At 34.9% G+C, this 70,786-nt stretch overlaps 7 protein-coding genes and 2 pseudogenes across 10 annotated transcripts in view; 7 read left to right on the top strand and 2 right to left on the bottom strand.

The window, feature by feature from the left end:
* Positions 1 to 1,819, bottom strand: part of EMB2247 (protein EMBRYO DEFECTIVE 2247) — a 10,072-nt gene extending 8,253 nt beyond the window's left edge. The window contains exons 1-5 of the mRNA XM_078307317.1: positions 1,572 to 1,819; positions 1,405 to 1,489; positions 857 to 986; positions 441 to 524; positions 58 to 152 (exon numbers count right to left, since the gene is read on the bottom strand). Of these exons, the coding sequence (XP_078163443.1) occupies positions 58 to 152; positions 441 to 524; positions 857 to 986; positions 1,405 to 1,489; positions 1,572 to 1,713 (536 nt within the window). The 5' untranslated portion in view covers positions 1,714 to 1,819. The remainder of the gene's footprint in view (positions 1 to 57; positions 153 to 440; positions 525 to 856; positions 987 to 1,404; positions 1,490 to 1,571) is intronic.
* A 10,893-nt stretch (positions 1,820 to 12,712) lies between these two features.
* Positions 12,713 to 14,476, top strand: LOC144558527 (uncharacterized). The gene is made up of 3 exons (XM_078307368.1): positions 12,713 to 13,452; positions 13,783 to 14,011; positions 14,267 to 14,476. The coding sequence occupies exons 1-3, from the start codon at positions 12,713 to 12,715 to the stop codon at positions 14,474 to 14,476; spliced, it is 1,179 nt and encodes a 392-aa protein (XP_078163494.1).
* A 2,542-nt stretch (positions 14,477 to 17,018) lies between these two features.
* On the top strand, positions 17,019 to 23,733 carry LOC144558427 (FAD-linked oxidases family protein). The gene is made up of 18 exons (XM_078307277.1): positions 17,019 to 17,345; positions 17,432 to 17,525; positions 18,009 to 18,109; positions 18,335 to 18,383; positions 18,620 to 18,712; positions 18,792 to 18,906; positions 19,053 to 19,113; positions 19,212 to 19,248; positions 19,422 to 19,483; positions 19,788 to 19,884; positions 20,391 to 20,465; positions 21,625 to 21,733; positions 21,970 to 22,079; positions 22,208 to 22,270; positions 22,504 to 22,583; positions 22,727 to 22,857; positions 23,150 to 23,193; positions 23,454 to 23,733. The coding sequence occupies exons 1-18, from the start codon at positions 17,107 to 17,109 to the stop codon at positions 23,571 to 23,573; spliced, it is 1,680 nt and encodes a 559-aa protein (XP_078163403.1). The 5' UTR covers positions 17,019 to 17,106; the 3' UTR covers positions 23,574 to 23,733.
* Positions 23,734 to 30,779: 7,046 nt separating this feature from the next.
* LOC144558177 (strigolactones hydrolase CXE15-like) lies at positions 30,780 to 33,445 on the top strand. Its single transcript, XM_078306946.1, has 2 exons — positions 30,780 to 31,553; positions 32,993 to 33,445. Exons 1-2 carry the CDS (start codon positions 30,889 to 30,891, stop codon positions 33,306 to 33,308), a joined length of 981 nt encoding a protein of 326 aa, XP_078163072.1. The 5' UTR covers positions 30,780 to 30,888; the 3' UTR covers positions 33,309 to 33,445.
* Positions 33,446 to 33,863: 418 nt separating this feature from the next.
* On the top strand, positions 33,864 to 35,362 carry LOC144558425 (strigolactones hydrolase CXE15 pseudogene; annotated as a pseudogene). Its single transcript, XR_013512904.1, has 2 exons — positions 33,864 to 33,938; positions 34,158 to 35,362. The product of XR_013512904.1 is annotated as a strigolactones hydrolase CXE15 pseudogene (transcript).
* Positions 35,363 to 37,406: 2,044 nt separating this feature from the next.
* Positions 37,407 to 39,235, top strand: LOC144558424 (strigolactones hydrolase CXE15 pseudogene; annotated as a pseudogene). The gene has a single exon (XR_013512903.1). The product of XR_013512903.1 is annotated as a strigolactones hydrolase CXE15 pseudogene (transcript).
* Positions 39,236 to 43,001: 3,766 nt separating this feature from the next.
* On the bottom strand, positions 43,002 to 46,089 carry LOC144558394 (uncharacterized). 2 transcript variants are annotated; one of them, XM_078307240.1, is made up of 4 exons: positions 44,919 to 46,089; positions 43,744 to 43,781; positions 43,462 to 43,633; positions 43,002 to 43,360 (listed from the first exon to the last, which is right to left on the bottom strand). In XM_078307240.1, exons 1-3 carry the CDS (start codon positions 45,912 to 45,914, stop codon positions 43,534 to 43,536), a joined length of 1,134 nt encoding a protein of 377 aa, XP_078163366.1. In that variant the 5' UTR covers positions 45,915 to 46,089; the 3' UTR covers positions 43,002 to 43,360; positions 43,462 to 43,533. The 2 variants fall into 2 exon arrangements, with proteins under 2 accessions (XP_078163366.1, XP_078163365.1); XM_078307239.1 differs by having other exon boundaries at positions 43,002 to 43,376; positions 44,919 to 46,004.
* A 13,588-nt stretch (positions 46,090 to 59,677) lies between these two features.
* LOC144558516 (amino acid permease 8-like) lies at positions 59,678 to 63,326 on the top strand. The gene is made up of 6 exons (XM_078307357.1): positions 59,678 to 59,764; positions 60,842 to 61,075; positions 61,377 to 61,470; positions 61,923 to 62,262; positions 62,477 to 62,704; positions 62,811 to 63,326. The coding sequence occupies exons 1-6, from the start codon at positions 59,689 to 59,691 to the stop codon at positions 63,303 to 63,305; spliced, it is 1,467 nt and encodes a 488-aa protein (XP_078163483.1). The 5' UTR covers positions 59,678 to 59,688; the 3' UTR covers positions 63,306 to 63,326.
* Positions 63,327 to 67,527: 4,201 nt separating this feature from the next.
* RHF2A (RING-H2 group F2A) overlaps positions 67,528 to 70,786 on the top strand; it is a 6,245-nt gene continuing 2,986 nt past the window's right edge. The window contains exons 1-6 of the mRNA XM_078307276.1: positions 67,528 to 67,651; positions 67,767 to 67,919; positions 68,247 to 68,293; positions 68,814 to 68,876; positions 69,805 to 69,913; positions 70,664 to 70,786. The exon at positions 70,664 to 70,786 is cut by the window's right edge and continues 278 nt beyond it. Coding sequence (XP_078163402.1) covers positions 67,791 to 67,919; positions 68,247 to 68,293; positions 68,814 to 68,876; positions 69,805 to 69,913; positions 70,664 to 70,786 — 471 coding nt within the window. The 5' untranslated portion in view covers positions 67,528 to 67,651; positions 67,767 to 67,790. The remainder of the gene's footprint in view (positions 67,652 to 67,766; positions 67,920 to 68,246; positions 68,294 to 68,813; positions 68,877 to 69,804; positions 69,914 to 70,663) is intronic.

Genomic DNA, 70,786 nt, shown 5'->3' with positions numbered 1-70,786 from the left:
TGACAGATAGTGGATATAAAGGAATATAAAATATTGGAAATTTAAGGAAGGATTCACTTTTCTTTCCACTCCCAGACTCTCTTTGCGAACTCTTCCCTACTGAGATCAGTCCTTTTAACACCTTCCTTTGCAAGCATTTTCTCAACAACCAACTTGAAAAAAGAGAATCACCCATTAATGCATGAAAAGTGATAGCAACAAATAACGGAAAGAGGTAATGTTTTTCAGAGTTTACTTTACATAAGGTAGGAATGTAAAGACACCATATCATTTTAATATTCTTTTCTTTTAAGTAATGTGCTACTTTATTGGCAACTTAAATTACACTATGTTCTAAATTACCAACCTTGAAGAGGTTAACATGTGCTAGATATAAAGGTGTCTATGCGCATTGTTCATGGCACAATGTAAAATAAACTTTGTCCTTCAACAATTCTAACCTGAGTTGCAATGCCAGCATGGTCAGTTCCTGGAACCCAAAGAGCAGGTCTTCCTTTCATGCGGAAGTACCTCACCATAATATCCTGTTAAAAAATGAAGTGTGTGCCAAAATTTTACACTTTCAATATGTGAGTTCTCAGAAACAATAAAATGAAATGGGTAGCATAATTAATTGATGTTTAGCTGCATCACTGTGATTAATGGAGGTTTGGTTGGGCTTACTTGATTCAATTCTCCTTTATGCCTATTGCTGTACAGCTCATCATCTGTTTCGTGCATGCCAAATTTTGGTGGACCATAAGTTTGCATTATGTTTAACTAACCAGCTAAAACACTGGCATCGATGAATGCCTAACAGACAATGAGTAATACTCACCAGCCATAAGCTAACCGGCCTTAAATGGCATCAACCTACCTCAAGTGTGACAAACATTGCATGCCCCATATGCAGTGAGCCAGTAACATTTGGAGGCGGCATAGAAACCACAAATGGATCACCCTTACCACGATCAAAGCTTGGTTTGAAATACCCTTGTGATTCCCACCTGACAAGTATTGCGAGGAATAATCCCATTGGGTTTAGTTAGTTAAAATAATTGACAAGCATAGCTGGTACACTTAGAGTTGTTGCAAAGCGCAGAAGTCTAAAAAACAGAAGAATAAAAAAAAAAAAAAAGCAGGATGCAAGTAATCTAAATCTAACACAACAAATGAACTGGTACATAAGAATATGAGGCCATGACAAAATGCAAGGAAACAGTGGTAATCTCAAAATATCAGAAAGTAACTTTCTGCTAAAAACACTAGAACAAATAATGTACTGACGTCTAGCCATTGTTCCATTTCATAATTGAATATTTGGTCCTATGGCATGGAAATGTACTTTAAAATGGATTCAACAGGAAATAAGTCAACTAACCCATTACTTTGTTTCAATGTGAATTCCATTTGGTAAATTATTACCAGTTATATATCCGTTCTTCTGATGCAAAATCGAACGTCTTAGCTATCCCCGGAGAGGTGAACACCTCCGTTTCAGAAGCCAAAGCTGAACAAAAAAGAATGTAGTGACTATAACTGTTCAGACGGGTAATAGTATCTTTTAACACAAATTAGCAAGCACGAGCTACCTGAGAACAATTTCCTACTGTGGCGGCGCAGATTCCAGCGAGGAGGGATGAGTCTGGAGCGATGGCACTGAGGAGAGAACATAAAGGGATTTAATCTATAGATGGAGCGAGAAGAGAGGATAGAAGGGCTTGTCAGAGCCATTAGAGAGACCAAGAGCAAGCCAGAGGGAGTTCTTTGCGGGTAACTTGGGAATGGAGGCGATAACGCGGGAGAGGAGGCGCGACCGGGTTACGTTTGAGCACTCGGTGATGAAAGATGTGTTATTTTGTGAAAAACCCTCCGGATAATATTTTTCTTTTCTCAGAGGGAAACTTTTCGGCCATTTTTATTAATAACCCAAAATTTTTTTTTTTTACAAAAATAACCTCAAAATCTGAGCTTTTTCAAATATAACCAAACCGCCAAGGTTGCTGGCGGTCCACTTCTATAGCGGACCGCCAGGGTTGCTGGCGGTCCGCTATTTTTTTTTTTTTTTTTTTTTTTAGAAATCTGATTTTTTCTTAATATTTTCATTTGTGAAGTTTTAGTTTTTTTTTGTTTAGGGTATTTGGGGTATTTGTAAAAAAATTAAGGACTTGGCATTTATTAAAAAAATTTCAAGTTCTGACAGCTTGGGCGGTCCACTAGGGACCAGACCGCCAGTATCCCTGGCGGTCCGCTAGCTGTCTTATAAGCACGCTTTCTCTCTCTCTCCAGCACACAGTCTCATTTGTTAAACCACAGAGAAGAAAGAGAGAGCGATTTTGGCGATTTTGAAGCGATTTTAGGCGATTTAGAGGCGATTGCTACAGGTATTTTATTTTTTATTTAATTATTTTCTGTTTAATTTTTAATTAATAATTATTATACCCGCAGTATGTAAATACTATTATACTGTAATTCTTATGAATTTTTTTTTTAAATGTAGTTTGTTAAGGAAAAAATGCTGGTTGCACTGTACGTGGGCGGTAAGCTAACTAAGGGTGTAGAGGGCGTGTATTACTCGAAAGATGCCTTATTCGGCTTGCAGGTTAATGAAAGAACCACATTTATTGAACTTAAGCAACTAGTATACGAAAAGACTGGTGTAAACCCCAACCGGTATGACTTAGAATTGGCTACCCGAATTGACACACAACGGGCTGGGGCGGGTAGACCTTACTTTGTGAGTTTTCCTATAACGGATGAGGAGTTGTGGAAGGCTGTGTACCAACAATTTGAGTCTAGGGGGGTCGCGATGATAGACTTATATTCCAGGAGGGTTCCCCAGGCCGAGGCTAGACCTTTTAGTGCGGCTGGGGCAGGACCTTCTAGGGCTCCCCCTGCTGGACCTTCAGGTTATGACAATTCGGCTTATGACAGCCAGGGGTACCACCACTCCCCTCATGACAGCCAGGGGTACCACCACTCCCCTCATGACAACCAGGGGTACCAGAGTCCCTGTTATGACAACCCGGGGTACCATAACTCTCGTGAGTTTACTGAAGTTGTACCACCACCACCACCACCCAGACAGGCACCCATAATCCCTACATTTCCAGCTATACCAGAGTCAGTACCGATACAGTTATCCGTTAATTGAAATGATACTAATATTGATGTTGATGCTATTGATGTCATACCGGAAAGAGAAATGGAAACTGGAGATGAATACCAAGGAATTTGGGAATCTGATGATTTATCAGATGGTGATGCAAATGTACCAGGTTTGTCCAGGGAAGAAAAATTCCCAATCAGGGGTCGGGGGAATAGGCATCATGTCGCCACATTCAACGATACCACGGCTTTTGAAGAGGCTGACATTAGTTTATTTGGTCCTCGTGTTGTATACAATCGTGAACTTGCCCCAGGGCAACTTTATACCAACATAGATGAACTTGTAAAGAAAATCCATGAGACTCATGTTCACGGCAACTGGGAATGTATATTACAAAAAAGGGAATAAAAAAGATTGGTTGTGATATGCAAAAATGCCCCTCGTTGCGAGTTTCGCCTTTATGCAACCCCTGCGGGTTCGGGGGAAGCATGGATAATTAAAAAGTGTGAACCACCTCATACATGCAAGTCTGCGTCCACAAGGACAGACCATTCAAATCTGACAACATCACTAATTGCCGATGCAATTGAGGCAGACATTAAGTTGGACCCATCGATGAGCATCAAGGCGGTGGCTATGGCCGTCAGACACAAATACATACATGTAATTCCAAAATATAACAGGTTGTGGAGAGGTCGTGAACTTGCGATTTGCAGAATATTCGATAGTTGGAAGGATTCATACAACTATCTAGCACCATTGCTCCAGGCCATGGCAAGTACAAATCTTGGCACTGTATTTCAGCGGTGGCATGGCCCCATTTATGACAGTAATGGAGTACTAATATAGGGAGTTCAACAATTCAAGGGCATAGCATGGGCTTTTGGTCCTTGTATCCAAGCTGTGCCATTCATCAGACCCGTTATCAGCATTGATGCATGCTTCATGTCTGGCCGTTATGAGGGGAGGCTACTGATAGCATGTGCATATGATGCTGAGAACCAGCTGTTGCCTTTGGCGTTTGCAATTGTTCAGAAGAGGATGGTGAGAACTGGGGATTCTTTATGTAGTTTTTAAGAAGACGGGTGATTGGGCCAACAAAGTTTTTCTCTGTAATATTAGACAAGCACAAAGGAATAAAATATGTTTTTGATCGGGAAGAATACGGTTGGTCAACACATACTGGCGAGTGTGTGCACAGGTTGTGTATGCAACACGTTGCGGAGAACCTTAGCAAGGCAACCGGACACGATACATGGGTCCTAGAAACATTCAGACGTAATTGCAAAAAGAAGAAGCCGAGAAGGGTGGAAGAGATGAGTAGAGAATTTGCAAAGGTATGTGTTTGTTAATTGTTTACATGTCTTATTGTACTTCGTGGACATATTTTTATTTTAATTGTTTACTTATATTATTTTATTTCCTTATTTATATGTAGTATATGCCGAAATCAAATCTCTACTTAATGAAGGTGGGCAAAAATAATCCCAGAGATGTCCAAGAGCCACCAGTATACGAGAAAATATATCAAGCACGTGACGGAGGTTACCGTTGGGGAATTATGACCACCAACGGTTCTGAATCGCTGAATGCAATCTTCAAGGAGAGCTGGACGTTGCCTGTGGCTGCAGTTGTAGAAGACACTTTCTACAAGTTAAATACCTGGTTTCAGGAACGGCGTGCTAAGGCCGCAGAATTAATAAGGATGAACCAGTCATTTTCAAGAAGGGTGGAGGAGAAACTAAGAAAACACAGGAACAAAGGTGCAACTATGACCGTGATCCCGATGGGTAATGATGGTACAGAATTCGAAGTGCACAATCCAAATGAGTACGTTCCTTCCAGCCGTAGACCAGATGGCACTATGGAGTTTGTGAAGAGGGCTTTCAAGTACGTAGTGCAATTCCGAGAGGCAAGAGAGGTGACCTGTACATGTCAAGGACCCCAACTAACACAAATACCTTGTAGTCACGTGATGGCGGTATGCTGAGTGAGAAACTTCTGCGAGGATCACTATGTCGCTGACATGTATCGTACCGATTACCTTGCTTCTACTTGGGGTGGATCTTTCCATTCTTATCCCAACCAGCATGAGTGGCATGCGTATGTCGGTGATAGAATACTCCCTTCAGAATGATGGATAAGGAAGGGGAGGAGGAGACACAAACGTGCTATAATGACCATGGACGAGATGGGTGGTAGGAGGCCATCGGGAAATCAGGCTCGCCGTTCCGTTTCTGACAGGCGCAGGGCAGGTGTGTAGCATTTTTCGGAATTAATTTATGATTTTATTATATTAATAACTGAATTCTGTTGTTATGTTCAGATGCCATAAACGAACACAATGAAAGAGAAAATGCGAGAGTTGTTGCTGAAGCAACTGGTAGAACACAACCACCTTTTGCGACCCAATCATCTAGTAGCCAAGGGTCTGCAAGTACTGCTGCTCCTGCAGCTGGCACCAGAAAATCTTCTCGTCTATTGGGTCTATTCCGACGTTGTTAAAGATGAACTTATTATTTTGCTTAGGTGAACTAAGTTATGAATATTTGTGAACTTCAGTTGTATCGTTGAACTTTAATTGTATTTGTGAACTTATTATTCCGACGTCGTGAAAGATATGTTGTAATTTTAGAAGACCATTTCAATGTAAAGCAGAAAAAACATAAAAACGAACATGAAATATAAAATAAAACTGCAATCATAATAAATACATCATAAAAAAACTGTATATGTATATATGTATGTGTATGTGTATGTGTATGTGTATGTGTATGTGTATGTGTATGTGTATGTGTATGTGTATGTATGTATGTATGTATGTATGTATGTATGTATGTATGTATGTATGTATGTATGTATATATTATACATATATTATAAAAACCGAAAAAAGAGAAGAATACCAACAAGCTGTCAGAACTTGAAATTTTTTTAATAAATGCCAAGTCCTTAATTTTTTGACAAATACCCTAAACAAAAAAAAACTAAAACTTCACAAATGAAAATATTAAGAAAAAATCAGATCTCTAAAAAAAAAATAGCGGACCGCCCGTGTCCCTGGCGGTCCGCTATAGAAGTGGACCGCCAGCAACCCTGGCGGTTTGGTTATATTTGAAAAAACTCAGATTTTGAGGTTATTTTTGTAAAAAAACTTTTTTTTTGAGTTATTAATAAAAATGGCCGGAAACTTTTTGTCTGACAAGAGATAAATAGAAATTAGTATTTGAAAATTAAAATTTTAAATAAAAGAGTTCCGGTTTTTAAATCCTGGCTGATTTTTATATTAATACCCTAAAAAAATATTGAATCTACCCTCAAATTTCAAAAATTTCAGAAAATATCCTGACCGCTCACAATGGTCCACTTCCATACCTGACCGCTATGATTTTTTTTCAGAAATGTTCAGTGTGTATAGAATGAATATTTTACTTATAGACGCTAACAGTAATTTGGTCTCACTGCTTTTGTAATTTTTTTTTTCTCTTTCTTTTTGGATACTCATATTCTTTGATTTTATAAATAGAATATATGATAAATAAAATATATACGTGTGAAACTAGAGCTGAACCTTTGATATTGTAAAAAAAACTCATGTAACAAAAAATACTCTTGTTATCTTTCATAAAATATTGGTAATTTTCTTTTATTTTAAACAATTTTGTGCCCTTTTTCAAAAATCGTAAAAAATAGTAAAAATTGATATTCTAAAAGTTCATTATATAACCAAATTACTGAGTTACTTAGATCGAAGTTTGAAGTTTATACGATAGGTTTTTGACTTATCGTTATTTTTAAGAAACTTCAATTGCAGTTTTGAGGTCATAAATGATATTTTTTCGCAATTCTAAGTGTGCGGGACATTATGTAAGGTAAACCTTAGTTTACTTCAAAATTCATATCTCCTCCTCCCAAAAAAGTCGTCGAACGCTCAAAATTAAGTTTCCTACATACAGTTATGGTCAATAAAAGTTCAACCAAAGTTAGTCCCATCTCAGTTTGAACTATTTTAGATAGATACATCCGGATTTTAAATTGAATGTATGTGATACATTTAGCTTTGAAATAACTCAAATAATATTTATTTATTTACTTATTTCTTAATAGATTTTGAATTCGGATTGTATCAGATTTACTGTGAGACCAATATAGACCAAAATCAAACAATAAGAGTATCTAGAAATAATAGAAATCATAAAAGCAGTGGGATGAAAATCATTTTATACATACTAAACAATATCTAAAAAAAATCATGGGCACTATTGTGGTGTGGTCAGGCATTTTTCGAATTTTTTGAAATATGAGGGTAGATTCAATAATTTTTTTTAGGGTATAAAAAAAATGGAAATCCTGGTTACTGTGATTTCGGCTTATGAGTATACGGAAAAAATAGTGGTTGAATAAATACAATTTTAAAATGAAATACCTAACTGAAAAAACAATATCCGGACTTTTGGTCAGAAGTTCCTTAAAATATTATAGTTTTTTTTAAATAAAATAAATTTTAGAAGTTCGAATGACTCTCCACAGTATTAGATTTGTTTTTCATACTTTACCTCGGAAAAAATATTTTATTTAAAAAGTTGAATTTGTAAAAGGAGATGGAGATGATTATGTAAAAAATTGCATTGATAATTTTTTTTGGCACGAATAAATTATTATTTCTTAAATTATAAAGACGTGTATTATAACCACAATATATTTGATCACACGATATTCCATTTCATACAAAGGAATCCAAAAAAGTAAATGGAGAGTACTATATTGAGCGCATTAATTACAATTTTGAGAGTTGAAAGAAATTTTTTGTTCCGAATACCTATTATACCCTTGTATTCTTCCTTCCATATCTATCACAATTAATTACCACAATTAATACAAAAGTTAACAAAGAAGATAATCAATAAAGAAAGGTTTTAAGAGCATTACTTTTTAACTTAAAAAAAAACAATTTTAATACCAACAAAAGTGATCATTAGTATTTTATTGTAAATTTTTTTATATTATATCTTAATTTTCATATCTATAATGATTTGATTAGTACTTTTTTAGTAAGAAATATTAGATTTCATATAGATTTTCAGTTCCAATTATTTTATCGAATATATTTTATTATTTTTATTATAATTATGATTTTTAAGGTAATTATAAGACTATTGTTGGGAAACAAGGGACGGTAGTGAGAGAAAAAAAAGGCTGAAAGTTCATCTATAAAATTATTTTACAATTTTATTCCTTAAATTTTGTATTTTTTATATTCATTAAATTTTGTAAATTTTTATATGCTTCTTTCAAACACCTACACTCCTACAGGCTTCTTTAAAAACAAATAAATTTAGCTCATTTTAAAATAAAATTACACTACACTATATTTTTTTGACTCCAATCTTAATATTAGAATTGTGCCTCTCGCTCAAAAAAAAATTAATAATAATTTTATATCTATAAAGTTGTATTTACATAGAGAATTAAAATCACATGCTTATCTTTGCAATAGAGTTACTATTTATAAACTACTTGCACGTGCAACACACATTGACATTACAAAAGCTTTTTTTACATGCTTTATTTTACTTTAAATAATAATTTTCTGGTATAATTAAATTATCAAAATTGAGGAACACATAATGTAATTTTCATTAATAATTTTTTTTTTAAATAATAAGTGAAAATTCAAGAGAAAAAGAATTGTTCAAGGGATAATAGGTATTAATTGTCAGTTTGTGACAACCTTCCTTAATCGTTTTCTTTATTAACTTTTATATTAATCGTGATAGATATGAGAGATTTTTAAGTTACAGGGGTCAAATACAAAATGAAGATAATTATATAAAATTTTCATACTGCGAATAATAATTAATTTTATAATATCTATAATATTTTGTTATGAACTATATAAAAAATTAAGCACAATTATAAATTTTTTTAAAGATCAATTGACATCCATTCACTCTAGGGTTGTACAAAATTGCTTGAACTCGCAACTCGCTCATAACTTGCTCGTTAATGGCTCATTTTAACTCGCTCATTTACAACTCGAGTTGGTTGACTCATTTAATAAATGAGTTGAGTTTGAGCATAACTCAACTCGCTCATTTATAACTCGAGTTACATAACATGAGTTTGCTGATGCTTATGTACTAAGTTGTTGTATGAAAAATTGTTGGATTCTAAGTTGTTGTTTGCTTTGAGTTGACCTATTATCTATGTGTTAGATTGTTTGTATTTAGATAAACTATTACTAGGTTATTTCAGTTGTTTATGTATATATAAACACATACTAGTGTATAACAATACCTAAGAACTTGATTGGTTAAATGAGCTGTGAGTCAACTCGAGTCAATAACGAGCTGAATTCGAGTTGGCTCTACAGCTCGTTATTACCATACCAACTCGAGTTGACTCACTCATTTATTAAATAAGCTGAGTACGAATCGGAGGTAACTCGATGGTACACCAAAAAGGTATAGTCTAAAGTTTCAGTACAATCAAGATGTACCATTTATCCCTAAATACACTTTTGGTTCAGATTGCAAGTATACAATCCTACCGCGTAGTATATTATCGGGTATCGATTCACATAGAGTATGGTTAAAAGCTAGGTTTTATACTTTGTCAATTAATTTCAGAAAATAAAAGAAAGTAAAGTGCAATAAAAGTAAATTGGGGGAGTTTGTTCTAACAATTCCTAAGTTTTGGGTTCAATACCCGAGAGAGGGAAATTTTAAAACAATTAAAATAAATAAAGAAAAGAAAAATTGGTTTGCTTTCTAGTTAAGGAGATCTAGGGGTATTCGGTCTATAATTCCTTGCTAATTCTATCTATTCGGTATTTGTTTAAGTTCATGTATAATTTGATGATGTTTCTAACCTAATATGTCATTAAGAGTCACTTTCGTGAATTAATGGCGTGTCTAAGTAATTCGGACTTCACGATTAGGTCCTTCACCCTAGCTACCTAGACCATAAGCTCTTGTTAGTCTCTCCTCTCCTCAAATATTGGTACTTCACAATTAAGTCTATCATACCAATACCCGATTCGATTTGAGATGTCCTAATTAGGGTTTGGCTTCACAGTTAGGTCCTTCACCAAGTTCCTAACCTTAATTTATGTAGTTCCGGCTTAGATTATAAATTGGTTAGATCCTAATCCAAACCTAAGGTATTTGCATTCATAATTTGGTACTATCCTATTGATCCTAGTCAATTTTGTTCGAATCCAAAATGGGATAACTACAATTCAAGTACTAATTATGTAATTAACACAAATGATAAATCACAGAAATTAACATTAAATCCCATAAAAACAATCATAACAAAAACAAATAACTGAATAAGATACAATTAAACAAGTTCATGCATTGACCTAAACCCCTAGAGAGAGATCTACTCTCTCTTGGAGAGATTTATTACAAAGATTGACAAAAAATAAGAAGAAATGAAATAAAGAAATGATTACACCTTTTATCGAATCAAAAACCTCAAACTTGCCGAAATCTTGCTTAGACCTTCTTCTCCTTCCTAGAAAAGCTTCTGGAACTTCAAAAATTACCGCAAATTTATCGCTATATTTTATGGAAATGGACATGCACTAAGGGAGAGAGAGATGAGAATGGATGCGTTGAATGGGAAAATAACTCTTCCTTTTATAGTTAAGGGCTATGTCCAATTAAGAGGCTAGGAAGTGGAGTTAGTGGGTGCTATATTTGGATTGTTTCTCAGGATGCGTTGTCCAATTTTGAATGTAAAAACGCGTTCATGATGCGCCAAAAATAGAAACTGTGTTGAAAACGTGTAATTTTGGCTTTCTGCGGGTCCAGTGCGGATGCTCCGGGCCGCACTGGAGGTGAGTGCGTCCGCACTAGGCTCAAACTTTTTTTTCTGTGAAGTGTTGAGATGCTGAAAATTCGTCTAAGTACTGAGTGCATCCGCACTGGACCAAATTTCATTTTTTTTATTTTTTAATATTATAGATCTTCTCGCTAGCTTTCTAAAAAATGGTCATAAGCCTAAAACGGAGTTACGAGTCAAAAGTTATAACCGTTTTAAGTTCAGGCTCCATTTTTGGCTGACTGCTACAGTGCGTCCGCACTGGCTCAGGTTTTTCTTGTGCGTCCAGATTTCGGCTGCATCGAAATCTGTGCGTCCGCACGGATTTTGATGAATAGCTTATTATACCTTTTTAAAATTGGCGCGCGTCCAGAAATCCATCTAAGTACTTAGTGCGGCCGTATCGCAAACCGTGCTTCCACACTGAGCATTTTTCTTTGGTTTTCTTTATTTTTCTTCGGTTTTCTTCATTTTCTGCAAATTAAAATCAAACAAATGCAGTAACTTGATCCTAGATGTATTTTATTCACTTTATATTCAAAATACAAGATATTTGATATTATTTCGTGATAAAAATCAGATCGAATATGTATATAACTCGACTCATTCCCCGCCCTAATTCACTCCTGAGTGAATTTGCTCATGTGACAATGTCAGCGGTATTATACCTGACTCCAATGTAAGTCAAAGTCCGGATCTCCTGATGTAACTTAAATCATATCAGAGACACAGGATGCAGACTCAAAATTTTAGGATTGAATTCGGCCCGGTTAGAATTAATTGAGCCGTCCGTTGACAATTGGTTTGAGTCAGGTATCTAAGAGGATACGGATTCAATATTTTAACTCCAGGCCCATCTTTGTGTTATTGGACTTCACTATTTTTTTGCTTTATTCCGTCTCTCTCATAAGGCCGGGGACGTATGTAACTAACTTTACTCAAAGTATGACCTGCTGGGCAGCTCATAATCTGCGCTTCACTATCCTATGTTTGTGGCACTCCTTTTGTTCTGACATCAGTAATTAAAATCCTTCTAATTAACGAATTCGTATCCTCTGAGATATCTCAAACTTTGCGTGACTTTATGGTAAATTCCAACCGTTTAAATACGTTCTACACGAATCTCAAAGCACACATAATTCCGACCCCCTACATCACCCCGAATAGGCACCGGACACGTCGGTCACGCAAAAGTTGAGATATCTCAGAGAATACGCACCCCTAATTAACTGCAATCGTAACTTTCAGAAAACAGAAAAGAAAAAGGTAAAACTGGAAGTCTGGAATCGGATTGGAATTCGGAAGTCAGTTTCAGCAGCTCTTCAAAATTGGATAGAACACGTTCTCTGGAAAAGAAACGGATACTTCTGGCTGACAAGTGCGCCATTAATCACTTCCATTCAACACCCGGTCTACACAATTCCCTCCGTCTCACCTCGCTTCAGTCTTTGACCCCACTAAACCTCGAATCCACATCCTCTGAGGTAACAAAATATTTCTTTTTGGATCACAGCCGTCCGATCGGAATCCGGACCAATCTGGCTCGAGGTGAACGCACAGCTCCACTTTAATAGTAGTGCGAATTCTGATTGCACGGTCTAGATCGAAACAGAAATATTCTGTGACCTTAGGTGATACGAATTCCTAACCATCACAGACCACAGTTAATCTACGATAATGCAAGTTTAAAGCCCACTGCTCTTCTTCAGTCTTCACTATCTCTTTCTGCTCCCTAATTATCTCCCCCAGTCTAATTAATTAAAAGCCATTGCTGATTCTCTCCTCTCCTCTAACCATGAGAAGAAACATGTCTTCCCGCCTCCTCTTCTCAGCTGATGATGAAGCGCCTGATTTAGAGAATCCACCCCATCGACCCCGGATGATCAGGACGAAGCGCTTTCTTCTCTTCTCACTCCCACGTGTCCCTCTATCCACACTCACCATGCAGTGCTCTGTCTTCTTTTTTCTCCTCTCCCTCTTGGCGTGCTGTCTGATTTATTCTCTCCATAAAATCCTACTCCACCTAACCGTTGTTGCCATTCTCTTCCTCGCTTATTTCCTCTTCAAGACTGTCTCAAGAACTGATCTTCAGTCATTTTTCACAAACAACCGCCCGACATTCTTTTATCGAGATGAACCGTCGGCCGTCAGAGTATCAAGAATTAACGGCCATGCCGTAGAGTTGCTCCCTGATGGAAGTATCTATGCTGGGGAGTTTACGGAAGGGATCCGCAATGGGAGAGGGGTGATGATGATGCCAGGAATGCGCACCTATGGAGGAGACTGGGTTCAAGGGGTCTATCATGGGTACGGGGTCGAGGACATGGCTGGTCGTCACGTGTACCAGGGGCAGTTCTTGGAAGGGAAGAGAAGCGGGTATGGGTTCATGAAATACCGTAATGGCGACCAATACAAGGGACAGTGGCTGGGGAATGAGACACATGGAATGGGGAAAGAGACCTGTATTGATGGGTCTTCTTATGAGGGCCGATTCAAGACAGGCATGAGGCATGGTTTGGGTGTCTGCCGTGACAGGTTTTTTTCTTCTTTTTATTATTGTTCTTCATCGATCTTGAGTCTTCTGAATGATTGTTTTTTTTATACTAGAGATTAAAAGAAAGCAAAGGTTTTTGATATGAAGATATGTACTTCGAGGTATATGTTTCAGGAATGGAAACAAAGTTGCGTATTAATGAACTTGCATATGTATTCAGATATTCTTTTGCAATTAAAGTAAAATAAATAAATCAATCTTGATTCTTTTTTGGTATATATGATCTTATGAGTTATGCCAAAACGCTTATTCAAGTGTTATGTAAATATGCTCAGAAATTATGAAGACTACTTTTATTTATTTTTTTGCAGTAATGGCGATATGTATCTAGGAGAGTACTACAACGACACATGCCTGGGACTCGGTACCTGCGTTTTCTCAAATGGTGACAAATATGAGGGATCATGGCACGAAAATCAAATGCAAGGATATGGCGTTTATACTAGAAGAGATGCTGAACCTGAAGCTGGGCAGTGGGACCATGGGGTTTTCAAATCGTGTATGCTTATATCAGACCGTTGGATCGATATAACACTTCAGGTTTGTTTTTTTGTTTGTATTTTAAGAGCAAGACATTGCATATGCATCAATGATTAATTAAAGGAAGCCTCCATCAACATGGTTGGAACCTGAACTAATTAATTAACGGAAAAATTAAATTGAAATATGAAGACAATAGGAAAAAATATCCATGTTAATGTTAATTAATGATGATATTTTTCTGATGAGTTTCCTGAAATTATATATATTTCATGGTTTCATAGTGTTATTTGTTACTTGTTGATCGACATGCAGGCAGCTCGGGACGCTGCCCGGGATGCCAAAAACTTGCAAAATGTAGAGGATCAGGTAATCCAGGCCGTAACTGATGCTGTCAATGCGAATGAAGCTGCCCGACTTGAAGCTATTACGGCTCATTCCATAAACAGGTTACATCGTTTTGATCCAAGGAGGCTAGCTACAAGGGCTTCAACCAAATCAATCACTGCATTGTTTCAGGTCTAATGTGACCTCCATTAGCTGATTTTGTATATGTTATGCCGTACTGTCAAGTAGTCTCAGGTTCAGTCCAGGTTATCCTTACAAAAAGGAAATGAAAATAAAATTTGCTTCCGTCTTAATTTTACTCAGTGTTGTAAAAAACATCCGTTTAGGCTCCGATTAATCACTTGACGATACCTTATCTGTCCGACGAACACATACCGTTATTTACAACTCTAATTTTACTTTTGCTCTCGCCTTACATTTGGCAAACGAAACTAACAATAGGAAAAATATTTGCGCAGGCTTGGAGAAGGACATTAAGGAATTTTGGCAGATCCATTGCCAATCTTGACTAATGACCGGTCGATCGGCTTAATTTAACCAATGGGTTGAAAAATACAGGCTTTTGAAGTTTTTTTTTTTGGATGCCAGACAATTTTTAATATAATGCATACGTATATGGTTGGTCATTTTTTTGTAAGCTGCGAGAGCACATTGATTTTCATTCTCGATCGAGTCGTTGTGTTATAGAGATGCAAAGATTAATTAGTGGATTTATCTATTTCACGAATGGGTTATTTTTGAACTAATTAGTGAATTTTGGTTCGAACCCCCTTTTTGAACTAACACAGTGCATGTGAATTTTGAATTTGGTTTTAGCCTCTGATTTCGGTCATTTCTCGCTTTCAATTGAATAAATGTCTGTATCAATATATTTGATCTTTAATGTGATCAGTACTTGTTGTACATGCATGTACCTTTGGATATTAGTTAAATAAGTTAATTATTCATGCCAAGGCCCGTACGTAACTGGTTAAATGTGTCAATAAAAAAGAAAAAGTTTTTGAATAATATCTTTCATTGCATTGACTTTTAAGTTTTAACTTGTTTAGATTTAGTAACAAAAAAATAAACAGAGACTCTGAATATATATATAAAACAGTATGTTTTCAAATTTTTTTTCTACCAATTTTATATAGAATAATTCTAACGTACATCCAACTTTTGTAATTATAAATGTGTTCTCGATTGTTTAAAATTATCATTCAAAATAAAACATTAAGATTATAAATGTGTTCTAAATTATTTAGATATAGTGTATTTCGAATTTCAGCCGATTCAAAATTTGATTTTATCATAATGCTACTAAAATTCCACAGTTAAAACTTTAAAATTATTTGACACAAGACTACTAAATTATTTTATCCCGCACTACTAAATAATTGAGAACACATCTACAATTTTAGATTTTTTAATTTAAATCATATTTTTTTTTCAAATATATCCACCGTAAAAGTTAAATGTATCATAAAAAATAGATATACATATATAAGAATTATCCCTTAATATTAGATCAAACTTGTCAAATTACGAGAGTGCTACATCATGCTACATAGCTTATTGGTGTTTTTCATCAGATCATGCCTCATCATTAATTTGAAGCCATATAAGAAGAAAAATAAAAGAAGTTTCAGAATAAAATTAACATACACAATATTTTTTTTGTGCTAATTCAAAAAAATACATCCAGTGTGCAAATATGTTCTGTCAAAATACATGGGTTATGCAAATAAATTGTACATTTTGTTACAGAGATGCACACAGATATGCAGTTAGTATTAATTGAATTCACCTCGCAGATTAAATCATGACAATTCATGCAGATCATCAATTTTCTCTTTACAGAATTATTATTTAGATGTATTTACAATGCGTTGTGCAATTTTTTTTAAAATTTATTTGTCCCGAAAAAATCGTATGCTTATAAATTTATCAAGCGCTCATAGACACGCATGCTGGCATGCACAATAAATTAATTATTAGTGCTAAATGCTAATTCAAATAGAATAATCTCGATGTATATAATTGATGACATGTATAAAACATTATACATAGTGATAGAGTTTTTTTTTATCTGACTCTGGATCAAATATATAGTCGTATATATATTCTTAAAAAAATTAGATCTTTTAATGCTTAATCATCAATTATTCGATATATATTGTATATCCTTATCGTTATAAATTCTTTTATAATTACTCATTAATTCTTTAATTTATCTTATATGTATATTAACTCAATATATATTTTTAAGGGAAAATAACGGTACAATTAATGTAAGAGATATTTATCTTTAAAACTAATTAATAAAGAATAAAGTACTAGATAATTAAAATATTTGAATATGGTTGTTAATAAAAAAAGTTAGTGGTGTTAATCAGCCATCTCCGATAAAACCGTCAGAAAACGAAAAAAAAAAGAAAAAAAGAATGCAGTTGACTACGTAGACGAAAAAGAAAAAGAAAAAAGATCCCCTCAAAAAAAAAAAACGGATCCAGCTTCTCTCAGGTACCGTAGAAGGATCCAGCTCACTTTACGGTTTGATATTAAATCTCAGATGGTTTGAGATTCGGACTTACGTATGGGGCAGTATTATTTGGATTTGAGATTCGTGCTAATTTAAAGTTAACGGTTCAGATCAACTAATTGTAAAAGATTTCCATTTCAGGTAATGGAGAGATGTGATTCGAATTAAGAACCCCCTGGAAGTACACAAGTCGGACCTCTCCACAGGCTCCACTGCTTCGGAGCTTCCACGGTTCCACCCTTCTAGTTCCCCTCTCTCTCTCTCTCATCTCAAGAAATTCGCAATGGTCTTCTTCGTTAATCTCATCTCTCGCCTCGCTGCCTCCTCCCGGTCTCGCCTTCTCCATCCACCGCCTCTCACTTATTCTTCCCTCCTTTCCATCTCCTCCCAATCCACTCGATCCAACTCCGACGGCTCTCCCCCCTCCTGGCCCCGCTTCCTCATCCCTCTCGCCGCCGCCGCTTCTTCGATTGCCTTTACCATCGAATATCCTGCCCTTTGCGAGCCCGGCCTTGGTCAGAGGTATATGTTCGATTGTGTGAAACTACGTAATGACTGTTTCTTATCATTGGATTAGTAATCTGTTTGTTTTGGATTGTATGATATAGAGTAGGAGGGAAGGACAGTACTGACCTGGTGGTCAGAGGTTCTCATAAAAGGTTACCAGAAGAGTTTGTAGCAGAACTCAGATCAATCCTTCAGGTGCTCTATATTTTTTTCACACGCATAAAAATATAAAGAAAACACATGAAAGCACATTAGATTGGGTGAGTTAAGTTGTTTTGCTTTAAATAATTTTCCAATAAAAAAGAACTAAGTCAACTGATTTTAGTATAACATACACTGGGATATGCCTTTACCAAATTTCTCTCAGTGAGCACACCTGCTTCATGTAGACTACCACACGGATTAGTCAATTCGGCTATTTTGAAAATGGCAAGGAACTCGGGAACCCAGTCATCCTTTTTACCCCTGGAAAGAATGAAATAAAAATAAGACATTTTACTATTTTGAATTACTAAAATCATCCCTACAGGTCTCAGATGTCCTGGTCAGGTTACATTCTATTCACATATATATACCAGAAGTTTTTCTGATTTTATCCCTAGAAATTGTGTCGTGGTCTCTTAAATTAGTTTGCTCAGTAACATTACTCTGTATTTGTTTAACAAGTTTTCACGGCAGGATAATGTGACAGTGGATTATGATGAGAGGTATTTTCATGGGAAACCACAAAACAGCTTCCACAGAGCAGTGAACATTCCAGATGTTGTTGTCTATCCAAGGTAATCTAATACAAGATCTCTGCCTTGCTTTGTGAACTCAATCAAAATAGAATACTGGTGACTGATTTGTTAAGACATTTGTTTTGTCTTTTGAGTGTTTTATGTATTTGATCTTGAAACAACCGACAAGGCCATATATAGGTCTAAACTGTTTAGAGCACCTCAAGTTGTTCTTCATCTGGTATTTTCCAGGTTGCAAATGATATTTCTTATTTGACATTGCAGGTCCCAGGATGAAGTGCAGAAGATAGTCCTAGCATGTAACAAGTACAAGGTACGACTGCTGGAAAATGGAAGATAAAATTTAAAAGAACTGAAATATAGATCTGATAAGCTTTGATGAGAACCTTCATATTGTGACATAAAATTTCTAAGAGAATTATTTCTTCTCTAGAGTTTCTCAAGGTTCAGATGCTAGTGATGAAATATTTCTATCTTGACAGATGTTGTTTTGACTACATTATGCTTACAAAATAATTTAGTGGTTTATTTTCCTTTTAATTTGAACAGATTCCTGTTGTACCTTATGGTGGAGCAACATCAATTGAAGGCCACACTTTAGCCCCTAGTGCTGGAGTCTGCATTGACCTGACATTGATGAATGTAAGATCTGCACATCCTAATAATTTTATATGTCTATAGTGTTTTGCTATGATTTCATGATTATAATTTAATGTCACAGAAAGTGAAATCGCTGAATATTGAAGACATGGATGTAGTGGTTGAACCAGGAGTTGGATGGATCGAACTTAATGAATATCTGAAACCATATGGCCTATTTTTCCCGCTAGATCCAGGTATGAAAAAGCATTTCCTCTTTAATTATTTATTTGTTGGAACCCAAAGTCCATAACCTACCTGCAATCTCAACTTTTCTGGTACATAACTAAGCATGTCATCAATTATTACCTATTTAGCCTAAAATTTTGTTCTAAACACAAAGGACCTGGTGCTACTATTGGAGGAATGTGTGCCACACGGTGTTCTGGTTCCTTGGCTGTCAGGTAGTTTCCATCATTGTTTAATGTGCAATTTTTACTCTAAATTATACAAATTTTTATAGTAATAATTTTTGTTTGACTACCAATTCTTTAGTTTTTAGGTATGGAACAATGCGTGACAATGTTATCAGCCTCCAGGTTCCTCTCTTTCTCTTTCCGCTTGTTAAGGGCATATTGAGGCTGAATTTACTCTAAATGTACAGTTAAAATTAAATTAAAAAGACTTAATTTAACATTGAAGCATAATCAAGGTAAGTACTGGCTGAAATTTCTGCATCTTATGTAGGATGTATATTTTGCATGAATTGCAGGTAGTCCTAGCAAATGGTGAACTTATAAAGACCGCCTCTCGTGCTCGAAAGAGTGCAGCTGGGTATATTATATATATTTTTTGAGAGAAATATTTTTACATTATTAGACATTTGATCAACTCCATTTGTGCATCATAGTGTGTATATTTTAATTTCTTCATGGGTTTTAAAGTGGCATCGTGTGCATCACTGTTTCAGTGTTTTGCCTTAGCAAGGATCAATTGAACTTTCTTTCTTTCTTTGTTTTTTTACAACAAACAATTTATATTCAAAATTTGAAAAGAAGGATCAGTTTGAACTTTCAATGGCGTATCTTTCCAACTAGATGAATTGTGCACTGATAGGCTTTTCAAATGTTTTTGTCAGATATGACTTGACACGGTTGATGATTGGAAGTGAAGGCACCTTGGGAGTTATTACCGAGGTCACTCTACGTCTTCAGAAGCTTCCCTCACATTCGGTTGTATGTTTTTTCTTCCTCTCCTTTTTCCATCGTCTATTTTCTGCATGATTGATTACTTTATTTTGGGAATGATAACCGAACTACCAACAACTGGTTGCTAATACATTTCTCAAGAATTCCATAAAAGAGAGATTGTTTTTTCAAATTCGAAAGAAGACATGGTAAACCGAGCTAATTGAAAAGGCGGGTATGAATTATGTAGAGACCCCTGCCTTATGTTAAAAGTCATTAAAGCCTGTATATATTGAACTGAGATTTAAAGTTCTGGAAGGATTTAAAGTATATTATGGAACTGAAGGTTTTTTTTTTTTATTGTTTTCAATGAGGCAAGATGTAGAAGTTATTAAAATCTTTCATGGGCTTTTTTGATTCATGCATTTGGATGATATTATCCAGGACACACAGTTTATGAGCTGTTATGAATTTATTTATGCTGTGGTATATAGGAATTTCTCTAGAAAGTATTATAACGCATTTCTAAGAATGGTGAAATGAATATTGTTCAGGTTGCAATGTGTAACTTTCCAACAATAAAGGATGCTGCTGATGTTGCTATTGCGACAATGCATTCCGGTATACAGGTTAGTGCTTCTGATTGGATCCAAGCATTAAGTCGGGTATCATGGTAATAGTACCAGGGTTTATTTTACCGGCCAATTACTGGTACCACATTTACTATTGCTCTGATCAAACTTTAGCCTTTCTTTAAATTTTTTTGTGCTTGACTTGGATTCAATTACACAGATGTGGTAGGTTGATTTTTAATTGTGGCACACTACAATTAGCCATGCTTAAATTAAGGCCGTGTTACATTTTTCAATTGAGAGTGTACTGAGGCTTAATTGGGTTAATTACAAAATGCGACTTATTGCATGGTGAAGAACAATTCTGGCTTCTTGAATCACGCACATATATTAAAGATAAATATATTTTTTCGACTTATCTAAGCTTCTAAATATTGTGCTTTATCACCACTATATGACTCTTATCATTTTTTTGAAGTAGTTGGTGAAAGACTACTAGTTTATATATGAAGAAAAATTACAGGATGCTTTATCATTTTTTAAACCCTGCTGCACAAAATATGGAACAACCTGCAGTTTAGCAGCTTTGCCAATAAACCAGAATACAGCTGTGATTTATTGATTTCATTTTTCTTGAAAGGAAGTGGCCTCAAGGGCCAATGTTTCTAACATAGAAATATTAGTTTAGTGCAGGAAACATCTGTTTATTGATTTCATTTAGTGGAAAATATCGAGTACTAAATAAATTCGGCAATTTGATATAATGGGGTACCTTTAGTTTGGGATTTTTGATACTGATTATTAAGACCCAAACAGTATTATGTCATTACTGTCTTTATGAGTTCTGAGTTATTTTTTTTATATGTTCCCTTCCATGCTAGAACGATGTTAAAAAAATAATAAAGTCATAAACCCTATCAAGGGGTTCCAATGCTGTTATTGTATCATAAGTATTAAATGGTACAATTAATATGTTGTGTTATTTAGCACATGTATTATGTTCATACTTGATAGTGCTTTGTAGAACATGAAATAATTGATTAAGGAAATGCCAGTAGAATGGTTTATCGATCACCTTATTGTTGCCAAACTGCTGAACACTAAATGACTCTATGACTGCAAAGGACCATACACTTTTGAACCTTCACTATCGATTATTTTTCGTCCATATTTTCTTTTGCCATTGCTGGAAGAATTTTCTTCACCCTTTGTGTAGGTGTCTAGAGTGGAGCTCTTGGATGAAGTTCAAGTAAGAGCAATTAATGTGGCCAATGGTAAAAACTTACCCGAAGTGCCTACGTTAATGTTTGAGTTCATTGGCACAGGTTATTGCTATACTTTCTTTTATCGACTAAATTTGTGTATGACAACCAACTTTGTAGGACTACCATACATATTTACCCTGGTACATAATACTGTAGTGGCAAATCAGCCCTCAATCTTCTAAAACATTGCGAAAACTGTTGATAAATATGATAACCTAACTAGTACCTCATCTTTCAGTTCCTAATGTCTTGTCAACATGAATGTTCTAAAATCAATTAATATTCTGTAATTATAGAAGCATATGCACGGGAACAGACCCTGATAGTTCAGAAAATTGCCACTGAACACAAAGGTACTGATTTTGTCTTCGTTGAAGAGCCTGAGGCCAAAACTGAACTATGGAAGGTTAGCCTTGTAAAAAGTTTGGTTTATTTCCCCCTTGAAATATTTTTTGCAAATAACTTTTTCTCATTTTTTATAGTTAAACTGTCTCCTCCTTCTAGTTGATTGTTTGGCCAAATTGTTCCTAACAGATAAGAAAGGAGGCACTCTGGGCTGGTTTTGCAATGGCACCTGGATATGAAGCTATGATTACAGTTTGTCTATCGTGTTCCTTTTACCTTTATTCATAGTTTTCATTTTCTTTTGGTATTTTCAAATATAAGTTCGCTGTACATTATGTTACTTGACCAATAATTCTCCTTTATCGTTTACTTACTGTTACTTCAATTCCTACTTTTGCAAACAGGCCACCAAGGCAAGGTGTTTACCAATTATGTATGCATTTGTTTAGAATACTCTCTTGATAATGAATTTCTTTGTTATTCAGGACGTATGTGTTCCTTTATCAAGGCTAGCAGAATGTATATCATTGTCAAAGGAACAACTTGATGCATCTTCCTTGTTGTGGTAATATCACCTCCTGCAATAGGTCGATTCCTGAATTCCATTATTTCATACATCTTGTTTGCTGTGAAGTGAGTACTTTATACGTAACACTATATGGGTTTGTAACTGTTTGACTGATTTTGCATCTGGTTCTGATTATTTAGTATGGTCATTGCTCATGCGGGTGATGGAAATTTCCACACTATTATACTATTCGACCCTAATAATGAAGAACAAAGGAAAGAAGCTGAGAGACTTAACCATTTGATGGTTCACACTGCCTTATCAATGGAAGGTACAATTTCCTTATTAAATACTTTATTGCACACAGGAGTTGATTGCTTGTTTGTTGACATATAATTGGTTTTGAAAGCAAGCTACAAGCCTACAACATTAATTAGAAATACATATTTCATAAGAATAGTTCTGTTAACTGAATTCAGTATTGACCTACCTAATAAGCAATCAAGTAATTTATTACCTGCAATAAAGGGGCTATTATTATCCCTTGGCAGAATTTCTCTTGCAATAATTGTTGAACCAGATACCAGTAGAGGCCTTAATTTGAATATTTTTGTGCATGATAGGCACATGCACAGGAGAGCATGGTGTTGGTACTGGGAAAATGAAGGTACATGCTTCTAATTCTCGCATGTCTTCATGTTTAGCACATTTTATATCTCCTTATTGTAGAATGATGAGTTTAACATATATATATCAATGGACAAGAATTGGTTTGCAAACATTAGAATGCAATCTAACATTGGATTGAATCTGCAGCTTCTAACTTGGTCTTCTGAGCAACTTCTGTTGATATGTTAATAGATTCACCCATCTTTACTTTTGCTGATTCATCATTTAATTGCATGTTACACATTCTTTTGTAATCAGTATTTGGAAGAAGAGCTGGGAATTGGGGCACTGAGAACCATGAAGAGAATAAAGAGTGTGATAGATCCAAATAACATCATGAACCCAGGAAAATTGATCCCGCCTCACGTCTGCCTCTAGGGACAATAACTATTTTATGTGCTTGATCTTGGCATTTGGTTTGCTGACATTATATTGACCTAATTAAACTTGTAGCGTCACTATCATTAATGTTTCTCCATGAATAAATAAACTCGTGATATTATTATTTCTTTTTATGAAGAGGTCGTCTCTTCCACTTCGTCTTTTTCCAGTATCGTGATGTAGTCCAGTGTTCTAAATCACGTTTTCTGGGAGTCTTTATCCTCTACTGCACACGTTGCGTGCGAGTTCGGATCTCCTAAAGTAACCAAATTTTTTAGTTTAGATCGGGACCGTCAGATTTGAATCAGGCCACCAGGTTAATCTCGAATTTGAGTTTATATCTGGGCCGTTGGATATACAGCCGTGCCCTTGTATCTACAGAGAAGGATTTTATTGAGTGCATGAATCTCTACGTTAAATCTCGAATTGATAACTTGTTGAGGACCGCCGCTACCAGTGCATACTAGAAGATTGAAAAGAAAAATCCCTGCTGGAGGTGAAATCTGAAGGACACAAAAGTTGCAAGAGTCAAGACAGATGATAATCACCAGTGCCCAAACATTCGTCCGTCGCCAGCGAAGTAGCGAACTTGATGCGTGCATGATAATTCTGATGCACCAACACAGGATACGTGAAATAACAGGAATTGGAAAGGGGAGGTAGCACAATTGGTTAGGAAAATGTCCTAGAGTTGTTATACCCAAAGGTCGAGAGTTCGATTCCCCCTCACGAACCTTGATAGCTACTATCAAGTTTTCAAAAAAAAAAAAAAATAACGGGAATTGGGAACGCTAATTTTAATTTTTACTTTATTTCGTGTTTAATTTCCTCCAACACATGATATTTCTTGTATGGATCATGGTTAAAACACTAACGAAAAAAACATTTTAGTGCGAGAATAAACTCTTAACAACATTCTCTCTTTAATATATATATTCAAACTCGAATGAATTTTATATTTATAAAATTGGGGGAATTTCATGTATCCCCCTCAAAAACTTCAATATTACGTATATCCCCCTCAAAAGTTTGTAATATCATATTTCCCCCTCAAAATGGTAGAAACTCACATATTTGTCCGATTCATCAACTTTTTCATTAATTTTAAATCCACCATCCATATAAATTTATAATTCCCATTTTATCCTTGTTAGAATTAAAAGAAACTTTAGCTTCTACAGTCTCCCTCTTTCAAATTAAATTCACAGCTCTCCATTACAAACTCCATTTGAACAAAGACTTTGAGGGAATGTTGGTCCCGTTGGTCCTACCCATGTCATATGTCAACTACATAAACTATGTGTCTCATCATCATACTAAGGTACAAATGGACTCCCATTAGTTCGCAAAATAGTTCAAGCCTACAAGGACTCAATCCGAATGGAAGTTAAATTTAGATACCTATTTACCAGATTTCAGGGACCGGCTCAAAGAGAGAGCTTTTTTGAATGTGTATCAGCTCAAAGAGACAGTATCGGACTGCACAAAGCCGGTATAGTACCGAGCTTCTTTGGATGTGTACCGGCTCACTGAATGACCTTACCCAAAATTAAGATTCGTCAGGCTTCTCCAAAGCACATTTGTTATCGTCAATTTTAAACTGTGATTACGTGCTCCTGTGTTCATTTTGAATTTTATTATGTCAGATTAGACTGGTACTTCCTTTGGTATCAGACTTGAAACAATTCTGGGACTGGTATCAATTTATTTTTCCTTGAAAACATCTACTCCTTTTAGTGCAGACTGTTTCTTTAAGTTTTATTTAGATGTGTTTCATTATTATGATACAAAGTATCCAAAAAAAAGGCTGTATCATAAGGTCAGAACACTTATTAAACTCTTTTCTTATGCTACATTTTTGCTTATTCAAACCCAAGATGTATCAAAATCATAGGATAAAATCAACCTTAAAAAAAATTATAGTACAAAAGACTTAAGAAATATGGTGTTGTCATTACTCAAGCTTTCGAATTGATGCTTTCCAGCTCTGTGATCAAAGTTCTAAACTTTACATAACACAAATTGAGGTTTTAACAAAATAAGGATACTGGTAATATCATGTAAGCAATGCATGCTTTCAGAATCTATACTGATATATCTCAAAATAATTTTTTTGCTAAATAATATTTAACTTAGCCCAGCAAGGAGTAGATTGGATTGAATACATAAAGTGAATAGTTCATAATCAAAGTAATCACAGCTTTCTAAAAGGGAGATAGAAAGAAAGCCGTATTTCCATCAATTTGAGAAAGCGGAACGAACATCAATTTCATAGAAATAATAGATGTTCTAAAGTTATTGACTATTGAAGTGAAGACTGGAGAATTTTTTGCAATGACGGAGTGAATGGGAAAGGAAAGATGCAAGGGTATAATGGTCTTTAGAGTCTCAAATATATTATTTAATCACTTTTAGAAATATTTAATATATTGTAAAATTAATAATGGGTAAATATGTGAGTTTTTACAATTTTGAGGGGGAAATATGATATTATAAACTTTTGAGGGAGAAATACGTAATATTGAAGTTTTTGAGGGGGATACATGAAATTCTCCCTATAAAATTAGATGGCTTGATTCCATTTGTTCTCTCTTTAAAACAAATTAAACATAGCTCAATTTCTTAACCAGCGTTACAAAACTAAGTATGCGAGCTAATCATCATTGTCTTACTCATGCCACTCTAAGCTATGTTTGATTTCAACAATGACATTAACACAAAAACGAAACAAACGACAATCTGATATTGCATTAGTTATGAGTTATTGAATACTTTTTTCGTTAGAAATCATTTGATCTAAAACTAACATATTGAATTGATTTATTGACATAGAAAAAGATTCATTCCCAAATAACATATATATCAAGCGGATTAATAATGTTCGTTTTAGATCAGATGATCTTGATCGAAAAAACAGAGGACGGTGCTATTTTGAGAGCAATAATTACTAAAGAGTGACATTAGCGTGTGTTAAGCTCATCAAGAGTGCTTGTTGAGCTTAACTTCAAAATATATCTTATTAGCTTCAAATGACGAATTCAAACCGTTAAAACTAATATACTTTACGAATAATGCGTGTACATACAAAATTTTAAAAATTTAAAATTCCTTTAATGCAAAATCAAGTGGTTAAAATTAAAGTAAAAGTTTATAAGTTATTTTAATACATTTATTTTTCTTCACTTGTTGATCATTTGACTTTGTATTAAATAAATTGAGAAAAATTAAATTTTGTATGTATACGCATCACTCAGTAATAAAAATTATAAAAATATAATTGGTAAAATTACAGCTATTTATTTTGAACAAAAATTATAACTGTGAAATTTTAAATCCTACTCATATTATTGATCAGGAGGGATCTTATATGATTATATCAAAAGTTTTTGGTTCCCAATCTTTCCTAATAAAATTATATCTCAAATAACTATTTTGTTAATTTTCATGATTTGATTTATATATTTTTTTAGAGAAAAGGTTTTCGTCTACACTGTTTTGTCCACTATCTGTCCACAACGCTAATCTAACGAACTGCTAACTGTATCCAACCTTCCTTTTATAAAAGGAACGCTAATCTCTCTTTCCGCTCTCTCTCTCTCTCTCTCTTCACAGAAGCTTTCTCTCTTTCCGATCTCTCTTTCTCTCTTCACAAAAGGTTCTCCTCTCCTCAACCCCTTCCCTTCGACGACCTCTCCTTTGACGGTCTCCTCTTCGACGGGTTCTTGATCGTGCAGATCTGAATGACCTCCTCTCCTACAGTTCATTTTTCAACAGCAACACCATTACTCGCCGCTCACCGGCGCCACTACTAGTTGGCGCTTTCTTCTCTCCGACGGACTTCTCCGGCATCTCTCTTAGATTCTAATGGAGAGAGACGATCTAAGACAGGCTATCTGGAGGAGCGATCTGGTGGAGAGAGATGAGAGCAAGGCGATATGGAGAAGAGAGATAAGAGCGAGGCGATCAGGAGTATAATCGGGTTATTTTACAGTATTCACTTTGTAGTTTTACAATATAAATCTTTTGATTTTATAGTATTCAAAACAACTTGTTTATTTACTAATCTATTTAAGTTTCGTTCCTTCTATTGATTTGAATTGATAATCATGATTTCCTTGCTTCTATTGAAGTTTCATTTGAATTGATGTAGCCTCAGGTGTGTATGCATTATATGAACATTGATTTGAATTTTAATTGTATCATTTATTGTTCAATAACGGATCTCGCATTATCTGATGGTCTGATTTGAAATGCATAGTTTGTTTTCTTTATGTCGTTGTTTTGAATTGTCTGATGTACGAAATTACATGATTCTATATTTTATTTTACAATATTCGATTTCATATTCGAAAGAAAAACACGACGGGATTTTGTCGTCTTTGAAGTAGTCAATTAACATATACCACTTCAGATCTGGTAAAATATGTAGAGTATTTTTACATGATATATGCACTATTTTATAGTATTTATTATTATTGATGTTTACAGGTTTACAGTATATAGTTCATAATTTTACATGATATAGTTCACTGTTTTAGATGATACATAGAGTGTTTTATAGAATATAGTTCACAATTTTACAGTACCTACATGTAATAAATCCAATTTGTTACATTGTTTATTTTATTTGTATGCAGGATGATATCTCGAAAGAACGTGTGGTTCTTATGATGAGACTTCTTACTCATCCCAACAATGTTCACATGAGGTTGTTAATATAGAAGTTTTATTTTTTTCATAGTTTGTTTGATGCTATTTTGGATGTGGAATGATATACTTATGTTTGATATTGTGTGGTAAATATTATGGATGTGTTGAACAGATGTTGTTGAATTGATGTGTTTTGTTGAGCAATTGTGTATTACAGTTTGAAATTGTTATATTTGTAGTTAAGATGTGTCATTTTACAGTATTGAGCTATTGTTGTTTTTATTTTTTGACTTTTTATTTTGAATGTTCTGGATGTTGTATACATACAACTGATTTATAGTTTAGATATAGCAATTTTACAGTATTGGTTTTTGTATGTTGTATATTTTGTTTTTATAGTTTATGTTGACAATTTTATAGTATTGCAATTTTGTATTTTTTATATTTTTTTTATTGTTTTCATTTGCTTATTTTACATTATTGAAATTTTATTGTTTTTACGTTTTATTTTCACAGTTTAAGTTGACAATTTTACAGTATTGAAAATTGATACTTTTTAAATTTTATTTAATCATTTTCATTTGCTAATTTTACATTGTTAAACATTTATAGTTTTTACGTGTTGTTTTTACAGTTTAACTTGATATTTTTACAGTATTGAAATTGATATTTTTTAACATTATATTTTATCATTTTCATCTGTGAATTTGGCATGTATGTAATTTTATAGTTTGTACATTTTATTTTTATAGGTAAAGTGGTCAATTTTACAATATTCAATATTTTGATAATTTATTTGTGTATTCATTAAATTGAGAAAAAAAAATAAAAAAAATTAATAGAAAATTTTAATTTTGCCTTTTTTTTATCAAAATAACTGCTAATAACTAACATTAACTGCCAATAACTTCCTATAACTGCAATATCCGAAAGTACCGTTTGAAAGTACAATTTTTTTTGTCCTGTAGTGTAAGTTGCAATATATTTTTAATTATCATGGGACCACTTCAAATAGTTGTTCGATGTTTTGTAATTAACTGATATATTTTATGTGATATATTGTATAATTATACAGCATGTAGAAGTAGTTTTACAATATTCGCGCAAGTTAAAACTGTGGACAAAAGTCTGTAGACAATTAGATGTTTCCTATTTTTTACTCTATAAATTGTGAGTTGCATTCAAATAAAAAAAAAATTGCATTTAAATTATATAGTTAATGCTTAAGATATGTTTCCATTTATGGTCCGTATGCATTTAAATTTTAATAATGTATATTTCTTTGTTTAACTTTCTTTATTAATATGCATTTAATGCGAAGAGTCAGAATAAATTAGTCAATAAAAAAAATTCTCATTATCCTAAATATTACAAATTTTATTATCAAAATATCGCTTTCAAAAACAAATGCTACAATCCTAAGTTCAAAACAACAACGGATACGCGCGGACCCATCCGACGTCACACTAGCAAGTTGGAAACACATCACTATGAGCAAAATTCCAAAATTCTTTTTAAATCCAAATCTTTGTGAGGAATTCCGTGGAGGTTATTCGTATCATAAATCACTGACAAAACAAACCCTAATAAGTAACAGTCGTCTGGTCGTCCTCTGTGACTTGTATAACAGAGATTATATCAATAAACTCGGACAGACAACCCAGACTCCTCCTAACCTAAAGAACAATTAAGAAATGACAAACTGACATCATGGTATAAACATCACACTCCATTACTCAATTAATACCAAACACCTTTTCTTTTCCTCTTTTTTTTTTTAATTTTTTTTTCCTGAATTGAAACTTGTCAGAAGCCCTTTGGACCATCTTCGTCCAAAGAGCTATACGCACCGTATGATGCTAATCAATTCAAACTGTAAATTAATTGCTAATTCTTTCTTTGCGTTGTAAATCCAACGTGTAATATGTATTTAAATTTCCATTATCCTAAAAATGGAGACTTCCAATACCTTTTCAAATGTTCTATTTCTTACAAACAGGATGAAAACAATTGGTTTTGCCAGGATAGAAAATTGAAAATAACATAGTTTGATACTAAGTAAATACAAATTTTAATTCTGTGAGTTAATAAATTTTCTGTATGATATTTACAAATTTCTTCTATTACAGATAAATTTATTTGTTAAACTAATAACTACAAATGACGGAGATTGTGGAACAAACTATTGTGTCTATTTAAAGTGCTCTTTTTCAACATAGTATCAATTATAAGAACAATAATTTGGTTCACAATCATTGTAATTCATAATTACTATTAATAATTTAATTTAATTTAATTCTAATATCATAATTAAATATCATTAATTCACAAAAATAACTCTTATTTATTTAATATTAAATTGTGTTGAATTTCTGACAAAAATAATTACTTTCATCACAAACAGAACATATAAAAAATCGAATAATGGAGGCCTCCATTCTTAGGATAATGGAGATTTTAAATAACAATTAAATTACGATTTAAATTAATTAGCACAATGTATGTACGCAACTCTTTGAACGAAAATGATACGAAGGGCCACGCACGAGTTCCTCGCACCCACTCTTTTTTAAGTAAAACCAAACACCTTTTAGCAAGCAGTAAGCACCGCACTCAACACTTCTCTAAACCCAGATCAAACCCACCTCACTATCCTCAAACCATGGCAACACCACCACCGCAGATAGTTGAAGAATGCCGCGGCGTTCTCTCCGTCTACAGCGACGGCACGATCGTCCGTTCGGCAAACCCAAGCTTTCCTGTGTCAGTCCGTGACGATGGCTTGGTTGAGTGGAAAGACGTGTTATTCGACCCGATAAACAACCTCTCTCTCCGCCTCTACAAGCCCCGCCACATCACCTCTAAGCTCCCGATCTTCTTCTACTTCCACGGTGGCGGCTACTGCATTGGCTCCCGCACCTGGCCCAACTGTCAGAACTACTGTTTCCGTTTGGCGTCTGAGTTGTCTGCCATAGTTATAGCGCCTGATTACCGCCTTGCGCCAGAGCACCGTCTCCCTGCTGCAATAGAAGACAGCATCACATGCCTCCTCTGGCTCCAGTCTCAGGCTGCTGGTTTCAATTCGGACCCGTGGCTTTCTGAGTCGGCTGATTTTTCCCGGGTTGTGATATCGGGTGATTCAGCTGGTGGTAACATAGCGCATCATTTGGCGGTCCGGTTCGGCTCTGCATCTGGCCGGGCTGAGCTTGAGCCGGTTCGTATCAAGGGGTATGTGCAGCTGATGCCATTCTTTGGTGGGGTCGAGAGGACGAGATCCGAAGCAGAGTGTCCCAAAGAAGCATTCCTTAATCTGGAGCTGAATGACAGGTGAGGTTCTTATTTACTTGGTATGGCAAAACGGTTTACAAAATCACCAAGCGCAAAAACAGAAATTATTGTAATCTAGGTTGGTTGATGGACGATGGTTATGATCAAATCCTGATACAGATACAAAATTGATGAACAGTTGCAATTATTAGTAGTATGTATTCCAGAGCATGCAGCATTAAACCCTTCTTTTTATTTGTCTTCTCTCTTCCGAAGCATAGACTTTTTTTTGTGAGAAAGAATAAGGTTCTGGTCTAAAATAAGGAGAATTTTCGGCATACCTATTGAAATATAGATTGTTTATTTTTCATTATAACACTTACACTCTATATTTTATCATTTTAAATTAAAATAATTGCTGTCATACTTATCAAAGAATTTTTTATTCAAAAAATATATTATAGAACAAGAGAGAAAAACAAAGACTACCTCAATTTTTGTATCATAGAAAGATCGGAATTATTTTCGGTCCAATTTTTTTTCCACCTGAAAAGATTGGAGGATCTTATGTGATTTGTTTCTTGACTCAAACAAATATCAATAATATAATACCAATTAGAAGATTCTTTAGTTTTTTATTGGGATTTGGGACCACAAAAGATTCCCAATTAGAGATCTTCTGTGGTTTGCTTCTCGACTCTTAACTCCAACCAACGCAAATACAGAAAATCTATTAATTTTTTTTTTATTGGAGCTGCATAAGATTCCTGATCGAAAAAAAATATTTAGATCGGTAGATTTTTTTCCTCTAAAATTCCAATTTTTCATCAAAACTTGAAAATGGCTTATTTCTCCAATTAAAACAAATAACTTTTCTCATTTTTTTCTTTCTTTAATCTAATTTTGAACTTGTTATTAATCTTTTATTTTAAGTAATTTTAACTTTTAAGATAAAAGGACTAATTTATTTTTCTCTTCAAACGAACACATTCTTACTGCCCAACTACGATCTATTATTTTGCACTCTAATCAATCAAATATTGAATGCTAATGTATAAGTTTAGCTACTAGATTTATATTGATGAAAAAGCAGGTTATTTGTTTAAAATTTAAAATTTGGGTTATTATTATAAATGAAATAAAAGTTTAAAATTAGATTAAAGAAGAAAAACTGAGAAATATTATTTGTATTCAGTGGAAAACCCAATTTTTACGTTTTAATAGAGAAATTAGATATTTAAAAGTTTTTAAGGTAAACAAAATAAAAAAAATTTGAAGGTCATATTTAAAAGTTTTTAATGTGTATGACCACCATTATTAATGTTCCGAAGCATATACTTAATTGGATGACATCTCCAACTAGTTTTTTCATATAAATGACATAATATTTGCAAAATTGAAAACTAAAGCAAGATAATTGATTTAATCCATTTGGCCAACAATCATGCCAAAGTTTTAAATACTGTATCGTGAGATGAACTAATGCAATTATGCAACAGATACTGGCGGCTATCGCTTCCCCTCGGTGCGAACTTCGACCACCCATTCGCAAATCCATTTGGGCAAGACACCCCTGGTCTGGAGCCGGTTGAGTTTGAACCGACTTTAGTAGTGGTTGGGGAGTGTGATCTTTTGACAGACCGGTCGGTGGATTACGCATGTAGGCTGAAGCAGATGGGGAAGCCGGTGGAGGTGGCCAAGTTCAAGGACCAACAACACGGATTCTTCACCATTAATCCGTGGTCTGAGTCATCTGCCGAGCTTATGCGCATGTTACGCCGGTTTGTGGAGGAGGTGGGTGCGAGGTCTGGTTAATGGATTACAGGTTCTTTTGTCTGGCTCATGCTGTTTGTGTTGGTTGCTTGATTTGTTTCCGCGATTACAACTTCACCTGTGCGATTTCATGGAAAAAATTCTTTAATTTTTTTGTTTGGTTGCATGGGGAAAGAATGCCTTTGGTATAATAAGATTTAAACTGATAATTTAAAGAGTTCTTACCTTAGTTGTTGTGTAATTGTCTGGATTCTCAATACAGGTTCAGACTCGTCACTTGTCGTTTTCCTCTGTTGCATGTGCAGAACGGTTGATATTGGCGTTTATATCCCGATCGTCCGATCTAATTCTGATTGGACAGTGAATATTAAGGGGACTTTGTATTAAAATGTTATGACAGCTAGGGGTTCAAGTATAAAATGCTCTATTAGGTGGGAGCTGCCAATCTCTCACAAGATCAAAGGATTAATGTGGTTGTTGAGTAAGAGCAAGATCTTTACTGAAACAGTTATGCAATCCCAAAAATGGATAGGGAACACATATTGTCTGATTGTCTCACATGCTTTATGCAGAATGAGATTGACTCTACAAATTACCTTTTCCTTGCATGTTCATATATGTTCAAATAGTCAATGTATATGGTATTGTCCTGGCATTATAAGAAAAGAGAAAGAAAAAAAAAAAATGCCCATTTCTTGAATTTCAATAAGACACGTCTCCAACTAACCTCTTTACTTAAAAAGTATAGATCTCATAAGTTTCCGGTCTTCACTCTTCATCATCTCCTAAATTCCTTAACTCAGAACAAAGGAAACAGAAGCTCTTCCCTATCTCCTTTTTTTTTTTTTTTATAAAATCTTCATTGTTTCCTATATTCCTTAAATTAGAAAAAAAGTAAACAAAATATCTTCATCATCTCACCATGGCCACTCCCACTCCCACTACCACTGACACCACCACCAACGAACCCTTCGTCGTAGAAGAGTGCCGCGGCCTCCTCAAACTCATGAGCGACGGCACCGTAATCCGATCAGCAGATCCCCCTTTGCCCTTCACCTTGCCAGACGACGGCTCCATCGAGTGGAAAGACCTCCTCTTTGATCCCATCCACTCTCTCCACGTCCGTCTCTACCGCCCCGTCAAAACCCCGCCAAATGCAAAGCTCCCTTTACTAGCTTTCTTTCATGGCGGCGGTTTCTGCATTGGCTCCCGAACCTGGTCTCTTCTCCACGCCACTTGTCGCCGACTCTCTGCTGAACTCCCTGCAGTTGTTCTCTCGTTTGACTACCGTCTAGCCCCCGAGCACCGTCTCCCAGCCGCCATTGAAGATGCCGAGGCTGCACTTCTATGGTTAAAATTCCAGTTTACCGGACCCAACACTGATCTGTGGCTTGCGGAGTCAGGAGACTTCACTAAAGTTTTTGTCTCGGGTGAGTCAGCCGGTGGAAACATGAGCCACCACATGGCCGTCAAATTTGGAACTAATGGTTTACTGCCCATGCAGATTCGTGGATGTATTCTTATAATGCCGGGATTGATTGGAGAGACGCTGACTAGGTCTGAGTTGGAGTGTCCCGATGGTGCTTTCCTAAGTCGGGAAGCAGGCGATCGGTATTTACGATTGTCGCTACCAGCAGGGGCTACTCGGGACCACCCGGTATTTAACCCCTTTGGGCCTGAGAGCCCCAATTTGGAAAATGTCGAGATGGGGCCGATACTTGTTGTGGCTGCCGAGAGAGATATCTTAATTGACAGCAATTTGAATTATGTCGAGAGGTTGAAGGAGATGGGGAAGAAGGTGGAAGTAGTGCACATTGCAGGAGAAGAGCATGCTTTCTTTTCGCTCAAGCCTCTCTCTGAATCGACTGGCGAGGTCATACGGGCCATTGCCCGGTTCATGAATTCGACCGGTGAGGGATCGCACTGAGCGGAATTTGGTTGGGTTTGGTGGCTTGGGTTTTATATTTGCTCAGTAGGGGAGTTGTTTTGTGACTCTTTTCTCTTTGGTTGTTTACATCATGGTCTCGATGTTGATCGTGAATTGTAAAAGATCAGTTGGGAGGTTAGGTAGGAAGAATAAAAGTGCCCTGTTAAAACAGTTGTTTAGTGCTGTCAAGAGTATTTTTATGAGATAAAACAAGCTACTGAAAATTAGCATCTTTTTGTTAATTTGTAATACAAATTATTTGGTACAGTAATATACCAAATTTCTCGTTTCCTAAATTTTATTTTAATGTAATAAACTCCGAGAACTTTCTGGTCGTGATAATTCCTTCTGAACCAAACTTTCTCATCCATGACAACATGCACAGCAGCACAGGAGAGCACGGTGTTGGTACCGGGAAAATGAAGGTACATGCTTCTAATTCTCGCATGCCTTCATGTTTAGCACATTTTATATCTCCTTATCGTAGAACGAGGAGTTTAACATATATATATCAATGGACTAGTTATGGTTTGCAAATGTTAGATGCAATCAAACATTTGACTGAAATCTGCAGCTACCACTTTACAGCTATGCTATAATGAGTCAGCTATGCTGTAACAACTGACCGGGATCGTTTTCAAGTCCATAAATCGTTCATCAAAACTATGTAAATTGTTTATTTGAAGTCTATAAATCTATAATTTTTTTTTTTTTTTTGATCTAGAGCTAGCTGCTAGTTCCAATTATTTAAATCCAAGGCTTTTCATGACTATAAAACTTACTACACAACTCTATAAAATATTGATCTAAAGTTTGTAAACTTCACAAGTAAATTAAAAATTTTCTTTTCTAGATTTACTGCATTCAAATAATAAATCGAATCATTCAATTCTGTAATCCTAATAGATAATGCCTGTAAACTTATCAGTCAAAGTCTGCAAACTTCTTATATTAAATCTGTAATCATAGTTGACTATAAAACTGGAACAATTGTGATGGTGTAATTATCTATATTCCGATCAATGGAATTGACATTTTACCTTTTTTTTTTATTTACCTTTTTAAAAAAAAAAAAAGTATGTAAAACTTTTATATTAAATATGGAATCCTATCATATAGAGTGTGTAAATCTATTATATATATATATTTTTTAAAAAGGCATAGAGCTAGGGGTGAAAACGGGTCGGATATTATCCGACCGAATTCATATTCGTATTTGAATTTTTCGGATTCGGATAGTCGGATACGGATAATTTGCGGATACGAATACGGATACGGATATGATTTATCCGGATACGGATACGAATTCGGTTTTAATTTCGGAAGCGAATATGGATATGGATTCGGATAATTATCCGAATCCGGATACGTTGATTTTTCGGATATTCGAATTTTTCATTTTTCGGATATATTTTTCGGATAATCGGATAATTTTTCGGATATTCGGATACAAGTGGGGTCCGCTTGTAATAGAAATAGAGAGATGAGAATTAAGAGGTGGGATCTATGTGGCCATCCCTGAGTGAGAAGTCCTACCATGAGACCCAATCGTCATTCAAACAACATCTTGAATTTTTGTTTCTCTCATTAAGTCAAATCTTAGGTTTAAAAATTCATAATAAATTTTCAAAAATACTAATAATCATTTTTTAAATTATTTTCTCATTTAATTAATTGAGTTTTGATGTAATTTATTGTTTATGATGGGTCATTTTATTTTTATTAAATAACACATTAGTTAATTAATTTTGTTCTGATTTCAAATGTGGATACTTGTTGTTTTACAATTAAAAATTTTAATTCACTCCACTGATGTTATACAATCTTGTTGTAATATATATATCCGAATTAGAAATTCGATTTATATCCGTATTCGTATTTGTATTCGACTAATATTCGATTCATATTCGTATTCGATTAATATCCGATCCGTATTCGTATCCGATTAATATCCGATTCGTATCCGTATCCGGAAAATAAAAACGGATACGAATATGGTTTTATCACTATCCGATCCGTATTCGATCCGTTTTCACTCCTACATAGAGCCCGTTTTATTACCATGAAACATATCAGTCTTACAAAACGTAAACATCAGAAAAAACATTCACATACAGTCCAGCACAAATGTAAATCTATTATATCAAATCATAAAAAATTATGAGTCAAGTCTTTCCCATTGTTATTAACAAATTCTTAAATTTATTATATCAAATCATAAAAACTTATGAGTCAAGCCTTTCCCATTGTTATAATCTACAAATGTACTGTACCCTCAATCTAAAATGCAAAATACAGCCAATTAAATGGTAAAAAAAAATATAAATCTGCAAAGTACTGTACAGATTCGAAAATTTCACTAACAGTTATGGTTCCGAAATAATTTTATGATATTTTTTTTCAGGAAATAACAGATTCGAAAATTTCACTAACAGCCAATTAAAATGTCGTAACCAGTGACGGCTGACAAATTGACAATTGTAAAAATCTGACACTGACAAGCATGCTTCTTATATTGACCACGAGTTCCCCACCGGCACCGCAGCCCCAACAATTAAATCATCATTGTCATAAAAAATAAATGAAAAAGAAAAATCAAATGCCCATTTCTTGAATTTCAAAAGGGCACATTTTCAAGTTTCCAACTCACCTCTTTACTTGAGAGTATAAATCTCACTAGTTTTCAGTCTTCACTCTTCATCATCTCCTAAAGCTAAGTCTTTAAATCAGATTAAATTGTTCTCTTCATCATCTCACCATGGCCAGCTCCACTGCCACTGACGCCACCACCAACAAACCCTACGTCATAGAAGACTGCCGCGGCCTCCTCAAACTCATGAGCGACGGCACCGTAATCCGCTCAGCCGATCCCCTTTTCTCCGTCACCTTTCCCGACGACAGCTCCATCGAGTGGAAAGACCTCCTCTTTGATCCCATCCATTCTCTCCATGTCCGTCTCTACCGCCCCGTCGAAACCTCACCCGATGCAAAGCTCCCTGTACTAGCTTTCTTTCATGGCGGCGGTTTCTGCATCGGTTCCCGAACCTGGCCCATGTTCCACACCATTTGTCGCCGCCTCTCTGCTGAACTCTCTGCAATTGTTCTCTCGTTTGACTACCGTCTAGCCCCCGAGCACCGTCTCCCTGCTGCCATTGAAGATGCGGAGGCTGCACTTCTCTGGCTAAAATCCCAGTTTACCGGACCCAACACTGATCCATGGCTTGCCAAATCGGGAGACTTCACTAAGGTTTTTGTCTCGGGTGAGTCGGCTGGTGGAAACATGGCCCACCACATGGCCATCAAATTCGGACCAAATGGTTTAATCCCCATGCAGATTCGTGGGTTTATTCTCATAATGCCAGCATTAATTGGGGAGCAGCCGACTAAATCTGAGTTGGAATGTCCGGAGGGCGCTTTCCTAAGTCCGGAAGCATGGGCTCGGTATTTACGATTGTCGTTACCGGCAGGGGCTACCCGAGTTCACCCGGCATTAAACCCTTTCGGGCCAGAGAGCCCCAATTTGGAAAATGTCGAGATGAAGCCGATACTAGTTGTGGCTGCCGAGAGAGATATATTGATTGACAGCAATTTGAATTATGTCGAGAGGTTGAAGGAGATGGGGAAGGAGGTGGAGGTAGTGCAGATTGCAGGAGAGGAGCATGGTTTCTTTTCGCTCAAGCCTCTCTCTGAACCGACTGGCGAGGTCATACAGGCCATTGTCCGGTTCATGGATCGGACCGGTGACGGATGTCACTGAACCGCTCTAGGTTTGGTTTGGTGGCTTGGTGTTGTGAGTCTCGTCTCTTTGGTTGTTTTATTTTCTCAATTTTCTCAGAAAGGTAATGGTTGCTTGCTTGCTTACCATAGGAAGAATAAGCGTGCTTTGTTAAAATAATTCTTTAGTGCTCCAAAGAGATATTTATAAGATAACATGAGGTCATGAGCTACTGGAAATTAGCATCTTTTTGTTGGTTTATAATACAATTTATTAGGTGTTGTAATATACCAAATTTTTTCGTTTCCTAAATTTTATTTTGGGTAACCAATTTTTCTCATCCATAACAAATGGGGTCCGTTTGAATAGTTGCAAGGTAATTTGGTAAGGAGATTTATTGTAGTTGGTTTCTCTTGCGCTATTTCATTCATCGAAAAGTCCTCTCTCTTTCTGTCCACTCACTTATGTATCAACAACAATTATCTACTCATTATTCAAAACTACATAATTATAAAAGCATAAATATTTTATCAGCAAATTTACTGTCTGGAAAACTCGTTCTCTCGAAAAATACACACCCCTTTTATTCTGTACCATACATTTGAACAAAAACATACAAATTTCATCGAATCACGGAATTAACATGGTTCGGGACGGATCAAACTCGTCATGGACTGTGAGTAGACGGGTTGGATTAGAAAAAATTGATCCGGTCCATACAAGAACTTGGTCTGTTGATCGTTTCGACTCTTGCAATTTTTTAGACGGGCTTGAACTAAACGGGTAAACCTACGCTTTCCATTACAAGACTCGCAGAGAGACAGCTCTGTCTATCTATTCACACTTACCGGCCGAAACAAAAGAAAAATAAAAATTGAAAATGAAGCCGTATTAATATCGTGCGGAAAAATCAATAAATATTAAACGAAACCAACAGATCAAATTAATCTGCTGGAAAATCTGTAAGAGAAGTGGTGGCGGCCCGGGTGGGGCAAGGCCTTCTCGGTTTTTTTTTTTTTTTTTAAATTGAAAAAGAAAAAAGTAAATAGAATAACGCCTGTGGGTCTTGAGTCTTTACTCAGATAAATGGACCAAGTTAACTTCTAAGCGCAACTAAGATTGTTTTGTTTTGAACCCATCATCTGTCCCAAGTTCTAAAATTATTTCAGTTGTGCATTAACTAAGCAAAAAAATATAAAAAAAAAATATACTGGACTATGATATCACTCACCAAGGGTGGTCAAGAAACTTGTTACCATGGTCCATGGAGCTCACAGAAAACATATAATACAAAATTTCATCGTTTCTTTATTAGAAATTGTCCACGTCATTGGTTACAAGGGAGCTAAATTTATATGTAGATAATGCGGATTTCATGATAATATAAACTTCGTTTAAAGCCCTTCACGTCGAAGTGTTCACCTCAGTGTCTACACCTAAATGTGTTCTGTACCTATTCTCATTTTATATACATGTAGTACATATAAATACTTAACTAATTGTCTTGAACAATAAGTTAGTTATTAATTACTTTTAAAATATAATAATAAAAAATGGATAATTATGTGTTTTAGCATTAAATTAGTTACTTCCAACATAAATATTGTTCAAGCAACAATTGGCTACTTCCTTATAATAGTTCTTTGTTCCGTTTAACACGTCTGATGATAATATTGAAGTTCAATAATAACGACAACTCATGTGAATTTTGTATTGTTATGGTGTGCCTTGGTAATTATAACTATATGTGTAAAAAAACCTAGTAATGTTTTTGAAAAATACACAATTACACGGTCATATTTTACAATTATATGTTTAAAACAACTGTTTTGTATTAAGGTAATTACTCAAGTATTTAACGATACAACATAAAAATACAAAATGAACACTTAGAAAGTACATTCTTTTCATAACTCTAATAAAAACTTTTTTGGATTGGGTCGGCTTACCGCTATATATGGATAACCTAAAGAAACTAATATGCACAAAATTATCGTTTCCCTTTTTTTTCTTTTTTTTTCTTTCATTTTTGTTTTTATTTTCCTTTGAAGTAGTATGCCCACAGTCGACATCACAGGTTCGAAATTAAATCAGCATTCTATGAAGTCGTCAAATTCTTCCCTTATGTGTCTTATATATAATGGAACCAGATGGTATAACGCCACATTAATATAATAAAAAAATATGTTAGTCAAAAATAAAATTCTAGGGAACCAGATGGTATAACGCCACATTATTTTAATATAAAATATGTTAGTCAGAAATAAAATTCTCACTTTCTTGCGTAACAGAATTATCTTGATCAGCTTCTTCTTCTTTTTTCCTTCTATTTTATCCTTAGAAATAAATGGACAAATGGAATTTGACCCTGTAGTTAAAAAGATATTAGTGAATTTTATAGGGATCTACTTGGTACCTGGTACATCTACTTGGTGAATTTTAGTTCATTTTTTCTATGATTATTTAAGAGTATGGTTGTATACTGAACAATAAATTTGATAATATTTGAAAAATAAAAGTTCCTCTAAAAATGTAGAATTTTTAATCTGTTTACTATTTGATCTGTTGCACAAGCAATCTGGCAATGGATTGCTACTTCAACAAATTCTCTTTTTACATGTCAAACAACATAAGACTTGGGGATGATAGATGCAAGTATACATTTGAAAGATAAATTTCTTATCGACTTAATTTAAGAAACAGTAATTTAGACTATTTGACCTGAACGTAATGGTGTGTAAAACTTTTAAGGCTATATGATCTGGATTATTGTTTTAGCTTCTTCTTGGTATAAAAGTCAATTATTTTTTAAGTTAATTTAATATTACCATTTGATGTAGAAGGTTCGCCGTACAGATACCAGTCGGTACAGAGAAAATAGTAGTTGAACCAGTTCAAATGCTTGACAAGATTTGGGTGAAATGCAATGCATACAAGATTTAATTTTATGATGGCTATTAAATAGAATTGTATCGTTTGTTTGTTAGATTATGAGGCTTTTATTTTGATGTGCTTAGGAACATGTCCCTATTTGATTTTTTTTTTTTCTGGTAGCTGTTTTTGGTCATGCAATAGCTGTTTTGGTTACTTTCTGGTAACAGAGAAGAGGTGTTATCCCAAATTATCATAAAATGCATTTTATATAAACTAGTAAGCAAGCAAATATCTCGAACATGGCAAAGAGTTACTCTGTTATTAGAATAGAGAGATAAAACGATCAGATTTTTTTTAATAGTACACCTGCTAATTGTACCAGAGATTAATCTATACAGTTCTTAATTATGAATAAATAGATACCCATGAGGATGCTTAGGTTTTAATAGAAAATAATCAGAACAAAATATAAAATGAATATGCAATCATATATAAAACTAATTTGGCTGACTGGCGAATTGCTTACAATTGCTGGCCAGAATTTTAATATTCTTAATACCAGAAATCAAAACAGACTTAACCAAGAAAATGTCCAAAATAATTAAGATATATTCAAAATGTGCTGTAATTTAGCTGGACAACTCAAATGATAACAGAGTTGCACGTAACTCAAGCATATACCAGTATATGGAAAACAATATAAGAAAATTACATTATAAAAGATTTAATTGAAATTCTATCAAAAAAAAAAAAAAATTTAGAAGAAGAAAATAAATGAAACCATGACTTAAAGTTCTTTAGTGTTCTAAGGAATCTTAAGCTCACCGAACGAGTGCTTCTTTATCAAGTTTAATGTCACCTCTTTAGTGCTCTTTGTGCTAGCTTTCTTAAACTTGTCCAAGTTTTTAAGCTATGGTTTCGCATGGCTTAAGCATTTTGTAAAGCTTAAAGTTTTCTTAAGAAAGTTACTTTTCAACTTTATTGCTGAATGGATGCTCCTTAGTGCAACTTAAAATTTAAGCTTTATATAATTGTTGAAATGCGTGATAATAAAAGAATACCTGATTGGAATGAAAAATAAAAGAATAGAAAAAGAACATAAATTTATGCATGATAATAATAAGCAAACTATTGCTTCAGTAAATTTATAAGCTGGGACAAACATAAACTCCAAAAAAACTTTATTTATTCTTTCTTAAATAAAACGCAATTTGCAACATTTAGAAAGCAAATGCTGTACACAATTTTTTATTTCACAAGCTAGCTAACACCCAGAACAATTGTGTTGTGTACAACTCCAAACCTATAAAGATTTACAATATACAAAACACACCCAAAAAAAAAAAATGAAAAGCTACTTGCCTAGGTCGTGATCAAACAATTACAAGCGAACCCCTAACAAAAATTGGAAATTTACAATTCAAGCCACGCTCACCCAAAAAAAAAGAAATACACAAAAGAATGCATTAAAAATCTCACAGAAACACAAACCCTATCATTTTATGATTTCATTTTGCATCTACACTGAAAGGAATTATTCAGGCCTTGGATATGCCACCAAGCCTTTTCTGCGATCTCCTGTTAATAGCAGCACCTGATTAGTGGTCAAGTATGTTTACGTTTTAAACATGGAATGCAACCTCAAAAGATGATTAGACAAGATTAACTAATCATCTTACAGTATTAGTAGAAGAATAGCTGAGAAGGGTTGCAACTGGATAGGGAGTCAGGCACCATGTCAGTAAGCCATGTCATCGCTTCTTCCTTGAGAGGCTTCTTGAGTGGCCAAAACTACTGAGCCCAAGAAGCAGCAGAAACGCAATGCTAGTTTTACTTAAGCCAAACCTGCTCCTGTAAATTATGCAAATGGCACCAAGGAAATTATAATTTTTATTTATGCATAAATATTTAACATATAATAAGAAAAGAATAGCAGGGAACCAAATTATAAGTTCATTTACCTCGGTTCATCTCTCTGGATGAAAACATTGAAGAACAGCTGCAAAGAGAGACAAAAATGTAACTGATTAAAACACATGAATTTATGAAAAGGAGACACTGATCAGAACAAGAGTATTAGCACAAATGATAGTGCAATTTAGTGAATTAGATCGTCAAATTGAAAAATGTCATTTTTTAGAGGTAACTAGGCAACTTTTTATGGCAAAATCAGAGCACTGAATTACAGTACAACACAGAAACAAATTGATAGACTTGCTTTTCGGAGGAGAAAAGAGATTCAATTGTGGTACTGGCCTTCATGGTTTGTCAAATTGCAGTGAATCCTACTTGAATTTGGTTTCTGAAGGATTTTCAAAGAACCAGAAGTTGTTACAATTAAACAATAGTACTGTTATCCATGGTACACTTGGACACTCCAAAAGAAAGTATCATAACTAAAATTTTTTGAAACATCTATTTTTGTTCCATAATTTAGCCATTGACCCAGTTATTGCCGGTGATAATAGATAAGAATGAGAACCAAATTATGCATTCAAATCCCTATTAGTTAGTATCGTTTAGAAAATGGAAGTTGATTTTCCATTTTATATACAAAAAAAAGATTCAAAATTTTGACTAAGCACAAACAATTAGCAACTTGTAATGGATTGGAATCCATCACCATAGTGGGCAATGGCACAATAGAACCATTATCTATTGCCAGTTAAGAATAAATTATTCAAGTGTCCTGACGTCAAATCGGACGGTTTGATATTAATCAGACAGTCTGATTGAATAATGACACATTCATGCTATCCATTTTAAAGGCAGCAGATGTCTGAGCAAACTACAACAATCTAAGGTACAAGCAATTGACCACAGCCATGGAGTAGAAAAGCACAAAAATTAGATTCTTCAAATACTTGATATGCACAGAAACAACAATTCAATTCACGCAAATAGAGTGAACCGATTACCAGAAAAATAAAAATTGAAAGGTAATAATTATAAATCACCCAGTAAAAAAGTTCACGCATATAAAAAGTACCTTTTACTCTCTCTTTCTCATTTTAACATTTTTATACATAGATGATCATGTAAACAACGTCTTATAATTAATTTTTTCAAAGACATGAAAAAAAAAAAAAAAACCTATCCAAAATCACTCAGAATACCCCAACAATCGAGGGATTACCTTAAAGACCCCAAAGACTGAGAATTTCGGGCCATTAGACCTCTTCACAATCCGCCGCTCGGCCGCCACCTGTGTGCAGAGACGGGTCGCAATATTTCTCATTAACAAAAGCTGCGCCTTCTCAGCCCGCATCGCCATCATATCCCTCCTAACACTCTCCCTGTCTGTTTCCAGCACTTCTAGCCTCGTCAAAATCTTCCTCATTTTCATATCAAGATCACCATCATCCCTCCTAGGCTGGTACACCTGGTACTTATTATTAGAAACCCAATCACTCGAACTGTCATACGGCTTCTCAACAATCCCCCTTCCATCCTCTTCCTCTGACTCGTACTCCGACTCCCCGTCAGGCTCAATGCCATGGCGCTTCATGCGCTCACGGTATGCCTTCATCTGCGCCTCCATGTCGGCTATTGTGTTGTCCTTCATGTCCAGCTCCTTCTCGATTTCATCCAATTCTTCCTCATGGTGTGCCGCGAGCTCGTCAGCAAACTGTTTCATTTGCCGTGCTTCCAATTGTGCCGCGGCTTTTTCATCATTGAGACGGCGAATCATCTCCATGGTTTCATTAACCGCAGATGCAGCAGCCTTGCGCTCTTCATCGAGCTCATCGTATAAGGACTGAATTTGCTTCTCTTGCTCCTTGAAGCTCTCCCGGAGCTGCTCGAGCTCGGCGGTGATGTCGAAGCCGTCATTGTTGTTGGCCGGCGGGGTGTTGGTGGGGTCCGGTGCGCGTGGGGTGGATTTCAAGGAGCTGTTGAGCTGGGCGAGTAGCTCAGACGGCTCGAGCTTGCGCTTGACGGCGCGGTTCCACATGGCAGATTGAGAGGAAGAGGGGGAGAGATGGTCTGACAAATATGTTGGCGTTGTAAGTATCCCCGAATCCAGAGGGAGTGCTTCGTAGCTCCCGCTATAGTCCATATTGTAACCCCCGCCACTGTAGTCATCACCACTATAGGCACCAGCGTAGCCAATTTCGTCCCCCATGGATCCCATGGAGGGGCGATGCTCCTGTCGCTAATGGAATTGGGGTTGATTCTTTGATTAGGAAAGAGAAAGAATAGGAGGTGAAAGAGAGAGGATTAGTTCGATTGAGATTGTATATATCTTAATTTATTACGATGCTGGTGAATTTTATTTTCTTATTAAATTTATTTTTGGGGTTTGATGGCACGCATCGGAGTTCGATGACGGAATACTGTGGTGGTGGTGGGGCTGGAAGACAGCGAAGGTGGTGGGTCTTACTTTGGAGCAAAGGGAGGGAAATGATAATTAATTAGGGAAGAGATGATTTGCATCTCCAACTGTCATGATATTTGTATTCTTGCCTTGGGCTTGCACCATGCAAAAAAAAAAAAAATTGTAATTCTAGAAGGTTATAAATTAGCTGACTGATAAAAATTTACCATTTTGCTGATGATGGCCAATTAGTACTGATGCTATTTCCTTAATTAGAAAGGTTGAATAAAAGCTAACAGAAATTCTTATGCATTAAAATTTCTATCTATTTGCGTCACCGGAGACAGCAAAATGCAGTGTTCTAAATAGCTAGCCATAGCTTCTAGCGTAGCTATAATGATTTTGGACCTAGAAAGCTAAGCTACGGGGCAAAACTGTGCTAATCGAGCTGCGGCCGCTATGCTACATGAGCTTATGATTTTGCAATTTTAATGAGCCTTAATGTATAGATGGGCTTTTTTTACTTTATCGAGTTATATCAATACAATGGAACATGGGCGAGCTATACCGCTATATCAATTAAATTTTGTATCATGCATTAATATATGATAGTGGTATATTTTGAATATAAAATATATCGATAGTTTTTGAATTAGAGATATTTTGAATGACAATTTGAACTTTGTATTGGTTCAATATAAATATTAGAACTTCTTAATCATTTCGTGTTGTTTTTTCTTGATGAGACATGTTTATCATTAGTAGAAATAAAAAAAATGTTATTTATGATAGCTGCGCTATTCGCTAAAGTTTTTTTTTTCCTCTCTGCTATGCTGCTATAAACGCTATTTAGAACCTTGGCAAAATAGTAAGTTTGTTGGAAGAAATTAAATTATCATAATTTCAATTGTATGCTTCTGTTTTCCAATTTTGGATTGGTTTGGTTCCTTGGAGATTGCATTTGCTAGAGGTTGGGTTTGGTTCCAATTGTATGCTTCTGTTTTCCAATTATGGATTAAGTGCGTACCGTGTCGGAAGGAATAGTGCAGCCGTTGATTGTCTCCGTTACTAAATATCGGCGGGTGTATTTAGGATTTAGGAACGAGGACTGCACGTCTGACAGGGTAAAAGTTGTTCCGAAGGATTCGGGTCGGATGTAAATGGGTCCGGGTCTAGTTTTAATTATTAATTTATTCCGTTATGAGTTAATTTTTTTTAATCTCTTGACCAGGTTTATTCATTTATCAATCCAGCCTATCCCATTCAGCGACTGAAGCTTACGGACAGCTCTGTTTGTCAGAATAAATTTTTTTTTTTCCAAATATTCGCAGAGGTTGTCAAGTTATAAACGAACTATCGATTTTTAGAATTTTTTTTCTAACTAAACTATCTCCTTTTTTTGTCATAATAGAGTTATCACTATTCTATATAGAGTAATTATAATTTCCCCCAGCTATCCATCCCCCATTTCATCCCTCAACTAACTTTCTATTTTAACTATAATTACTATTTTTAACAACCTTTTATTTCTTTCCTATTTCTCCCTTTCTCTTCCGCCTCCATTTTTCTCTTTCACCTCCATCTTCTTCTCCCACCTCCGCCTCCGCCTCCCACCTCCCTCTCTCACCTCTGCCTCCTACACCTCACCTCACCTCCGCCTCTACCTCCCTCTCCAACCTCCGCATCCCACCTCCTCCTCCGCCTCTGTTTTTCCTTCGATAAGCTCTCCTCCCTCTCCCACCTCGAAATGGTAAATACAATAAGCTCCCTCCCTCTTACACTTTCGCCTCGGTTTTTTCCCTCTACGCCTGCTACTCCTACTTCAGCGAACGTTCTGCCGGAGATCATCCGTCACTCCATCCCAATCAAGCACGCCTCTGCTAGGAATGAATACTTCAACGTATATGAATGAATACTTCAATGTGTATGAATGAATACTAGAGCACGTCTCTACCGGGTCAGATCCGTCACTATCGATCGTATCAAAATAATTTTGTATATGTATATGCAATTAATCCCTTTCATGTTTATATTCTCCTTCCTCATGAAGTAGCGAGTTTTGCAAAGAACAAAGCTTTATTAATGGTGAATTAGACCACTGCGTATTAAATAAATGACATAAAAACAAATTTAAAAAAAATAGAGATATATGAATGAATACTTGATGTCTTAGAATGAATACTTCAATGTGTATAAATGAATACTTAATATCTTAGGTGTGAATACTTGCGTGACAAGATATTAATACTTGTGCAACAGACAACTCGAAAGTATGTCATCATGGATCTCATTTGAAAGATAAAATTGTGTAGAAAACGTTCGTGGTTTTAGATTTGCAAAATTCTTCATAGATCGTCAGAAATATTAGTTAGATTGAACGGAGAAAAAAAACTCACCTCTAAAAACGTGTAAAAGATGGATGAGTGATGTGTCCAGTTTTTATATTTGCATTTGCATGACGATAATGAATATTTTCTCTATAAGAGATGAATACTTGTGCAACGGATAACTCGAAAATATGTCATCATAGATCTCATTTGAAAGATAAAATTGTGTAGAAAACGTTCGTGGTTTTAGATTTGCAAAATTCTTCACAGATCGTCATAAATATTGGTTAGATTGAACGGAGAAAAAAAACCACCTCTAAAAACGTATAAAAGATGGATGAGTGATGTGTCCAGTTTTTATATTTGCACTTGCACGACGAGGATGAATATTTTCTCAATAAGGATGAATACTTGTACAACGGACAACTCGAAAGTATGTCATCATGGATCTCATTTTAAAGATAAAATTATGTCAAAAACATTCGTGATTTTAGATTTGCAAAATTTCTCACCGATTGTCAGAAATATTGATTAGATTGAACGAAGAAAAAAAATCTCACCTCTAAAAACGTGTCCAGATTTTTTTTAAAATACTTAATATATTAGGTATGAATACTTGATGTGTTATAGATGAATACTAGCACGCGCCAGTTGTAAAATATTTCAAATATTATGTGATCTCCAAATAGTAAGTGGTTCTCCTAAGTAGTTATTAATTATTGAAGTAGTTAATAACTGAGGGATGAAATGGGGGATTGTTACGGGGGGTAGTTTGAATTATTCTTTTTTATAATATGTTCCCGTTGCAACGCACCGGCACAATACTAGTTACTAATTTATATTAAATGCAGGGGCTTATTTGTAAATCATGAAAAAAAAAATAGGGAAAGGCAAAGAACAACAGAGAGAATTATCAACCAACGGAAAATGAAAAGTCAATTACAGAAGAAATCCCCTCACCGTCTTTCACAATAAATTTTTCTATCCTCTAATAAATTACAATAAATTAGAGGTTTTTCTCCAGCCAGAAATCCACGCGTTTCGAAAAGGACAATTTTATTATTTTTTGGCTGCTCGTGTTCCCCTTAACTAAAGTCCAATTTGATTTGTCTTTTATTCTTTTAATTCTCTTTGGTAGTTTCTTTGATGTACCAACGGATTGGTCTTGTATTATTTTTTCCTTGTCAGGGAGGAATTGACCCTCTAGAATACTTTGCTTTTGTGATGAATTCCAATATCATTTTTTTTTGGGGATAGTTTTATATGGAAAAATAACAATTACCATTATATTTTTTTTATGACAATGCAAACTTATGGACTTAAAAGTCTAATTTCTAAGATAAATTTGACTTTCTTTAATGCATGTGATATTTATATAGCTTATTCAATTGTGCAAACAGAATGCATATATTAGCATTTTTATTTATTAGAGTTAGGCTATTATATAAATATTGGTATTTTGACCAAAATATAAATAGCTCAAATTATGTTCTTTTTTATGTATAGCCGATCCAAGTTACTCAATGCATTCTACGCATTATTATAGGGCACCAAAACTTACTACTTTTTAGAATTTTTGTATTATTTTGGAGACTAAAAAATTAACAATAGTAAAATTTGGACCCTACAAGATTTTGGTATGTAGAATGCATTGAGCGATTTAGTTCGACTGTTTCTACACAAGAATGCATAATTCGAGCTATTTATATTTCAGTCTAAATAAAAAAATTTAATTATTCTATTTATTATATCCAACCAACTTGAGTAAAATTCAACTATTCTATTTGTATGTCTGTATATTTGACATATTTTTGCAAAAAAAAAGTTTGGCAGTAACTAATTTAGTAAAATTTATATACTAAAAAAGAACTTAGTTTGGACATATGTTATTTATCATGGAGACTACTTTTGGCAATATAAATAATAAAAATAAATTTATAACAACCTTTTAGAGAAAACCTGTTTTAATTTAGCATATTTAAGCCAGCTTGATTTTCTTTATAATGTTTTTCTTAAATGTTGTTTATGTGCATAGGTCGAGCCTACTCAGATCATTCGACGTGCATATGATATTGTATTTTGATTTTATTTCTATTAATTATAGCCATTACTGCCCTTCTAGCAATGCAATTGAGAATTGCAGGGCATGGATTCTAGAGTAGTCGGACACTATTAAAAACCGTTAGAGTGTAGCTTGGAATCAGTGGACAACGGCTTTGAAAAAATACTGACGAATGAAGCAGCTCCAACATGCCACCATGAAGATATGGTCCCTCAAATTCTGGTAAATATATTGATAATGTCCGAGATATCTACTGCCACAAAAAAATTCAGAGCTAATATTGTTCTACATTTCCAATTGGCTGCCTACCACAAGTGTTGCCTAAATTTTTATTATTTTTAGCGACCTCAAAATTTTTAAAAGCTGTGTTGAACTAATTTATGTTCTTCATTCATCCACAACAAAAAAATTATAAAATAGATAAAGGAAACTAGCTTAATTTTCAAGGGTGGAGCCGTGGAGGTTTCATTCAAAGTCGGATTTAAACCGTCCGATCTGCATCAAAATTAGTACATCTATTTAGATTCAAAGAATTATTTAAATTTATAAGTCTCAAATATGTTTGCATGAATCTCAATACAAATCATACGTTTAAGTTTGACTTTGAAGTTTGAACGAAGCTTCTCATGTTATTACGAAATGTGAACCGGCTCCTATTTTTTTTTCTTAACAATCGCCAATGAATGAATAGATGCAGTGAAGACCTTGCACTCAACTTAAAGGCCCAAGTCCATTCAGATGAGCACGATCTTGCTTCTACTTGTAATGGGCCAGACGAAGATTAAACATAAACCTAATAATAGATACTGGGCTGACTCGAATCCGCCAGACCGGAAAGGCAGAAACCATTTCGAGTTTCGTAATTCGTGCTCGGTACCAAATCAGATGAGCTCTTCGAGTACAGCACAGAAACCGCTAGAGCTGGGGAAAAAAATCGTCTGTAATTCGACGATGACTATGCAGCCGTGCTTCATTGTCCGTTCGCATCCTCTGAATTTGGGCAAAATTTCCCGCAGATTGTGCTTCATTGTTGAGCAGGTCGTGTGAATGTAGGTCTGAAGATGACTATGCGCCTGTGCTGCTGCAGCTGAGCCGCTAGGATCTGGATGTTGCTTTGTATGAATTTGGACAGTAACCGCAGTACAGTATAGTGGTGCCGGGGACTTGAGAAATCAGTCCTAGCCTAAAAAATTGAACGTTTACGGCTTCTGTCAGCAAATCCTGCTCAAAATAAACAAAAACCATACAACATCCCCACATTTCAGCACCCATCTCATATATCCGAGGCTTGGAAGTCCTGCATAACTTCGTAGCTATGGACCTATGGTAACTTCAGCAGCAGTTATAGCATTTATATACAAACAACAAGACACAAGCAAAAGTAATTACAGCAAGATAAAACAAAAACAGGAAACCAAACATTATAGTAAACCAAAAGGGGCAAACAAAAACCAGAGACTAACAAATACAGAGATGTTACGAAGAAACTGAAACTGGTAAAACAGTTGGGTACGTGCATCCCTGACAAAGCAAACCATGTTGCCGTACCGCCCTTGCAAATAAAGATATGCCTAACTGTTAAGATTTATTGATATATAAACACACTTGAAGCCCGGGTTTAGTAACAGTAACCACCAAATATGCATTATTTCTAATATGCCTAACTGTTAAGATTTATTGATATATAAACACACTTGAAGCCCGGGTTTAGTAACAGTAACCACCAAATATGCATTATTTCTAATAGGCCCTTCAATCCTCACAGATTGGCAACTTGAGTTAAGTAACGCATGTGAGTCAGTGTAAAAAATGCAGGAGTTGCAGTTCAATTGCAAAACAGATATAATACTTGTAAGCAGTGTCAATGCCTCCATATGAAACACAGAAAAGGCATAATATACAGATGCGCCAAATTGGATGAGTGTCGAAGAATTCTTGACAAGACATCCCACTCCGCCTTGATTAGGGTAAACATAGGAACCATCTACCCAGCATTGAACTGTTAGAGCAAAGTAATGAGACAAAATACATAAGGAAACATAATATATTAAATAAAATAATCAACTGCCTTAATTATATTACTATCAATAATTTTACAAAGGAAAAAAGGCAGACAAAGTGGTCAGAGACAGCTGGTAGAAAAAAAAAAAACAAAAACAAAACAGATTTAACACAGCGTATATTGCAAGTTATAACCCATCCCAAACTGGAGACCTGTGGTACAACTTTGACAGTATCAGAATCTGTAACCATAAATCAGAATTGGTAGAGAATAACAATAGCCACAAATTCTAAATAAATGCATCTAAAATACAAAATAAAGCAAATCATTCCAGATCTGAATTAACCTGACAAACAACTATCTCTTTTACCATTTAGTCCTTGTCCCATATTAAAATACAAAATCAAGCAAATCCTTCTCAAAATAGTTCATACAAATACATTAATTTAAAAGATGGTTCATATATGATTGAATGCTAATTAAAGAGCATTCAAATTAGAAGAGCTTAAGTTCTACGCCTGTGACGGTTTCTGTTACAGTTCCTAGCCTAACAAGTTAAATGTTTACGGCTCTGTCAGGCCCAATAATATCAGCCCATTTTTCCCTTGGGCCTTGTGGCACCAGCCTAACTAATATTAATATTGTTTTTTCCTGATAATGAATACCAGTAACAAAATTGGCAAAGAATGTTCATCTTCAAGAACACCAGTAACTAAAATGATGGTTTGATTCAAATATCTGAAACTCTTAGTGAGCTCTTTGATAAAAGGTTAAGTTAGCTCTTGCTTTGGTTTCATTTTGTCATCAAATTTGCAACTAGAAATTTTTGTAACTTGGACTAAAAATGTCCTGCACAACTAGAGTATTCTGATGCCAGAATGTCAGTGATAGAGTACTAAATTTTGTTTGGTCTCGTTTTTCTATTTGGATTATTTAATATGCAAGATAAGGGGTTTCAAAATCTTATAACTAAAATAAACAAATTCCTCCCTTGGGTGTTGGCCAGATTTCAATCTCACAACCTTATAGAGGGTACAAAAATGGCAAAACAGGACCATGAGGTGCTTGATTGTCTTACAGCAGAAAGCTGATATTGAAATGCATTGAAGATAGGTGTAGAAATATTATTGTTCAACGTGGCGAGGATATGATGGATTGACAATTAAATTGATTAAAATGGACAAAATATGGTAAAAGAAAGAGAAACAATGAGAATTAACATGGAATAATATGGTAAAGGAAAGAGAAACAATGAAAAAAATCATAATTCGATACATAATCAGAAGGGAGTGATGTCAAATCTTAATGTTTAGACGGTGCACATGCATGCAATGCATAACATTCAAAACCAACACGTATTAAATTGCGCCTTTTCAACCGGTTAAGTTAATTTTGTCCCTCTATGGTTCTGCTAATTAGCCAACTGGCATTTATTTTACGGATGTATCTGTTCACGATATTTGCCTATTTAAGCGCCTTCCCTGGTCTTTCTCTCTAAATCAATATAAAAAAGAACTCTTTCAGTGAGTACCAACAACATTCCATAGCAACCAAAACTTGACAAGTTCCGTGTGTTCTGCAACTAAAACTTGACAAGTTTTGTGTATCCCGAGCACCGAGGAGCAACTTTGCAAGTTTTGTCACTTTGTGTACTCCAAGCTGCAAGAGCTGTACCTCCAAAGGTTTCCTTTTATGTCTCTTTTAAAAATTCCATCTCGCTACTATTGAATGTGCTGTAGAAGTTGGGGTCCCTTTGTTATAGGAAATAATTGTTGTAAGATTAAAAATGTAAAGCGAGTTGCATTTTACTCTTTATTGGTCATCTCATTTGGATTTAAGAAAAAAACCTGCAAAATATAAGAATCTAGTTAACCAAAAAAACTTGACATCGCGATCAAGTGTAAAAAATATAAAAATGAACAACCAATCAAGATATGCTTGCTAAATAAAATTCACATGTTATTTATAAGATTATACCTAGCTAATAATAATAGGTGTTCAGTTGAAGTGATACTTCAACAGTTCAACTTCAAGTAGGATTTTTTTTTTCCAGCAGCATCTTTTTACCAGAAATAGAACACAACTTCATATAGCTACTGTTTCTAGTGAAGGGTTAGTCTAGTCATACAGATAGTTTTTTTTTTATGTTTCATGTAGAACATCTTTGAAGTTCTAAAACCAGAATTCTTGTTTAAACTGGATGAACCCTGACATGTAAGAACAACATCATAGAGTCGGAGTATCTGAATTTTCTTAGTCATGAGGTGCCCTTGAACTTCTTGGAACTGGATTGTGTCAGTTAAGTCAGCATTCAACTTGATAATTGCATTTTACTAAATATACGTATATACATAATAATAAATAATACCATATAGGCCTCTCCCTGAACCATTTCCAAAAGCATAGCTGAGGTATATATTACCATATATACTTACACTAGTTCACGCAATATTTTGCAACCAACAATTAGTATCATAAATGATATACCTTACTAGAAAGAAATTTGCAGAAACATAAACAAGAAACAATGAGGAGCACAAGCAACACAAGTGATAACCTTCTCACACCACCCGTGCATGCTAAAGACCAATCAAAAGCCAGCCCTTCCAGGCCAAGGCATCTAATCAAACAAGCACAGCTGCCGCTAATGACCACAGACCAGTCAGATGCTGGGCCCTCGAACTCTAGGCAGGTTATGATACAAGAGCCACAGATCCAGGACAACAACATAGGTTCACCCTTGTCCTCCTTGCCTAAAAGACAACTTACTCGGGAGGAATTACAAAGGAAAATAAACAAATACAACAAAAGGCTTAGAAAATATGCTAGGCATGGGACGAACAACAACAAAGGGAAACAGAAGGCCCGCATCAATAGTACGCTACAAGCTCGCAAAAAAATGGTCTCCCGTATGCATCACAGTATTTTAGAGCGAATGTTGATGATAATGGAACAGTGCAATGCAAAAGGTTTTGTCTACGGAATGGTAAACGAAACTAACAAGTCAATAACAGGGGCCTCTGATAATCTCCGTGCATGGTGGAAAACCCAAGCAATGTTTGATAAAACTGGTCTGGTCCAAATTGACCTGTATAACAGAGATAATTCGCTCAACTCAAATGTGCCTCTAGATAGCGAGACCAGATCAACAACAGAGTTGATGAAGGAGCTCTCCGACCCAACACTAGGGTCAATTCTGTCCCTGCTAATGCAGCATTGTGATCCTCCACAACGGAAGTTTCCATTTATAACGGGAGTGTCACCACCTTGGTGGCCCACCACACAGGAGGATTGGTGGGGCCAAACCGGCATCTCGAGGGATGAAGGACCGCCACCTTTCAGAAAGCCACACGATATAAAAAAGAAATGGAAGGTAGCAGTTATAGTTGGGATAATAAAGTCGATGTCTCCCAACTTCTCAAGGCCCTACAATCTCGTGGAGCAGTCGGATCACTTGCGATTACGCATGAATGCCAAAGAAAGCAAATTCTGGACTTTGGCTTTGGTAGCAGAGGCAAAGAAATACTGCCAAGAGCACCCTGACATGTCTGTAGATGACGCAACCACATTTCTGCAGGCATATGATAGTAGTTGTTCTCAAGTAGCTCCTGGCATTGATAGACAAAACGTTTCTATTTTTGGGAATAAGGCTCCCCGCTTTGTTAACCCCTTTGGAGTTATGAACTGGCCTCCATTTGCACTACCCGGCAACACCACTTCAGCATGGCCAATCACAGTGCCGCCAATGGGCCAGCAGCATCAAAGTGTTCGAGTAAGTAGTACTAGCCCTGATCAACAAATGACCATGAATGGGAGCTTTGCTCCACAATTTTCACCCTGGGCCTTATGTTACGGACCTATACGGTATGCAAATGTACCAATTGTGCAACAAAATCGTGGCATCGGGGCTTCAGGAGCTTCTGGCGGTGGGTTTCAAGAGCAGCCAGGTGAGGCACCTTCCACTAGTTGATATTGAGATGTTATAAACTAGATGCATGAATATGACAATCGGAACAGCACAGTTGGGCAATAGTTATTAGTTATGGCCTTGTAGCCCTATGGTGGCATTTTCTTGTATCTCCTTTTTTTTTTTTTTAATCTTTGTTGCAATGGTTAAATTAAGTAAAATGTTTAATCGTATTATACAATTAGTTTTAATAAAGCGTAACTTTAGTCAAATATTGCGCCAATGAACACAATTGTGTGGCCTTGATTTTTCAAATCTAATTTTGTTATGGCTCTGAAAATAACTAATTCATTAATTTATGAAGTGCAACACATGTTAAAAATAAAATCTGTTTTCACTAGCACAAAAGGAAACGTAGACAAGGAAATTGCATACGACCTAAGAGATTTATTGTTACCCGAGTTCAAAATTTTTAGTTTCTTTCTCTGCAACTAGTCAAAACCAAAGCACAGATGACCATTGAAGCATCTTTTTCTTCTTGTACCCCTAAAAATGTTATGGTATCCAAGATCTATAAACATTATTTAATAAAAATACATGTTTCTGTTAGGGCTTTTCCAATGATAGAGTTAGAAGTTATATATACTACAAGGTGGACCTTGTTATTGTTAAAGGTACACAGAACCAACTGTAGATTACAATAGTCCATGATAGTTAAGTCTATAGCATTTGGCATAAATATTTTTTTCTAGAACAAACTAATGGATGATAAAAGCCTTCACCCAATTAACATTATATTTTACATGTCACAATTAGAGTATGGTAGGCATCAAATTTCACCTTTTGCTGGTAATTGCATTTTAACAGAAACAAAATGACATCTAAAATTGAAAAAGAAAAAGAAATAATAAACGAACATAAAGTACAGACTATTGAATATTATATGTTTAGCGAGTACCATGTTATAGCATAACCTCTGTACTTGAGTCCATAACAACTGAGGCCAAATTTAACACAAATATGCCTCATGTTCCAAATTAGCTCCTGAAAATTATATTAAGAAACTTGATAATTCATTTTATTGTCCCTTTACAGCATCGATCACTCCAATACATGACAAGATGACTTAACTTGTACATAATTGTTAGCAATCTGACAATTAATTAACAATAGAAACTGCAAAAGTATAGTACTGCTAGCAACCTATCAAATATTAATCGTAATTGCAAACATTTAAATGGTTTTAATGATATATCGTCCCCTACTAAATGAACAATGTCTTTTAATTTTATATGTAAATACAATTTGGTGCATGTTTTAACAGATTGGAGCTTCTCTTTACTCAAATAAAAAAAATAAAAATAACAAATTGGAGCTTCCGTAACTCTGTTTTCATCCCACTTAATTTACTATCAAATATTATTTATAAGTTGGACAAAATAATTAGTAAGTTATTTACATTTAACATCTGAAAACACCACTTTCAGTCTTTACTTGATTTGAAATGTATCAAGATAATCGAGTGATCCTATTCAATAGTTAAATAGTGGCTATATATATTTTTTTCCTTCGAATCATGAATTTATTTTTTGCCAAAAAATATAACGCTGCGTTTCTATACGACATTCACGAGGGAATGCACATCTTTAAATATCAAAATTGAACCAAAATTGAAAACCGAACATGCAAACATAAGTACATAACTTGTCAGATGTAACGAAGCGAGGAGACGTGAATTAAAATAGAGTTGTGTCCGTAAAAATAATTATCTATAACACGATATTTCTATTTAAATCTGCATAAATATATCTGCATATAAATTTTCAAAATAGATCTGAAAATTTAATAAATTTACACATATATTTTGAAAAAAAAAATCCATTGTAATTATTGAAGTCATATTTGAAGATTGTTTGATCCGATTTTTTTTGTTTTTTTAAGAATTTAATCAAGGTTCTAAATAGCAAGTATAGTGGCATAGCGGAGAGACAAAAAAAGTTATTGTAAATAGCATAGTTATAGCGAAAGCTATCATACATAGTATTTTTTTCTTTTCAAAATTTATATTATACACTTCTGCTAATCATCAACATGATAAATATTGAAAAATTGGAGTAAATGACAACTAATCTAAGTCGATACTTTTTTTAGTCATGTAAATAAAAAAAATCTACAAGGTAGCATTATTTAATAGTTCATACTTCATAGTATTACATGTTATAATAAATAAAGAGCAGTTAATTATACGAGTGAAATGAAGTCAGTATACTTATTTGAACATTTTATATATTATAATAATTGAATCAACTTTCAATGAAACAAACAACAATAATTTTATAAGTGAATACTAAACGAAGAGCAAGCAAGCAAAAGAATTAATATTTGAATATTTTCCGATATATATAGAATGAGAGACTAAATCACAAATAGAAATATAAACATATAGTTCGGTTTAGCATACTTATCATAACAAACCATGTAGTATCAAAAATAGGAACAGAAGCACAGAAGCCCATGTAAATCGCAAAAAAATACCCATGTAGCAATAGCATGTAGCAGGTAATAGCGGTCGACTATTAGAGCTATAGAGGTCGTAGCTGAATTAGTGCATTTTTTTTATCTCGTAACTTAACTTTTATGGTCCGAAAAAGCTATAGCACAACTATAGCTAGCTATTTAGAACACTGATTTTAATATAATAATTATGATTTTAGTTGTTTCAAAGCTATATGTATCCCGTATTATTCAGAGATACTACATTATTACTACTCGTATCAATTAGTTCAATTAAAATCATTATTCTTAATATGTATATTTGGAGTATAAAAAATATTTATAATTACTTGTGTAACAGTGTAATGCACGCATCTTACTATTTTAAAATATTTTAACTAGAACGTTTAATATCTATATTCAATACGGTCCGAAACTCACCATGACAATAAATACGAATCCACATTTTAATCTTTAAATTCTTATTAGATACGAATCCACATAGAGTTTTGTAAAATTTTACTAGATTTATATTTAGATTGTACTCAATTCGAATCAGATCCATTGTTCAATTTTTGGTTCCATAGCAACACAAAAATAGCAAGGCGGGAAATAGAAAATTGGAGGGAAAAAGTATCGGGAAAGTTTAGCACAGCTCTAAATAGAATAATCATTAAAACAAAAATAGCTCCTATAAATCAATTTTCAGCTGAACTCATGTCTACCTTTAGAGCACTCAATTTCCATTCCTCTCTCTCATAGAAACAGAAGAAATAGATGACAAACAAAAAGTAAATGACATGGCGGACATTGAAGGAATTGAAACGGGGGAGGTTCTACTTCCTAAAGATGAAACGGAAGAGCATGAGAGAAAAGGTACGTACAAATAAATTCTCCTTTGATTGAATCCTTTTGAAGTAGAACCTTTTTTGTGTTTGCACGCAATTGCCTGTACATTTTGATCTTGTACTATATGGATATTTTGTATATCACGGTTAATTTTATGAATGATTTCCTGTTCTTCTGTACAATATAATATGTTGATTGTTTTATCTTTCCTACTAAGTTAAAAGAGACGTAGGATATACATATTATGGACATCTGATTTATTGACAGCCATTATCGTTCTATTTTAAAAAAAATTGCAACTGTGATTCCATATTAGTCACGAAGAAAATGAATTACATCTACAAGAGTTTGTTTTATCTGTAAAGGTAAAAGTGCTTAATAGCATCAGTATCATACTATCATCACAAATACTTCTATTGATAATAGGCAAATAGCAATACCTTCGAGAATTGCAATTTTTTTTGCCTTACCATTGGCAATAGTCATTTTTTACCCTTGCAAATAAAAACAAATTCTTGTAGTATATCTACGAAATAAAGATTTTTTAACCTCGTGGATTAAACAATTTTTGTCAGCAGTAGTCCAATCTAAGGTGGAATTTACATAAATTAATGCCTTTTGTACCGCAATAACATAAGCATGATTATAGGAGCAAAAATGCTATTTAGATGCATATATAGTTCACAGCTGGCTCCGTTTCATAATTTTTTCCTTTTTTTAAGTACTTGTCATTTTAGAAGATTTTGTCTTCTAATGTATACTACTACGATAATTTGTGCTTAGGTTAATTTTCTTGTGAATGATTGGTTTAGAAGTCTTGCCTTCTTACCAGATTTAAGTTTTGCTTTGGTGAGGTAAATACCAATATGAACCAGAGCTTCTATCATTCATAGCAACAGTAAGAAGCCTTGCAAAAAATTTCTCACTTGCTTGCATGTTAATTAGTCTCACTACATAGACAAAATTTGATTCAGTGTAGCTTCAATTGGGCACGGTTCTGGGTACCGTTTAAAATTGGTACCAACAAAAGCACCAGTCAAACTTCAAATCATATCATTGTAATGTATGGCAACTAATAACATGTAATTCAATGTTAATTTTTAGGAACTGTATGGACTGCCGCAGCTCACATTTTAACGGCTGTGTTCGGATCTGGGGTGCTTGCACTTCCATGGAGCGTCGCGCAATTGGGCTGGATTGCGGGTCCCCTTGCCTTGATAGGTTTCTCGTTCATCACCTACTACACCTCAACATTGTTGGCAGATACATACCGTGCACCAGACCCTGTAACAGGATCGAGAAACCCAACTTACACCAAAGCCGTCAGAGCTTACCTTAGTACGAGTTTCATAATTAATCTTTATGCTTCTTTACATTTAAAAAGAGGGATATTATTGTCATGAACAAAATTCCAAAAGCACTGGCTTTTCAGTAACATAAATCAGGGTCTATTAGTGGCTAACTCGGTGATGAAAAATATAATACAACTAGAGATATCAAACGTTGCATTAAAAAATAGAATTATGTTGGAGATAATATCCGATGGCCAAATTTATTTTGATTTAATACATTGACAAAATACTTTTATTAATTTTGTGATTATAGTTGATAATTAGTTTTGTAATATATTATGGTGTAGGTCGGAGAAAGGTGAATATCTGTGGAGTAGTTCAATATGTGAGCTTGTGGGGGACTCTGGTAGGCTATACGATCACTGCTGCTATTAGCATGAAGTATGAATTTAATGTTTAGTCATTATTTTTTAACAGGATATACTCTCCTAAATATTACTTCTTAACTTCGATTGCTAACTTCATCTAGTTATAACTATAGTGCTGTCCCTGTCAGGATAGTTATACTGACAGGGACATCCGGTTTACTAAGTTCACTTCAGGCCACTATAGTATACTGACAGGAACACAAGCTTTGAGAGACTGAAGCTTATTGAGACCTGCTTGCAAGCATTATCTTTGAAAATAACATTTCCACACCATAAAAACAAAATTTACTGTGCTACAGGGACAGCACTAAAGGTATACAAAGATTGGTATCATGTTAATTTAACTATAGTGCTGTCCCTGTCAGTAAGTGCACAATTAAAATTTTAGGCAACTTTGTTGCTTGATAAAAATAAGAGAAATTATATCACTCATGCATCTAATTCATACTTGTTTTGACTTTTCAGGGCCATGAACCATTGGTTTTACCAAGATGGGTATGAATCAAAGGGTAGTGATGTATCCAGTACAGTCATGTTGCAATTTGGTATAGTACAGCTCATTTTGTCCCAACTTCCAAGCTTAGAGAAGATAACATGGCTGTCGGTCATGTCTGCCATAATGTCATTTGCATACTCATTTGTCGGTCTTGGCCTCTCAGTCGCCAAATGGATTGTTAATGGTCATATAGGACTTATAGTTGGGAAAAGCGCTTTATCCCCAGGCGAGAAAACATGGAACTCGTTACAAGCTTTGGGCAACATAGCCTTTGCATATACATTTGCAGAAGTTCTTATTGAAATCCAGGTACATTACAATAACATAATATAGCTCATTACTTTTCTATTTTGTTTTTGAGAAATCAAATTATTCCTGAATCTGTGAATGTTTATGAAGAATGACTATTCTGAGAGATTGTTCTTAGTGTAATTAACAGTAGCCTATTTGAATGTTAAACAATGATGCATTCTTATGGATGCATTACATTAAAATTCTTTCTTCTAATTTTTCTCCATTGTAGGATACACTGAGACCATCACCACCAGAAAACATTACAATGAAGAAGGCAACATTTTATGGAATGGGAGGCACCACAATATTCTACCTGGCTATGGGTTTTGCAGGTTATGCTGCCTTTGGAAATAATACGCCCGGTAACATCCTTAGTGCGTTCGGGTGTTTTGGACCTTCTTGGCTAGTTGGCATTGCCAACATATGCATCATTCTTCACCTTTTAGGTGCTTATCAGGTCAGCTTAATTTCATTATAAAAAATACTTCTTTTAAAAATATAAATTGTCACTTTATTGTCTTAAAAGCTAATTACATTTACTAATTACATTTTTGTAAAATTAGATCTATGCACAACCTATCTTTGCTGTCGTTGAGAGTCGAGTTGCAGCACAGTGGCCTGAAGTGAACTTCATAAACCGGATGTATACAATAAATGTCCCAGTTTTCAAGCAGGTCTCAATAAGCTTCAGTCTCTCAAAGCTTGTGCTCCGTTCAATCATCATTCTCACTACGACATTAGTCGCCATGATGGTGCCATTCTTCAATGCAGTTCTAGGCCTCCTAGGCGCGATAAGCTTCTGGCCCATGACAGTCTATTTTCCAATTAGTATGCACATTGCACAAAAGAAAATTATCAGAGGGACGCCCAAATGGCTGTTTCTACAGAGTTTGAGCATCTTTTGCTTGGTGACTTCACTTGCAGTTGCTGTCAGTTCATCGGTGGATATTGCGAGCAGCTTGAAGCTTCCTGTTCCTTTCAAAACAACAGGCCAAGCTAGTTTGCCTTTTTCAGATAGAAAACTTGGTTTGAGGAATGTTGGCTTGAGTTCGAGTTGAGCCCGAAGCAGACCATGTAAAAAAAAAGGGAAGAGGAATAAGAAAGGAAAAAAAAAAGCAGCTGAATAGTTGTACTGATACATAAACTTTTGGTTTCACATAAACATTGTCTGTCATTCTTGTTCTGTTATTGTAAATTTGGTAGATATCTATTTAGACTTTCCTCTGGTAAATCTGGTTAGAGCTAAAATCGACGCACTTCTTTTGTTATATGTATACGTTGTAATTTGCAAATCAATAGATCAAGCAAATAAAAAAAGAATATTACATGTAGCCACCAATTTCTCACTTCATAATAATATTCATTTGTTTTTGGTTATTTAAAAGAAAATGAATATGTTAGTGTGCATTGGTGCAATAGTCAAGTATGCGTTAGTGTAATATTCCAGTGTGCATAAGTACTAGTTAATTGTGCGTTTTAATAGGTTAAGAAAACGAATTTGAAACTTGATAGGTTAAGATATTTATTGGCACTTGTTACTTGTTATGATGTGTTTGACTTGGTCAAAACTGTGTGACTGTTGTCCAAAATTATATTGTAATTGACATAAACAAATGTAAATATTCGATACTGTATGTAATTATGCATTAACACAATAGGCATGTGGGCATTTAAAGCGTCTGAAAAGGTTATGAAAAATGTTTAGGGGGTAGGACTGTAAATGAGCCGTGAGTTACTTAACTCATGCTCACCTCATTTAGTAAATGAGAGAGTCAACTCAAGTTGGGATATTAATAACGAGTTGTGTAAAGTCAACTCGAGTTCATTTCATTACCAATTCGAGTTGGCTCACAACTCATTTATAGCTCGTTTGACCAATAAATTTTCTTAGTTATAATTATATACTAGTAAGAGTTTATCTAAGCACAAACAATTTAAATGATTTAATAAGAGTTTATTTAAACATTTTTTTTATTTTTTTTAAAAGGCAAAAAATACCCATTTCATTGCTGAAATATAATAATTACAAAGACCAGTTTTTATCTATCCAGCCTAATGAGTTCATTATCACTCTTTACAAAACAAAAATGAGTAACATGCAATAAAACCACCAAAGCTTGCTATTAGCAAGGCACCAAAAATATGCTAAATTTGCTAAAAACTAAGCCACAAAATATTTGGGCTAAGTCTAAGTATAACTAGACAACAAAATTGGTGAAGCATCTTCAGTTTTCACTACGGTAACATGTTGGAAGCAGCAAAACCTTGCTGACTAAAGACCTCTACATCCGAAAGGAAAGGTATTAGCTCTAGTGGCATGTACTGGTTCAAAGGAATGACATCTTCTATGACCAGGATCCACTCTCCAACAACATTCTTGACTTTCTTGCTCATGTTTCCTGCCCAATAAGAACAAAGAGATTTAATATTTAAACATAAACAATTCAAACATAAATAATAAGACAACTAACAAAATAAAAAAATTCAAACAACCACTTAGGAGTTATTTAGAAGGGCATGGGATTTATTGTGATGAATTTTGTGTAACTCGAGTTGTTAATGAGTGAGTTGGAGTATGCTCAAACTCAGCTCATTTATTAAACGAGTTGTAAATGAGCGAGCTAAAGCGAGAAATTAGCGAGCGAGTTATGATTGAGTTACGAGTTTGAGCGATTTTGTACAACCCTACTAGGGAGTGATTGTTAGGATGTCCTAAATAGTATTTATGTAATTGAATAAATCTTATAAGTCTTTTTCGCATTTGACATTTAAGGTGAATCTTCATACTAGTATCTTGTCCGTGCTTTGCTACGGATTCAAAATTTAAATAAAAAAAATACAACAAATAGAAGCAAATCAAGTCAAATATTTTCATATTTAACGGTATTTTGTCTTTTATAATTTATATTTCTTATGCAATGAAATGAACTATTTTGTCTTTATCTCTTCGTTAAATAGAAAGGTAATCAATATTTTAGTGAATAAACATGTTAATTACTTTCTTATTTTGTTGTCATCAATAACATAGGATAAATTTCGTTGGAGGTCACTAAACTTTGTTATTTGTTACGAATTGGTCACTCAACTTTGATTTGTCCCCTGAAAACCATCAAACTTTAAACTTGTCCCGATTAAGTCACTCCATCTGACATGGACGCCAACTCACAATTTAAAACCAATTTGGGTAATTATTTGGAGATGTGAAATATTTCCCTTCTCTCTTCTTTTCTGACTCTCTTCTCTTCGCACCTGTTGTCTCCTCTTCTATCCATGTTCGCACCTGGCTGTCTCCTGCCTTGGCAATTTTCCCTTCCGGATTAGTAAATAGCCTAATTATATCCGTTAACAGAACTGGTGTACCAATTCCCTGCCAATGTTGTCCCAAAACAACACAGGAACAACCCCTATAAAATCGAAAATGAACATTTGTGAGTCCAAAATCAGCTGCAAAATTTGAAGTTCGAATTTGAATGATGAGGTTTGAGTTTAAAGGTAGGAATTTCTTTTCCTCACAATGGTTGGTTCACACTCTGTGCTGTACCATTATGCAAAATAGGCATGTGAAATTAATAAGTAACAATAATAAACAAAACTAACCGATTAGCAAAGATAATTAAGTTAATTAATATGAATTACTATAAACCCGATAATTTTAAAATTCTGTTCTACTGATATTAATTCAAAAAAATTTAGTTATTTATAATTTGAATATTCGGAAGTTATAAATTGAAACTTTATGAGATACTGTATATTTTGAATACCCCATGAGAGAAGACAAGAGAGAAGAAAAGTAGAGTCAGAATGGAAGAGAGAATCAAAATGAAAATGTTGAATATTTTCACCGTATTTGAATACTCCTATGAGAAAAGAGAGAAGAGAAGTAGAGTCACAAAGGAAGAGAGAATGGAAATATTTCACATCTCCAAAAAATTACTCAAATTGGTTTTAAATGGTGAGTTGGCGTCCATGTCAGACGAAGTGACTTAATCGGGACAAGTTTAAAGTTTGATGGTTTCCAGGAGACAAATTAAAGTTGAGTGACCAATTCGTGACAAATAACAAAGTTTAGTGGCCTCCAGCGAAATTTACCCAATAACATATAAAAAAAAGAAATAAATGTTATCAATTAATTGCTTTTATGACAACATTCATATAAAAAAACTGTATGGAGAAAATCAATGTAGCGAGTGTTTAGAGAACTAAATTTAGACTTCAACACAATAAAAATTAATATATTGTAACATAAAATCGCAGGCATAATTTTTTCATCTTAACTGTTTAAAATTCAGGAATTAAATCATAGCTGTTGGTGGATTAAAACACTCATGTGCTTAGTATAAGAGAAAGATATGCTGATTTAAGGCCTTGACGTCCTCTGGCCTATTGGAAAAATAGAAAGATTTTAAGGCCCGGACCAATTAAGATATTGTGCTTCCACTTGTGTCAAGCCCAGTTAAAGCATGATCCACCTCCACAGCTCCACGTTCCGAAAAGGAGACCTAGTAAAAGTGGAAGAAACAAAAAAATAAATGAAAGGGTCAAGCACGGCCACTGAACGGGCCCCACCAAAAATAAAATTAAGAGCACATCCTCTCCATTATTTTAATGCGGATATATCCATTACTTCTCCAGTTCTCCGTAGACCGTAGCTGTCTTCGAGTCATCAATTGTCCCCAATAGAAAAAAAGAAGAAGAAACGTATAAACAATAATTTACATCATGCTTCCTAAATTTAGCAATTTTTATGCATCATGCATGCATGACCCATTAAACTAATCACAAATTTTAATCTTTGTGGAAACCTTTCAATCAATAAGTTTTACAAATAAAGATTACAATAAATGTGTTGATCATAAAATAAAGCATTTGCATGTGTTTAATGAATTATAAGTTAATTTCAAAAATCTAAACTCAACTCAAAAAAATTGTTCTTTTGCAAATAAGTTGACAAATTAGTTGTACTTGTTTTGCAAACAAAAATACTTTTCTAAATTTAGACAATTATACCTACTAAAAAATGCATAAAAAGTTTTACATTATAAAAGTCAAATAGCTGAACTTGTCATCATCAATTTATTAACTCTAATATTATTATATCTACGAGCTTTTTCCTTAGAAAAACTGTAATATTATTAATTAATATTAACATTAACTTCACAATCCGATGACAACATTTCTTGAACAGTACTTAGTCTTGGCCTATTAAATTGGGAAAAGGACATGTTCTGTTAGATAAAACTGGAGAGAAGCGTACTTTCTCTCAGAACACCTAGAGAGAGAGAGAGAGTCAGGGAGATAATATCCGTTCCCCTTCTGTCCTTCTCTATCAAAGACTCAATCGCACCTATACCGTGGACCTGCCTCCCTCTTCTCTCCAACCAATCAACCGATCAATCCATTCTGTGTACAAATCCTTCTATTTTAAAAAAAAAAAAATCTTCCTCTCTTCTCAATTCATCGTAGCAATCTGCGATTCATCTAGGATTTCTCGTTGCTCAGCTGTATTGGTCTCTTTTTAGGGTTCGACGAAACATCGGGGGGAAATGGATGAGAAATTGAAGATGGAGAGCCACTCTTCAGCTGCAGCTTTTGTCGAAGGAGGGATCCAAGATGCGTGTGACGATTCTTGTAGCATATGCCTCGAGGCCTTTTGTGATTCAGACCCCTCAACGGTATATATTATACTTCCAATTTGTTTAAGATTTTTTTTTATAATTTTGGTATTGATCTGCTCACGGTTTGTCCAATGTGTGTATGCCGCCGTCTAATGATTGGCAACATAAAAAAGAATTAAAGGAGCCCCTAATTACGCAGCAGTCAATTGTATTTGTGAATAAAAAAAAAATTCTGGTATGCTACAGCCAGGTTCCCTACATAAGGATGCTTAAAATTTGCACACTAGGAGGGTAAATTGAAGCTGATTTGTTGTTAGTATACCTATTGTTTTAGTTGAAGACTGACCGAGTCTTATTACTTCTTTTCTTAATTGTTATTTGTAGCTGACAAGTTGCAAGCACGAGTATCACCTCCAGTGCATTTTGGAATGGTACGGCTGAATCCTTATATTGAATTTGGAAGCTTTTGTAGTTGATGTTAATAATGGCTGAAATCTAATCCTCTGTGTATTTAGATAGGATAATTTTGCTTCCAGTTTACTGTTTCCACCTTAAGTTTTGATATTACAGAGTATTGTTTTTTCCCTTGAATAATATATTGAGAGATGTTAGAGCACCAAGCTAGATAGGTTTATTGTAGGGTTTAAGATGCTATGTTTTGGGATAATTCATTTTATTTGATAGCGGTGACATGCTTATTATGTTAATTTGATGTACAAAAGAGTTACTTCTCTTCGTGTTATTTTCTGTTGCTTTTGGTTTAGAACTTCTAGACCATGCATTGTTCCTTAGTGTTTATTTACACAGGCTATATTTTGTTCCTTTCTTTCGGGTGGTCATATGATTAAAATATGCACCCTGAAGCATTACAAGTGTTGACTTCATGTGATGATTCCTTTTCTATTATATCTCAGAAGCAAAAGCTAATTTTGTTTTTCTTGTTTTGTGTAGGTGTCAGAGAAGCTCTCAGTGCCCCATGTGCTGGCAGTCCATTAGCTTGAAGGATCCTACTAGGTATAATTATGCTGCACTGTACTTTAGTACTTATATTGCCTTGTGCCTGTAAAGAACCTATGGAAAACTTTGGATTTCCCTAGTATATATAGTGACAAGTCATGTTTGGCTTTGCTACATCCAGCCAGTCTGCTCTAAGCCATTAATTTTTACAGAAAGCATACTGGAAATTTCTGTATTTAGTTATGGTGATTTGGTACTTTCCAATTCAACTAGCATGCACAATTTGTTAATGAACTTTATTGGCCACTTCGATGCTATGCTGGATATATGTTACACGTACAACACTTTATTTACCACTTTATAACTGTAGCCCATGCCAATAATTTGCTTGCTCAAATTTGATTGTCTTATGACATCCTTCAACTTCTATTTTGTTAAAATTGCGTAACTGGGGCTCTCTGGAATTTAAAAAACACAAAAGCACAAATTGATCCGTCAAATAATGCTAACTTTAAAGCTACAAGAACATTTGCTGTCCGGAATTTGCAAGCCATTTATCATGAAGTTGTAATGGCCATGAGATTCTTGAAACTTCTCCACAAGTTTGTACCATGTATGTTTAATACATGTCTGTGTATTCCGATTATTTGACAACTTAACTTGTATTCTTTTCTTCAATATAAAAAACCAATACAAGACAGAGAGTTGATTTGGACAAAATGAATCAAGTTGAGAAACCCATTGGGAACATTGGTGTTAGTCAAGTGACCTTGGGTAACATTTACTCGTTTGGATTTTCTTGGCTGGTATGTGACATCTTTTACAGTTTGAGGGTTAAAGGGACAAATTTGGGGGCTCATTTCAGACTAATTACAAACTTGAGGCTAATGTGTGACATCGGTGCCTCAATTTGTTGATTGCACCGATTATATCCATTAGAGGCTGAATCTTGGTTTTGAAAGTAACCAATGCCTGATTATTACAGCCAAGAGCTTCTTGAGGCTGTGGAACAAGAGAGGAACCTGAGGGTCAACCAACAGCGCACAACTGCTGTATTTCGCCATCCCATGCTTGGTGATTTTGAGCTTCAGCATGTATGCCTCCATCTAGACTCTATTTTCAGACAAGCATTTCCAAGCACGTTCTTCTCATAAGTATTCATAATTTATATTGTTAGTTATGATTAGTGCCATGCAAAACTTCCTGATTTTGTATCGGGCAGCCCAATGCTTTATATAAAATCATCTACTTAATTATATTTTATTGTGGAACAATGAACATCAAATCTAAAGTTCATATTTAGGCACCTTAGCAATGTTTAAACTCTGCTATATGACCCCAGGAAATACAAACTGAGACAGAGAATGCTGTATGGCTTTCCCATTACGAATCCCAAACAACGTGTTGTCTCTGCTTGCTGGCTGGTTAAAACTTTTAGTTTTTACAAAATATTAGGGCCAGTTTGAAGGTTCTTGTTCCATGGTCAAAGAATCTTATAGCATAGGATCTCATGAAGCAATAAACATGAAACCATGAGCTCAGAAACAATTGTGGAACATTATTAGGTGCCAGTGGATTATTAATGGTGGTTTGTGTTGAAAGTGATGGGAATATTTGCTTAAATGCCATAGGAAGAACAATCTGCTGCACATTGCTTGGGAAATGTTTCTATTGGGCTGATATTCTCGTGTACTCCTGTGGAGATGGGACGCAACAAACAGGTCCCTGGGGTCATTCTAATGTTGTTGGGATATCCTTTGTATTAATCATCATTCTGTTATCATCATAATTTTATAACATGTTCATGATATTAAAATTTTTGTATTTAAAATTTCGTATTGTAGTTACCGGTGGGTGCAGATGATGCTGAGCTGGAGGAACGGATCATCCAGCACCTGGCAGCAGCAGCTGCAATGGGCCGGACCCACCGCATCGCAAGACGTGATGGAGCGAGAGGGAGGTCAAGT

This window comes from Carex rostrata, chromosome 8 (genome assembly GCF_964058835.1).
Source record: "Carex rostrata chromosome 8, lpCarRost1.2, whole genome shotgun sequence".
NCBI lineage: Eukaryota > Viridiplantae > Streptophyta > Magnoliopsida > Poales > Cyperaceae > Carex > Carex rostrata.
This window is presented reverse-complemented; position numbering and strand designations above follow the sequence as displayed.

What these genes read in the sequence shown, in the direction of transcription:
- LOC144558527 (XM_078307368.1), top strand. Translation starts at nt 12,713, where the DNA reads ATGAGAAGAAACATGTCTTCCCGCCTCCTCTTCTCAGCTGATGATGAA. An exon ending in TTGGGTGTCTGCCGTGACAG is followed by an intron (nt 13,453 to 13,782) that starts GTTTTTTTCTTC and finishes ATTTTTTTGCAG; the next exon opens with TAATGGCGATATGTATCTAG. An exon ending in GGATCGATATAACACTTCAG is followed by an intron (nt 14,012 to 14,266) that starts GTTTGTTTTTTT and finishes ATCGACATGCAG; the next exon opens with GCAGCTCGGGACGCTGCCCG.
- LOC144558427 (XM_078307277.1), top strand. Translation starts at nt 17,107, where the DNA reads ATGGTCTTCTTCGTTAATCTCATCTCTCGCCTCGCTGCCTCCTCCCGG. An exon ending in GAGCCCGGCCTTGGTCAGAG is followed by an intron (nt 17,346 to 17,431) that starts GTATATGTTCGA and finishes TGTATGATATAG; the next exon opens with AGTAGGAGGGAAGGACAGTA. An exon ending in AGCTTCCCTCACATTCGGTT is followed by an intron (nt 19,885 to 20,390) that starts GTATGTTTTTTC and finishes AATATTGTTCAG; the next exon opens with GTTGCAATGTGTAACTTTCC.
- LOC144558177 (XM_078306946.1), top strand. Translation starts at nt 30,889, where the DNA reads ATGGCAACACCACCACCGCAGATAGTTGAAGAATGCCGCGGCGTTCTC. An exon ending in AATCTGGAGCTGAATGACAG is followed by an intron (nt 31,554 to 32,992) that starts GTGAGGTTCTTA and finishes ATTATGCAACAG; the next exon opens with ATACTGGCGGCTATCGCTTC.
- LOC144558394 (XM_078307240.1), bottom strand. Translation starts at nt 45,914, where the DNA reads ATGGGATCCATGGGGGACGAAATTGGCTACGCTGGTGCCTATAGTGGT. An exon ending in CAGTCTTTGGGGTCTTTAAG is followed by an intron (nt 43,782 to 44,918) that starts GTAATCCCTCGA and finishes CTCTCTTTGCAG; the next exon opens with CTGTTCTTCAATGTTTTCAT. An exon ending in ATCCAGAGAGATGAACCGAG is followed by an intron (nt 43,634 to 43,743) that starts GTAAATGAACTT and finishes CATAATTTACAG; the next exon opens with GAGCAGGTTTGGCTTAAGTA.
- LOC144558516 (XM_078307357.1), top strand. Translation starts at nt 59,689, where the DNA reads ATGGCGGACATTGAAGGAATTGAAACGGGGGAGGTTCTACTTCCTAAA. An exon ending in GGAAGAGCATGAGAGAAAAG is followed by an intron (nt 59,765 to 60,841) that starts GTACGTACAAAT and finishes GTTAATTTTTAG; the next exon opens with GAACTGTATGGACTGCCGCA. An exon ending in ACCTTTTAGGTGCTTATCAG is followed by an intron (nt 62,705 to 62,810) that starts GTCAGCTTAATT and finishes TTGTAAAATTAG; the next exon opens with ATCTATGCACAACCTATCTT.